Below are 67,597 nucleotides of genomic sequence, written 5' to 3'. Positions count from 1 at the left end.
AATGTTTCTATGTACAAACATACGGTAATTTAAAAAACGGCTGGAGTAAAGATTACTTTAAGTTAGACTTTGAAACTTACATATTTTGGACTTTGTAACGAAATTAAGTTTTTTCTCAAGTATGAGTGCTTAACTAAGTTTAGTTTTCCTTCCAGGCAATTTCAAATATTGTACATATAGTATATATCACAAAATTCAAAGTCGCCTGGAGCAAAGACTAATTACACTTATACTTTCAAACTTCCGTATATTGGACCTTCCACCGGACTTAACATTTTACCACAGTATGAATCATTAACTATAATTAGTTTTTCTTCCAGACGCTTTTCAATTCTTTTATGTACAAAACAAATGGTAACTTTAAAAACGGCTGGAGCAAAAACTACTGAGAGTTAAGATCTGAAATTTTTGGAGTATGTTTGTCTCGATACGACCGATCTATCCTATTAATTTCAACTCTTAACTATATACTTCATATACTGCGGAATACCCGTAACTCTAACCCTAACCCTAACCCTAACCCTAACCCTAAACCCTAAACCCTAACCCTAACCCTAACCCTAACCCTAACCCTAACCTAACCCTAACCCTAACCCTAACCCCCTAACCCTAACCCTAACCCTAACCCCCTAACCCTAACCCTAACCCTAACCCTAACCCTAACCCTAACCCTAAACCCTAAACCCTAAACCCTAACTCTAACCTCAGTGAGTGCATTTCCAAGGTCGGGATACTAGTACAGTTGAACCTCTCGTATCCGGACAAGTCGGGACCGGGGCTCATCCGGATAAGGGATTTTGCCGGATACGGGAGACTCAATGCTTTATACATGTACATAATACATATGTACTGATGTAGCCCATTGTAGTACCACATGTAGTAATGTGTATACTGCAACCTTTTCATTGTTACACTCAGTAACAGACCCCAAAATAGAGGTTCGTGTTTGCAAGAATGAAATCATTTTCTTTTATAAATTCTTGGGATGATTTATCTAAATAATTATTAAGAAATGTATCAAGTAGATCTTGAAAATAAACAGTCGACGAAACTACGCTTCAAAATTTTGAGTGTTCAATACCATTTGTTGCTCAGCCAATGACTCGAAACAATGCATGTCTATCTAGTCATATTGACGGCTGTGTATGGACCTACAGGCCTATGTGGCAATGCGATATGAGAGGACTCGAGCGCATAATCTGTCCATGTTCTTGCAATGATTTGGGGATGTTTGGGGATGTTAAAATGTCTGGAGGTAAGTAATTTGGAAGGAAATTTGATGTAATGTATGTTAATCATGTTGGAAGTATATGTAATTCATGTGTGTTTGTGTAGGAGTTATCAAGGAGTTGGGAATCCCCCTTTCCTCCCGCAATTATTAAAAAAAAAAAATCACGGCAAGATTGCGTCCGTATAATAGAGAGATCCGGATAAAGGGAGGCCGGATAAGAGAGGTTCAACTGTAGTGCCAAACAGGCACAGGCACCCAAAAAAGACACTATCTGTGAAAAGTGACCTTTACGTACCTCGAAAGAAACAGTATCTGAAAGTGCCAATAGAGTGCCTAGTTACAGGCATTACCTGAAAATTGACCTTTTGTACCCCAAAAGAGACAGTACCTGAAAAATGACATTTTGTGTGCCAAAAGAGACAGTATCAAAAAGTGCCAGCAGAGTACCTAAAAAGAAACATTACCTGAAAAGTGAGATTTTGTACCCCAAAAGAGACAATAATTGAAAAGTGCCAATAGGGTACCCAAAAACAGACATATAAATATCCCCAAAAAGAGACTATTATACCCTCAAAGTGACCTCCCTGTACCCCAAAAGGGACTTCCATGTTCCCCAAAAGTGACAAGTACCCAGAAAGTGACTTTTGTGTACCCCAAGTGACCTCTGCGTCCCTTAAAGCAATTTCATGGTGAAAGTCATGTTGAGATGTATTTTGAAATCTTACAAACACCTTTCTGCCCATTGCCCCAAGTAAAATCTTTGTGAACTTTTTATATCTGAAAGAATTGTTCACATAAAGGTACACAAGTAATAGTATGCCCATTTTAACACAAATTAGCAAAAAACATAATCAAGGATATGCTAGAACAAAAACTTACCTATATATCATGTAATCTCACAAGAACATTTAATCTACGGTTAAAGGCATTTAATCAATTTCAAAAACGAGGAACTATAAAGTCTGTACAGACATTTTTACAGATGCTTTTAAGGGAGAGGAAAAGCACTCCAGTGATGGAAGCGAGAGTATGAACACTGTTTTGTTTTCATTTGTGTGTTTTTTAGATAGGCTTAAACTTGTTTATCAAAAGTTTAGAGTACACCACGGTACTCTCAAGATGTCTTATTGTTCAACAGTGGGGTTACTCATACTCAAGCTCATACTCTGTGTGAGCTTGCTAAGTTTACCATGCAAGACTTTTGTCAAAGTTTTAAACAATTTATTACAACTGTGACTAAACCTTGTGGGTACTTACAGTACAATATGAAGAGGTTTGTATATTCCCTTTACCCAAGCCAGTTCATCTATAAATACTATACTATGCTGATGACATTCACTAAGGCATATACCATGTATTCTGTATTATGTCTGTTATATTTTGTTGTTCTTGTTACTCTTATCAATTTTCAGACTCCAAAAAGGATTGTACTACCCATTATGTGATCACTTTCGTGCCATATGGCATAGTTGATGTATTCTTGTACATCTTATATCTTGCAGCTCTTATACTCTTGTATTTTTTACTTCTCATACTCCAAAAGTGGTCAATAGAAATTTTCACAAAAAGTTTTAAAAAGTTTAAAGATGGGCCTTCCCTTTTGCATTCCTTCCCAAATAGCACAGAACATGATATATTCAACCAGAATTACAAGACTATTGTTAAGCTTTAACATTTCTGTGATATTGAAGGTTGTTAGCCATTAAAATTCAAATAATGCACCAAACACTCAATGTAATGTATTCTGTGTACTAGGCACAGCTGCATACATTAATCCTCCTGTAGTTGTGATATGATACTTATACTTCGAACAAAAGATATGCATGTTAAAGCTATCACAAAAGAATTCCCTAGCTTCTCTTACTTTATCGATGGCAAACAACACACCACTTACATGAACTACGTGTGCAACTAAGTGCATCACACAGGTCTGTAAAACTAGACTAGTAGTTAAGATTTGTAATTTTTTTGTAGTACGAAAACAATATTCAAATCTTAACTAAACAAATAAAGACCCTCTTGAGTTCAAAATTTACAGGAGGTTTCCAAATAGTGTTTTCTTCAATACCTAAGTATTCTCACCAATTTTTCAAAAATTTGCACGCAAAAGGGATTGGCTGTCTTTAAAGTTTATGTGTAGGTTCCCATACATTATCTGTGCTGGTTTGCTGATCAGCTGATTCTTTGGGGTTTCTGTATCAATGAATGAGCTCGTCTCTGCTGAAGTTATATTCACCTATTGGTCAGTGCCAAGTGTGTATGTTGTTATTGCATGGTGATTTCATTTCTCCCTCTTCTATTTTTTCTTTATTATAAGCTGTGTCATCACATCTCTTCCTTTTAATAACCTAATTTGAAAACAGCTGTATATGTCTCTGAAACATTAGTCAGCAGTGGATGTTTTGTCTAATACTCTAATGTCGGTGATAAAATCATGATCAAATAGTATAGACACAAGAATTAATTGTGAAATACTTAGCAATGATGATAATAATCTACATGAAAATTGTGATAAGTTCAAACAGATATGCTTTACTGCACAAAACTTCAAGTCATACAGTAATTAAATTCCCTTTATTTCATTTGTATAAAACGGCAATATACAAGTAAATACATTGTACAAAAATTAAATTTCCAGATAATACCATAGTACAATACATAGCATCACATTCCATTTGCAATGCATTTTCCCCTTCTGACAAGCGCTTGGTGACATTTCATTAGTACTTTTCAAGTACTGGTATATAATTATTTTTTAAAAAAAGCATTCCTCATAGAAGAAAGAAATTGCTTCTTTATACAGTTAAATACATATTCTGTTATATATATATATAATGATCACAGTAAAATGTACACATTGTCAATATTTTACAATCTAATGCAAAATTGTAAATACTGGATTCACTCCACAGAGCTACCTTAAATATGCCAAAAGTAAAAGCAAAAAAAAAAAGAAAAAAAAGGAATGCAGTGCACTCCCATTATAATGAACATGGTTATAACAAATTGTGGTTACAATGAAATAAAAATTTAGGCTCCAACATTATCAGCTCATATGTTCTTGTAACAGTTCTGGTCGAGGTGAGGATTTAGCTTTTAACAATTTGCGAGATATTCAGAAACCACTCTATGAGATGTCAAAGAGCTTGCAATTGTAAGGGGTATTAAAAGTTTATTTGATGAAAATCGGTTTTGAAGTGGCCGAGATATCCAAAAACAAGGTGAGACAAAGAGATCCTAATAAAGTTGTGGCATGTAGTCTTTTATTATTATCACTTTTTGGGATATCTCAGCCATTTGAAAACCAATTTTCATCAAATAAACATTGAATCCTTCTTAAAATTACATGCTCTTTCATATTTCATGAGAGGTTTCTCATTATCTCACTTAGGAATGTAAAAAAAAAATGAATCCCCACCTCAACCAGTACTGTACAGTCCCTTTAATCTGCATTTATTTGGTTTTAACAAAATTTTGATATAACGAAAGAAAACTGCCAGTCCAGAGCACTTTGTTATAACGAGAGTCCACTGTACACCTAGCAAGAATATTACAATCATTCACAAGTGTAGTGTAGTATCTACAACATATTAATAAAAATGTCCATGGCATAAAGTTCACTATATATTTTCATCAAAGGCATATGCCCCATAATCTGAACAAGCTGAATTTGCCCAAAATTCATTAAAAAAAGATAATAATAATAACTTGTAAATATACAGCACAGATATATCAGGGAATATGACCAAATTTCATTGAGCCCTTTCCACCCAGCATATTTAGCATAATGTACAGAAAAACAAATCATAACGGTTACTTTTCTATAAGCAGCTGTCTGTTTTGTATGCCACTATAAATGGCATGGGAGAGAAATGATGTGTACAGTGCCTGTCTTAATGCTGTCAGTGGGATGCCTGATTAGCTCCTCTGGTCAAGATTTCACTGCGTTCAGTTCAGCAACCACAGACTGTAGTTTATACAGCAGTTTATGTCATATCTGTTGACACATGGCTCTAAGACCTTTGTATGTCTCTCCACTCCTCATTCCATCAAAATGCCCTCTTTTCCTTTGTCTATCTTAAGAGAGAGAGAGAGAGGGGGGGGGGGGGGGATGGGGGTTACCGAGAATGTCAGGTGAGACAAAGAGAACACAAACAGTAAAGCATAGTTCATGAGTGGTCGCTATACACAGGTTTGACTGTACAACAGATGAGTATCCCTGACAAATTACAATGTGTTATTACTCACACACAAAATTTCATGCACAAGTTAGAGATTTATTTTATATCTATTTCATTCTTCATTTATTTATTTATTCCTTTTCTCAATTGTTTATGTAATAAATTTTTGAGGGACCTGGACATATGACAGTCTTGTCAGGGAAGACATTAGGATTCCAGATGAGAGTAATGTATCAAAACAAAAGCTGAAGCTAATTTTTTTTTCTTTGTCACATGACAGCTATGCCTCAGTTTTGGGCATGATACATTTTATGTTCTGTAAGGTACCAAGACAGTGTATCTGTCAATTCAAGGGATAGCCAAATATTCTCTGGTTGTTGTCACTGAGGGTGCTATAATTGCTTGGTTGCAAAGGTAATTCTGACTCAACAACTGCATGTGGCGTTTTGTTACAGGGATATGTCCCACCTCAAGCTCTTGACAAAAATAGTGGGAAGATTGGGCACAGTCACTGTCTAAATCATCTGAGCAGATTGCATGGGAGACAAGAAGAGATTCTTTCCAGATGTGCAATATTTTCATCATAAGGAACAGCATTGTCAATGTCAGATAAGAAAAGGTGTTACAGGAGACCTTCATTTCTCAAGAGCCCTCATGCAATGTCCTGACTTTCAAAGCATTTGCACATAGCAATAATCAGTCACAATCACACATAGACAAAATAAATCTGCTTTGTGAATCTTCCCTAAACATGATTCTGTTATTAAAGAGTTCGTCCAGTGTCACTGCCAACTCTGGAAATCAGAAATGAAAAGTAATGCTATATAAACTCCATGATCTTTTAGCAGTTTTTAGAAAATGTGAGATTTTTGTACATGTAAATACATTATTGCTGGCAGGAACAGGAAATCTCTGGAAGAATTCATTCATGGGCATGTAATTATATAAAAACACAACTCCAAATCAACAGCCTGTCATACACTTCAGCCTGTATCACCTTCTTTTTTTAATTTACAAGTAAATGTTCTTACTAAGACTTTATCTAGTGGAAGTCTAAAAAATATACTCTAACAACATACATGAAAGAGAAAGTATGGCACCAAAAACCAAATGTTGCTCTATAATATATTTTGGCAATAATGTCCTGTTAGTGTCAAATATTTTGACATATTAACTCTGTTAAAACTTACATTTCCAGCATCCAACTTGGAAATATGATTGAACCAATACTTCCCTCTTCCACAGCCAGAAAAGGAGAAAAACATGTGTTTTGGGAACAAATGGATCGACTGGAAGATCACAGCTTGCTTTTGTTTTACACATGAATAAAGGACATAAGATCAAAAACACCTTGAGTACTTTAATAATTATGTACTGTCAACAAGAAATATGCAAGCCTTTTTTTACTCATGTTTGAAGACATAAATATGCAGTATAAAAGAAAACATCCTGCAATGCCACAACATGGTGACAGCTAATATTGTACAGATATTTAATGAATTCAACTCCTGAAATCCTATTGAAGTCACCATTAAGAGATATGCAGCACACTCCTGGCTTAGTAGCAGTTTATATAAGATTCATTTTCACTTTTTTCTCTTCTCTAGGGAGGTATCATAGGAGGTCCATTCCAGCCAGAATACTGCAGCTCAGATGTAAAACCAGAAATTCTCACATCCATGCAACTTTACAGAATTCAGCGAGGAGCCAAGATTTGCAAAAGTAAAATGCTTATGAAAGTGTTTGTCTACACATACTGTGCATTGAATGCTCGTGGCAATTCACAAAAGTTTTATGCATCAAAAATGGCCGTTGGCTTCAATTCACAAAAGTTTAATGCCACGGATGATTCTGGTTTTATGGTAATGGTGGTAAACAGACAGAGTCAAGTATGTCACATATACCTCATCTCACTCAAATACCTATTCAAAGTTTTTTCTTGATGTGAAAACATGCATTTTATTTCATCAGGATATCCAGGGGATCTTGTGACTTGTGAAACACCTTTCATTTTAAAATAGACTTCCTCTAATAGAATTTTGTCATTCGGGGAACATTTTACAACATAACTCTTCATCTGCATGTTTATTTTTTATAAATGATTTTGCAATATTTAGCTTTGTGCTTCTGAACAATTTCATAAATTTCTGTCATTCTTCCCCCCTAAAAAGGAAACAAAAGCCTAACCAGCAATACTGAAAAATAAAGCTCGCATTCCCTTGGTGGCATATATTACCCTACACACATTAGGGTACTCGGTTACAGAATAAAAGTGACTAGACCCTTCCAGTTATCCCATCAACATTCCTACTGGACATGAAACTTGAGGGAAAACAAACATTTGGTACACATCACATTTGGCTTTGTATTTAGTCGTTTCATTTTTCGACCATTAACACAACCATCTCTTTCTACTTCCATGTGCTTCCTTAAGGTATTAGCCCAGTCATGAGTTTCCCATCTCCTCTGGGAGTTAACTCAAACAACTGCTTTGAAAAGTCTATTGATGCACAAGAGATGTGAAGTTGTTGATCAAGCTTCTTTTTATGTCCTTGTTGGTCAGCCATGCTCAGCCAAGTCCAAATGAGATTGGATGTAAGGTCCAAGAGAGCATTAAGCTCTGAGAGATTACACTGTATCACCAATAAACAAGTAATGATGCACAGAGGGAGAGGACAGTTATTGCTAAAGAGGTGACAGTGTGTGTGGGTGCAGCCCCTGCTCTCACAGCTGGTTTGGGCGTTTCCTCCTGACCTGATGGGTCCTCCGTAATAGGTCTGTAAGGAATTTTCTCTGTGGGTTCATGTGGGCTCTTAGTTCTTGACGTCTTTGGCGTTGGCTCAAAGCTGAAATCAGGATCCTGGCCTGCAGCTGTTGTAGGAGAGATCAGGATATAGAAAACAGAATGGTTACCATCCAGTGATCAATATCTGTTCAGTAAAGTATCCTCGTAAGCCGATATGTCAAAATGTCATAAGATATATTATACACAAAAAACTTGCTTGCTGCAATGACAGAGTTGATTAAACGTCAGTCAATGGTCATTGAAGTATTTTCCATTGTCATTAAAATAACACAGAAACACAATGTCATACTTTTTGACAATCTTATACTCGATTATGAAGATAATTTATACTTCGATATAATCCTGCTGTCACATTGAATTCTTTCGTGTCTTAGCTCCTTTCTCTGGAAAACATTTGAAATGATGCAAATTCACTATGCCATTTGCAAGAATTTTGTCAGTGTTACACACCTTTCAAGTTATAAGAAAAATAGAATTGGGTATGTGTCAATGAAAAGCAGTACACACTTGGCCCTCTCCCTCCCTGTCATACCTGTAGTGAGTGTAAAATGAGGTAGAGGTGTAGTCTCTGTGTCATCTCCACTACCACTGTAGTCTCCACTACCAGACCCACTGCCGCTGAAGCCATCCCCACTCCATTCGTCATCTCCAAAATTAGGATTCTTGCTCACCAAGTAATGTGTCAAGAATTTTTCCATTTTCTGTCACAGGACAAGAAAAGAAGAAGAAAAGAAATGAGAGGAAACACCAACAAACAATGTGAGAACAATACTGTCACAGCATTCCATTCATGATTCTATTAATGCCCATTTACATATTAAAGGTTTCAAAGAAAAACTCTGACAATTGTAACAAACACCCAACTCGGGTATCTACAAATATTTCTTGTCATATGATAAAGGAATCTCTATATTTTCCAAAGGCGCTGTGGAACATTTTCTTTACATGCACTTCAGGCAAGCATAATATGACAGGTAATTTTCTCACTGGGACACACACACACACACACACACACACACAAATAATTCCTTACAACTTGATCTGATTGGTTGCAAAGTCGATTAGTTCTCACTTCTGAGCATGAAAAGTGCTTATATAAAACACCTTACCATTTAGAGCATCAATCTTCTGATACAAAGCAGCAAGAATTGCATTTGCTCCAGTTACAGCACCAGTCTTTGTGCCATTTGGCAAAAAAAAAAAAAAAAAAAAAAAATAGGCCTTAAATCCTCCAGAAATCATCAAGTGATAAACACTATTGAGGACAAAAATATGGCTTATCCCCATAGCTCTCCTCCATATGTAGTGTCTGGGTAAGCATACCAATATTTTTGCTTTATATCTTCCCATCAATGCACTAAAGTGATTTAAAAACAGCGCCATCTCTTGTTCACTGACTGCCAGTTCCGTATGCACAACTGAGTGAATTCCTTGTGGTGATAAAGAAATTGTATTAAACTTTGCTCTCTGCCAATCAACCGTTTCTAAACTTCCTTTACCCAACAACTCTTGTTTATCCCATGTGTTTGTCATTGGACAGTTGCAAAGAAAAAGAAAAAGAAAAAAGAAATCAAAATACATTGTTAATGAGAGGGAGGGAGAAAAGAGGGAAGAGATATCATGAGAAGGAGAAAGATTACAAGTAAACACCACTGACACCTAATCGGCCGTGGGATGGCAAAACAACATACGTCAACAATTTTGGACACTTGACTTCGTTGCATACTCTGATGTGTTTTAGTGTAATTTGACTCTTGAAAAGATCTTGAGTTCAAAAAGCATCCCGTTACTGAGATATAATGGCCCCTCCAAGTGGGAAATGTTGGAATTTGTTGGCAGAACAATGTAAGCAGTGATACACTGGCCCCTTCTCAACACTCGGCCATCACAAACTTGGCAAAACAACGTATCTACATGTAATACATCGTATTGCCATATACATTTTTACACAGCATTAGGCTACACGACTGTGCGTGGCCGGCAGATACATGTGCAGAATGACATTGTGGGACATGTAGGGCCTATGTGCCCCATTAATCGGGACTTACATTGTTTTGCTGTAGTATTAATTTGGATAGGTTAGTGCAGTAAAACCACATATGATTTGATTTATGCAAATTATTCAAAAAATGAGGGGCCTAGTGAAATCCATGATACTACTGGTCCTTCTAAGATTAGATGTGAAACATTTAACAACAACACAAAAAGAGCTGTACACTTGCCAAACTTTCAACTTGATTTACTAGATAAGAGGTTGCATGTAGATAATATGTTGTTTTGCCATCTCACAGTCGTAATGCAGCAGCATTGCTTGAATGAGATAGTTATGTATGGAAAGGTGTGAATTGTAGAGGTACATTATGTGCTTCATGGCTACATGGTAATGAAAAGTACAGGGATGGGGGAGGGGGAGGGGGGCAGAGGGGAAGCAGCTGCATATGAAGCCTGAAGCCAAACATCATCATTGGTTTTAACGGGAGTACAATAGCAGCTTAAGGAGCTATGCTAACAGGAGTGATGTGATTTAAAAACCCGCACTCTTATCACAGAATCTCTCTCCGTGTTTGATTAGCAAACAGAGACTCCCTCAAAAAACTTGGTAGAAGGACTCACCAGTGGTAGGCAGGAGATAATCTGGGTGTGGAAGATTTTTGCATTACACTTTCAAGTATATTGATGGCTCTGATAGTGAAAGTAACTTTTTGTTGTTTGAGAAGATCTTCATCGGAGGTGGAGGGAGGAGAAAATTAGCATCGTGGTGGTTATGTTGTTGTTTAAAGAGAAAGAATAAGATTCAATGCAAAAATATGCATAGACCATGAAACAGAATAATATATAGGCTTAACTAGACGACGAAAAATGTTCCCTACAACCAAAACTGTCTGTCAGGTTACCATTTTGATAAACAAACTTTGGAAAATTATTTCTTCAAGCAAAGCCACAGACTGCATCACTGTAAATAATCATGCTGTTCAAAAAACAAAAACTGATTGCTAATTATATACTGGAGGATGATTAGAAAAGTTGCCACTATGATTGATTTTGCAATTATGAGCTTCTTGCTTTCAAGTAACTTGACAAAGAAGACTGAAAAAAACAAATCAACTATGAGGAATACTCTGAGAGAACGGACCTCCACCAAGCAGCCATAACATGGTTGAAATATTGCCATTTCATAGGCAGAATCTTCAACACAAACATAGCAGCATAGGGACGTCTGCATGGTACATTTGGTGAAAATCTGATAATTCATTGTTGAGTTATTCAGAGATTAAGCTTTTACCTGGGTATGTTCTTAATTACCTATGACCTTTGACCTCATGACCCAAAATGTAAGTATTTCTTTTGTAGCTCATTATGGACACACCCTGCAAATTCTGTGAAAATTTGTTCATTCGTTCTTGAGTTATCTTGTACACAAACAGACAAACTAACAAGCAGACAGACAAACAGCCAAATTACATACGGAACCGAAAACATAACTTCCATCAGCCAAAGGTTTCACCCACTGGTGGAGGTAAGTAGGAAAGATCCATTCAAGGGATGGTACAGCTTTGGTTCAGATGGGGCTTCAGCTTTCGAACTTCTTTTGATGACAATTTTTCAATTTTGAGATATGGAGAAACCTCTTACGAAATATGATCTTTGAGCATATAATGCTAAGAGAAATTCAAAGTTTTATATGATAAAATTTGGTTTTGAAATGGCTGTGATATCCTAAACAGAGTGGTTCTAATAAAAGGTGGGATCCACCTTTTATTAGGATTGCCTTGTTTTATTTTGTTTTTTGATGTCTCAGTCAATTCAAAACCGATTTTCATCAAGTAAACTTTGAATTCCTCTTAGAATTGCATGAAGTGATTTCATGAAGTGATTTCTAAGTATATGTATCTCGCAAAAGTTAAAAGCTGGATCCTCACCTCAACCAATAATATACCACAACTTTTAGTTGGAGCAAACAGAAATGACAGACTCATGACAATATTCAGATTCCAATTCAAGATGCAAAAAACAAAACCTGTATGTTATCAATATACCTCTGATTTGATTTGCTTAGCTCAAATGAAAAAAAAAAAATCTCCAGTCTCAACGTATCTAAATTGAGACCATTCAAGTCAATCCAAATAATGTTGACTCACTTGGGTCATATGCTCCAATTTATCCATCAGTCGGAGAGCATCAAGGAGCTCTCTCTCCCTGGATGTAAGCTTGACCTCTGGGTTGAAGAGTTGTGCTGCTAGTCCATCATCAACCACTTGCCGTAGGTAGCTGGAAAAATTATTGGGTATGGTGACAAAAAAGACAAGAAACTAACTGTTAATTGACTCAAAGCAACTTTCTGAAATTGGACATAAATGATATTTAACACCTATTTTTCACCCTTCAGTAACTAAAGATTCTGTACATAATGGCCTATACAGTTCCCTGGAAGGACACAGCAATATTTCAACAACTTTCTAAATTATGTAAAATAGCTCACTGCATTCTTGTCTGTTTGTGTTTATTTGAAAGCCTAATAAAGACTTTACCAAGAGAATGGTGTATCACAGAAGTAATTCTGACATACTTTTGTTGACCTTTGACCTCTTTCAAATTACATAATTACATATTCTATGTGAAAACAAAAAATGGTAAAGCATAAGACAGACAGGGAAACATACATGTAATCATATGTATGAGTGCTGGCTCTGCTCTGCATTCAATAAATATCCTTCATCTGTCATTACTTTCTGATGACTCCTTTTGTGCAAAGTTTAAGCATTTAAGAGCTTTCTATTACATTTATGAAAGTTTGTTTGTGATTTTGCCTGCAAAACATGTTAAAGATATTATGTTGTGCAATATAATATATGCATGAATGAAAATGAAAAAAAAAAAACAAAAAAAAACTTGCAGACCTCAGTAATATCTCATCTGTCATTACTACTGTTCTCATTATACAACATCATGTCAGCCCAATAATGCATCTTGAAATATCTCTGATTGTTGTAACACCTCCTCTCCAAGCTGAATACAAGCAAGCACCTTTTGTACTGGTTATACCTACAATGACAATTATCCCAGACACAATTTGTAAGTCCTATTGAAGGCGAATATACCACATTGGACCAAGCGGGTGCTAAGAGCACTTTGTGTGTACCAAGACCCCGATTTTTCAACAAGCGTCAAAGACATTTCGTCACGGATATGTCAGAAAGAGGGATGAAAAGTGACGGGCAAACATTGTAGCGGTCCTCCACTCTAATTAAAAGACAGGCCTCTCATTCAGAGGATGGAAAGCTGTATGTTTACCTCCATTCTGCCCCTTTATTGAGGGGTGGTGGTTTAATCTGTGTGCCTAAAGTCTAAGTCCTCATGGGCTGGTAGAGACAAAGGTGAGGGAAGGGAGAGTTCTGGGAGTTACAGTTCACTGGTATTCATAACACATCATCCCCAAAAACTGCACTCACAAACCCAGCCAAAATGCACAATGTGGATTTGTCATGCCTGCCAGGGATATTTTTGGGACAAAGGCAAAAGCCTCCTTGCTCAATGAAAATGTACCCCTTCTCGACTCCAAAGACTAGCAGTCCCACTTAACCCCAAAGAATTTTAATCTCTGTGCTAGAAAGTGTGCTTCCAAATGGAATATAAACACCAGCATCATTCACAAAAATGGTGTTCATACATTGCACACTCCTTGCCCTCAACCCATACCCCATCATATATGGTTATATGGGAATACCAAAGCGGAAATGAATTCCTGCAATGAAATCTTCACAGAATGGACAAATCTATCACACTGATCAAACCTTAACAACAGAAAAAAAAGAAATCTTTGCACTTTCACTAATGAAATTAAAATATGTTTACAATTTCTTTAACCAGGTGAATGGTAACAGCTAAAAGGATGGTACTGCAAGAATAATTTGTTTTCCCCTGATGAATTTATAAATATCTGCAAAAACAAACAAAAAGCCCCCTCAAATTCTGACCTACGAAGCATCACATATAAAATATTTTATGCACTTTTTACCAAAGTGCAATGTTTGATAATATTTTACCAAAACATTTCAGTAGGAAATCATTTTAAAGTGTGAGACTTAGAGAACAACTTACCAAAGGGTAGTTGACCATCATAATTACTGATTATTTTATACTGTATATCATAACTGCACAGAAGTGTGCAAATACAAATTTGAGCCATTGCTTTGACACACCAGGTGCTGTCTTTGTTTGAACAGCTTCCATCACCAACTCCCTCCCCTTTTGTCATTTTCCCTCCTATAAAGTACAGCCTTTGGGGCATGTTTTGATAATTCATACAGTTTCTTACTGTTATGACTTTCTTCTCACACAGCAATGATAGGAGCGATAGGAAAATTCACATTTATTAGATAGATGACCAACATGCCACTCTAGTGTGCCTCTTTGAGTTTTATTCAGCCCTGTCTGATGGAGAGGAGGAGAAAAGTTCAATAAACTTCCTCAGATGACAGTTTACATAGATGTGCCTCCATTATTATTTCCTCAGGACATGAAATGATTTAAAAAAAAAAAAAACTTGAATCAACATTGGTGTTGGGCTTTAGCCTTTTCTCTCTCTCTCTCACATGTTGGTTTGCTGTGTACCGAGGTGAAAAGCTAGTTGATTATGTCAATCCTGCTGCACCCAGACTCCAATAATTTTGCTTCCCATAGAGTATTACTTGATTTTACATTTTCATAATGCATACTCCAAAACAACACTGAATGACACTGTTGCTATGTTTTAAGTAAATCCCTCTATTGTTATATTTAATGCAAAACTGTACCAATGTTAAACATAAACACACACAAAAATAAAACCATCCCTCTTACCCCAACTTGACTCTCTATTGCTCTGTAGACACATGTTATTCAGTGGAATGGATACTCAGATTGCAGTGCCACAGGATTTGGGTTAATACGAACATTATTCCGAGATGTCTTAAACTGCATGCTGAGAAGAAAGGGTGAGCCTTTTGTGCCAATTGAAATCTACTTCCTATTTCATTAGGCAAAATTCTAAGGCTGCCTTCTTATATGCCTTCATCTTCCTGCCTCCCCCCCCCCCCAAAAAAAAAGGAAAAGGAATCATTGATCTCATTGTTTGTTCCTTGTGTGATCAGACAGTGCCCAACGTACTTCTCAGTCGATTCCATTGATTACCGGGGCAAAAGGGGAAAGTGGCCAGCCAAACGGCTCCATTTCAAGCAATAAAATGCCAATTTGATTCATTAATCAGGCTTAGGATTCAAAAAGGGGCACAACAGATTGGTCCATCCTAAGAAAAGGGAGACCCTTCTAGGGGGCGGTAATTCCCTTTGTAGTGTTCTGCCATGGTGGGGTTCTCTGCCTGTGTCTATTGTGAGCTAAGGAATGAATGCAGAACCAAGTCTTCACTCTCAATTAACAAGATGCCAAGAGAGAATATGATGGCAAAAAAAGGAAATGTTTTCCATGAAGAACAAGCTTCTTTGAAAAGCACACACACAAACACATTCATAATGCAGTACACATAAGATATAGACCCATTGGTCTGTCTTGCTCAAACTAATTTTGGGAAATTATGGTAGATTACTTTGGAGAACCTTTGTACTGGCACAGAATGCCTAACCAATTTGCTTGATACATATCAAAGTGTATTTTGCTGCAAATTACCCAAGAATGTAGTATCTATCATGATCCATTGCATTTATTTGAATGCAAGTAACATGGTAAGTGCTGAGCATGAAACGGTACTATAGTGTCATACTACAGTAGAGAAAAGAACATTTCACAATTGTTCATCATTCAATGAAGTATGGACATTTGTGATGTAACAGACCGCAATCACAAACATTATTGGTAATAAAAAATAAAAATAACTGCAAAGCCTGCAATGCTTCCTCCACAGACTTTGGATAAATTTGAGTGTGGGATGGATGAACACAGATCTATAAAGAAGAAAGAACTGTACTCTTCACGTAAGCACAAAAAAATTTACAATTTAGTATGAAATTGATTTGTAGTATAAATTTGTTTGCATCTATCGTATCCTAAATCTGCCACTATTGCCAGTGCAAATGAGTTTGTAATTTAAGAGTGGGAGAGGAGGATTTATGACTAAGATACAGTGTAATGACCATTAACACATATTCATAACTACCATTCTTTGATTTCATTTTTTTAGAAGCTATTCTGTTATTCACCATTTCATGGAAGGTAATTACTTCTTTAAACGTCCCCATTTAACGAGATCACTGGGGAATATACATCAGAGAAAGGATGAAATGCCAAACGGATACAAGTCAAATCATGTGGTGGAGTCTGAAACGCTTTAGAGTTCTGTATCTACATTTCTTAAAAGCCCAATTTTACAGGTGTGTAGGTCTGTGTGTGTGTGTGTGTGAGAGAGAGAGAGAATATGAGTGCAAGAGAGTGTGTGTGATTAAGATGTCATTTTGTGTATTAAAATAAGTTTACATATTGTCAGTAGATTGCAGTGCAGCATTAGATTTGGAACGAAGTCATTCCTCTCCCTGCCTACACTCTTCAAGCATATTACAGTGTATTTCTTGTGTACAACATGGTTAAACAGACAGGGAACCTATAGTTCAGAGTTGTTATGAGCTAACTCTCCAAAACACTGTCAGCTCTCAAGTTCAAAAGAGGCAAGTTGAATGGAATAATAAAACTAATGAATAGAATTCAACACTACATCCCACACTACTGATGAAATCCCCTCCCCTTGCCTGTCCTCAATGGGACATTTTTGAGGGGATTATAACAAACCCTTTTGGCATGTTGCCTGCCTTTTGGAGATAACATTGGAAATCAATTTCCATAGCCTGCTGAGTTGTATGAATAGCACATGCCAGGTTTCACACCTGAATATGTTCAATTTCTTCCAATTCCTTTCAGGGTATCGTGAGACCTTATACCACTCCCAAACAAAGGACCGGCTGGGGTGCTTTAGGCCGGGGTGCTTTAGGATGGCGACACAAAACTCGACGAAAGAAAAGCGTGGGGTTAAGAGCAATATTTGTCCCCGAAATAATTTCATGGTTTCTGGCTGGAATGCATTATCAGTACCAGCAAGCATGAGATTTTAGAATGGTGGTATACAATAAGTTGTTCATCAAAATAAGCATGATCGTAATCTCCCAATGGAACTATGCTGGCAGTTTGACCGGTTTGACCAACATGAACAATATGCTGGCAGTTTGACCAGTTTGACCAACACGTCACCACAATGATCTTCCTAGCTGACCCATGGTGTGTCCAAACCAAGATCAAGAACAGTTATATTACCTAAGATGTCAATAGTCACAAACATGCTTCTAAACATGATTACTCTCATCTTAAACTGATTTCTACAGAATATATCGAAGCCATAAGCAGGTCATTTGGTATTACAGACAGATGGTTTCTGGTCTTGCACCTGTGAAAGGATCAATTCACACATTTTATTTAAACTGGGGTGTCATTAGCTTCATTGGTTGTCAATGCAAAAGTGCTATTTTAAGAGGAGTTTGCAATCATTGTTGCATTAATTGCATTTATTATGGCAGCACTGTGAATTGTAACTGCAATAGTTGTACCGTGTAAAACATGCATAGCTCTCTATGAAAACAGGTCCAGGGAATAATGAATATAAAATGTCTACACAGTGACAGTCTGCTTAATAACCTAAAAAGGGGGGAAACTCAATTAATACAAGCAACAAAGCATATAACAATTTCTTTCCCATAGATTAAGGCTGATATATAATTCATTTTGATAATCAACTTGGATAGAAAATACATTGTAGACATCCGAAATATAACAATAAATGAAAGGAAACTATAAGCAGTCATAACTGAATTTTAGCTCTCCAAAGAAACCATGACATGTGATATAAATTGCTATTACAATACTGTATATGCCATGTAGATTAAGCGAGTCTAATTTTTCAGGACTTTGAGACAATTTTGTGAGTGTTTAAATTCATGCTCATCGCATTAGTATTATCACACACTTTGTTCTTGTACAGTACATAGCCTACCAGTACATGTATGTGTGCTGGACAAATTCATGTCAGGATCAGAGTTGATATTTTCACATGTTGTTTAATTCACAAACAGCACCCAACTTGCAAAACTAGTGAAAATAGAACCCCATAAAATATATGACATAACAGTAATTGGTGCCAGACTACAATGCAGCTCATGTTAGTTGAAGCTCTGCTGTGTAGTTGGTATAGGATGGCTGATTTCTGAGATTAGCAGACAGTTGTCATGGCAACTCACCTTCCACTAGTCTCTCCAGTCCAGCAGTCATTGTTAGAATCCTTGGCCATGTTCCCCTGGGAACACATGAGGACAGGAAGGTCCCGGAACACACTCTTAGAGGTGTCCAGATTCTCCAGAAACTGCAGTAACCGCTCATCCAGAGGGATGGATGGGTTGGGTGCAATGGGGACATCCATGGCAGGGTTGTTGATGGCGAAGTCATTGTACGGTGAGGGTCTTGAGATGGGGGGTGGTCCACATGTCCTCAGAGTCTGAAAAAAAAGAGGTCCATTCTTTACTTAGTATTTTCCTGTTTACATGAGGCTACCATGGCTAATATCTCTAGTAGCTTCTCTGCAATAGTTTGTTAATAATGTCTACTAAAAAGAATAAAGAAATTAAAATAATACTATTTATCTATTTTCCTGCACTTGGCATGGTTTTGAAGATTTCTTCACATTTTTTCCTTGTGAGGTTATCATAGAGTGGTTAATATGTGACGGTTGCTTGGTAGAATATGGGAGCCCAATAAAGGTTGAATATTTGGTTTTGAAGTTCCTTTACTATCAAAGTAGTACTCCCAACTCATTTTTCTTGATATACCCATGCTACATTCCAGTAAAAAAAACAACAAACAAAAACAAAAACAAAACAAAACATTTCTATTCACTCTAACAAGGCAACATGATAAATTGCATATATCATAGTTTCCATGTCCGTAAATTGTACAATTTCAGCTTTAACATATCTAATTCATACATTTTAACAAGTAAGATGTAAAGTCATTTCAAAAGCTGAATAAGTAATATCATATGCGTGAAATGCCTACTTTTCTTGTTTTTCACTGATCTCTGATCTGACTTTTTAAAATAAATTTCATGGTTTGATTTTATTATGTCAGCTTCATTGGTGGAAAGAAAACAATAGCTGGAATGAGATTAATTTCATATGTAGCTTACTGCTTGAATGATGTAATCTTTGTCCTCAACAGCACGGTCAATAGCTGCCTTTACTCTCTCATTGAGAGAGAACATGGTTTGCTGCAGGTCATACTCAGCTGTCATACCAACACGGACCAGGTCTACTACCCTGGCTACATACTCCCTCCAGTAGAGGTCCAAGTCCATAAAGTTGGCCAGGCAGCCCTTGATGACATTGAAGCAGTAGCCCTGGCAAGCTGGCACCCCAACCAGGCTCTGGCACTGACCACAGTAGCGCATCTTCATCAGGGCCCGCTCACACTTGCCCGTCACTGCCATGTTTACAGTGGAGTTCATGACCTCCAGGCCCAAATTAACTGCACTTAGAAACATGCGGGCCACTGTCAGTGACTTTTCAAGAACTTGAGACAGCTCGCGATGTGCATAGCCAAACGGCATGATGACAGATGCTCGGTTGGACAGACAGTCACGATAGGCAGGGTTGAGCCGTGTCACTGTTGGATTGATGTGGCTGGTGTAGATGTGGGGAAAGAGTGTGTTGAAGAAGCGTGCGACCGTGGCCTCAATGTCCACTTCCATCCCATGCAGGTAATCCAACACTGTGCCAAAAAGATCCTCAATTGGACTGTTCATCTGGACTGCAATTCTTGTGTATGACTGCCTAAAGTGTTGCTGTATCCTCTCTTTGCCATACTGCAAAAGCTCTTCAAATTCAGCTGAAATGGAACAGAGAACAAAAACTTCTAATTGCTAGACATTCTCAAGACATTGATGTGAGATCAATATTCATGTTTTACGTATTTTATATATGAAATATACACACATACACACATATATATATATATATATATATCTATATTCATATAATATATTATTGTAAATATAAAAGAAACATAATCATACACTTGTGTTCAGACTACACAGTCAGCCATCAGTCAGTCATCCTTTTGCTCTTCCCGTTATTTTTCAAGATGAGGAGTAATACTGGATACCATTCCTAGTTTCCTCCTGGTAAGGTGTCCATGAAAACCCCCAGAGAGTGATGCCAGTGCCATGGTAACTGAGCAGTAATAAACCATGAACCCTGCGGATGTATATTTCCATCAGCTCATCGTAAATCTTTCAAGCTGTAATCACCAAGGCCATAAAAGCTTTCTTCTCTCTACAAACAGGTCGTGTATAAAAAGCGCCCCAAAAAGTACAGAACATTTTAACAAATTCTTGCACAGCAAGATCTTTTCTTACCAGGAACCTGAGAACGATCCTATAAACATGTAGGACTGTTTTTTTTTTTCTGGTAAGAGATGGCAGTATGTCTGAACAAGCATAACAGAAGTCAAACTCAAATCCCTGCTTTAAGAAAGCAATGTTTTTGATTAAAGTGTCTTACTCTTGAAAAAAAAAAGTTTAATACAATGTTAGTACCAATCCAACCTGCACAAAACCTGCATATTAAGACATTTTCTTCATGACAATGTTGACATGAAATAATACTGACATGGAATAAAATCAAATTTGTGTTGTTTCATATCCTTGCAGGTGCTAAATTATCATTGAAAAAAGCTTTGAAGGTAAATGAGTAGCAGTATGATACATTGAGTTAAATCTTGCCATGAGAATGTATCATATATAAATATGCCTGCATGAGACTAAGGAATGCAATGGTAACATGAAACAAGGAATGCTACAACCTGAAAGACAAGAAAAAGTGGAACAACAAAAAAGGACTGAATGCAAAAGGAGAAGAGATGGTGATGAAGAATAAAAGTATGAGGAAGAAAAAAGTTTGAAGTCAGAGAAAGAGGAGAAAAGGACCAGAGAGTCAAGTTATCATCAACAGAACAACTTATAAGTGACAGTTTATACAGAGATGACAGCAAAGGCTTCAGCAAAAGAAGATGAGACAAGGAGCCAAGGGTAATGACTACAATGAAGAGTAAGGATTGTACAACCTTGAGTGAAAAAAAAAATGTCACTTATATCTAGTCACAGCATTCCTTCAGCACGTTTTGACTAATGTTACAATGTTTGTATGACATTCCAAAGCAGATGCTTCTAGACAGTGTTAACCTCATTAAGACACAGGGTCAAATCACATGGACAGTGTTGATGTCATCCATGCACACTCAGCTAGGTGCCCAGAGAAAAATGTTCTTTCCATCATTATCACTTTGCTTTAAAGGCCCACATAGTATACATGGATGGCTCAATTCATTTGCTGCCTAACAGGAAATATTAAAAAACCATGAACAGCACCAGTCTGCATATATTTGCATTGAAGCACACACTCATAAGTAATGGTAGACTCCAGTCCTGATTCTTCTGCCGAGTGTACATACTCCACAGAGATCAGTAGTGATAAAGCTATAGGGCCTACACAATCACATGGGATTCTTGAATATAACTCAGCCGGGCCAGCTTCCCACTCCATGATGTGTTGTCATACAATAGCAGTCATATGTGTGTTATATGCACATCCACCAACCTACCAGACCATCTTGCTTACTCTGCCATACATCCCATCGTAACAATGCAAATCAGAAATGTCATGTTAAAAGTCTGTATCAAGCCTGTATGGTGAGGAGGGATACATACTCACAAGAGGCGAGTGAAATCATTCATGTTAAATCATTTTAAGATGTGTTACACCAGGATGCCAGAACAGAAGTATAGGGTTTGATTAGCAGGGTTTTTAAATAAGAGAGAAATATGCTCACACTAGAAGTTATCTATTAGTATTTTCTTAACAAAAGTCCAGCAAAAACTAAATCATAATCAGATTCAGCATGATAGAATATATCTAAACAAAAACAGTGATTTATGAAAATGGCAGACAGACTGTCTGTAATTCTTGGAGCCTACTGAAAGTAAATGCAATGTTTATCAAACTGGTGCAACACATGAAAAATAAGAGAAGCATCCCATGTGTAAGGATACTTTCTACTCATTACCACAAAGTAAAGAATTGCTAGAGCATGTGTATATTATAGACATGCCTTGCCTGTAAACATCTTGAAGTCCATGTAAACACCCTACATACATTTTACATGGTCTTTTGACTCCTTAAAACCACATCAACACATGCCACACAATTTTCACTGAAATATTGAGACAGAAATTGTAATTACAATGAGAATTTTGAGAACAGAAAGCAATTTATGTTTGCACTTAGAGTATGAAAGTTCTGAGGACCACTATATTCAAATATCACCAACACACTGCCTAGTACAGTGTGCAATATAGTAATGAAAGAGATTATCCTTCCAGAGTGATATATGAGAATGGTTTGACATGAAAGAACTTGATGGAACAGATTGCTTTGATATCAATGCAAACCTAAACTGACTACAGCACTAAACTGCTGAGAAGCACTGGGGAAGAAGTGCCATTCACATCCCAGCAAGCCAGGTAGAAATCTGAGGCAGCCAGAAGGCAGCCAGAGGTCTCAGGCAGCCAGCACAGCAGGGTGCAAGGCAGGGGTGCAGTGCAGGGAGTAAACGACACCAAAATGTCTCTGAAATCTGAATCACGACTGAAGTATGTCGTCTAGGGGCTGTGGGATGGGATGCATGCACACTCCTCCTCAGCAGCATGGTGTGCCTGTTTGTATTCTGATCGTACTTATTGGATCATCTATTTATTTCACTTTTACTTGAGATAGATTTTGTTGTTGTCTTTGTTGTTGTTTTTCAGGCTTACTAAAGAAATACAAATTAAATCTCCATGGTGCCCTTCATATGTTCATCAATTGTTTTGACTACAGTAACAGACTGAGTAAAATATATTCTGACTGAAAATGATGCTTGAGTCTGATCCTGGCCATATTTTTGTTGTTTGTTTGTTTGTTTATTTTTTGTCATAATTTGAATCAGGTATATAAACAAAAATATATCTTTCTGCAATTTAGGCCGACAATTTTCTTAAAAAAAAAAAAAGAGAGTAAAAGTTAAAATGTACAACCACAACAGTCAAAGAAGATTGTTGCATGTGCCCTAATCCTACTTTGAGCAACCTCATTCATTCACAAAATATCAAAGACCTGTGGTAAGGATATAGGACACCAATATACCCTTTAATACTCCAAAACTAATTCACAATTTTTGGGCAGACATGATTGAGGTGGAAAGTATGAACAGCCGTGGTTTGCTAGAGTCACAGGGCTGTGCGTCGGCTCAGCCCTAAGGCTATCCATGCTAAAAACAATCAACTAGCGCCTAGAGGTCATGACCTCTTCGGGGTTGTCGGTTAAGAAATATCTTAACCATTGAGTCACTGGGGCGGGAGCACACTCATTTGTCTTTCTTTAGATGGAATTTAAATTGATTCCAGTGTTTTACCCCTGCATTTCTGATACATTCAAGGCTGGGATTATGCCTTTCTTCAAATAAAATGTACTGACAAAAAGAGAATGAGGGCAGTGTAAGGATAGACTGTGGTTTTTGTAATTGGTTGTTGTACTCAAATATTTTTCAGCAGTTTATCCCCAGATCAATCTCATCCAAGTCCAGGTGCAAAGTTGCCAAGCAAAACATACAAAAGGGATGCAGATCTCTGTCGCTTTTCTGGAACCCACCTCATAACTCATACCTTCTTTTGAAGCCAGCGAACATGACATTTCAATAATTTCTGTATTACCAAGCCATGGAGGTGGGAAAAACCACTGAAAAGGGAGATCAATTCTTCCCAGAATGATTATCATACATATGCTCCAGAGATGAACTCTACAAAGCAAGAGCATGGGAGCTGAAGCTTGAAGGGAATTGAAACGGAACTGCTCACAAACAAAGCATCAAATCAAGTGATCACACACATACAATCAACCATGAAAACCACACACTGTTCATTGACACAGCTCATTACACAAGATCCTGTCTGGTCAATGTGGAGGGAGCATTTGCAATGTCAAACAGAGGATAGACAACTCCTAACAACTCCAGTGTAGTGACCTGAAATGGTGTCAATTATAATCACCTCAAGGCCTTTTTTTGTAATTGGGAAGTTTCCCCTACTTCCATGCATGCATTTATCAAATACATAAAGACTATTGAATAACTCAGTGAAAATTAGCGGTAAATGACAACAGTAATTTCACAAATCTTCATTAAAAAAAGAAAAAATACCTCCTTTAAATAGTTCACCTATTATGACATCACAGATTGTACAGCTCCAATCTAGAGATGGCTGGAATTCATAAAAATTTCACACATTTATTACTGATTGTCTGATTTTCTTCAAACTTTCAAAGAGTGTCAAACTAATCTGGCTGTACTTGTGTTGAATCCACATATAGGCCTATGTGTTTGGGACTTGTCCCCTTTAAACTCAGACACATGGATATGTCCTGAGTGACATACTAGAATGTCAGGATCCATTATCAACAACACAGAAGACATCACGCAGCAGGTTGAGACAAAGAGCATTGAGACATGATCTTCATTTTAGCCAACCATATCCATGTCTCAGTAGAGGATTAGACATGAAGACAGGGTCATTATATTCCTCCCAGAGATTGACAGTCACACAGGGGCTTTTATACTTGTAAAGAAATAATCTCATAACAATATTTCTCAATGTAGGCCCTACAATGTTTCATGTTAATGTTAAATTTATTTACAAGTCCAATAGAAAACTGGAAACATGTCTCTGCCAACCACTTTTGTACAATCATGTTTCTCAAATCATGTTTGGCCAGGTGTCTTCCAGAGGTTTTCTACAATCAAATTTGGTTCAATTCTGGGTTAGCTGACTAAATGATTTGACTTCTTAATATTTGATTCAGGAAGAGACTTCAACCCTGTTATGTATATGTGTTTGTTGTAGCATGTGCAGCATTAGAGAACATACTCTGGACTGGGGTAGATAAGCATGCCAAGAATTGCATGTTTATTTGACATTTATTCACATGTATCAGTTACTTTAAAGATTCTTATCAGAATACTGTGAAACCAGATTTTTTTTTTTTTACAAGTTACAACAGTAAAATACACATAAAAGGTTTTGCCTACACAATCAGCATTGAATGCCAATGGCAATTCCAAAAAAAAAAAAAAAAAGAATCATGATGTGAAAAAAGCTAATGGCTCCAGTTCGCAAACTTTCTGGTTTTAGAGTATTACAACGAACGAAATTTAAAAGCAATCAGAAATGTGCTCCCAGATATGTGATGACAAGCCAATTTTATGTAAGTGTGAAACACCTCTTGGATCCTGGAGTGAGGTGAAGACTTCCATGGATGTTGAGTAGGTGATGAGTGAGATACTTGTTACTACCTGTCATAATGTGACCTGCAAACATCATAAAACAGATAATCACAGCAGACACACACACACACACACACACACACACACAAGAAAAACACACATGCACAACAAAGGTATTCAGAGTCAAAGACTGAAAAATGGCCTATGTCAAAGGTAAAGCTGTCCCACTGAGACATAACTATCTCCTTTATACCTCTCTTACATAAGAAGAGTAGATAACAAACAGGACATTTGTTGAAAACAGCTTTGCGTGATGGAATGTTATATCATGACATGATAACCTTACAGAGTTATTGGTGCAGTTGTAATGCAGTTCTTCTGGGGTTTTTTCACTTGCTACAGATCATAACTGATCACACATCAACCATGTGACACAGTCAGACTTCAGAATATTGATACAATAGGGAGGACATTTTCTTAAGATGACCCAGAATCCTGGTTGACAAACTGGCCATAAATGACTCATCACCCACCAATGACCCACCACAACATCAAAATCCATTTACTGGGCCATAAAACGACCAACAGCAAAGCCAATGAAATGGGTGTTCACACTGGTAATGTGCTAAATTTTCAGTGTAGGCCTACTCCTCAACCAGGAGACTAACTGTAAGGTGTGATTCAAGGGGAAAAGGAGGGAACAGAGAAGAAGAGACACACTAAATGTGATGGCTCTCTTTTGCCTAGATGAGAAATAATGCCAGCCAACTAGCCATCTATTTACTTTAATAAACTTGAGGTGTTATATCCCCGTAACTATAAGCAACAACTCAGATTGTAAAGGTTTGGGAATCACATTAGTATGAGCAACCAAACAATGAGTTTTAGCTCCTTAGCTAGGTATTAGGTCCTACATCTGTAAAAGGTATGTTGTTTAGGCCAGCATTCTCCTCGATAATTGTACTTTACTTTAAACCAAGAAAGATGGAAAATGAACAAACAAACAAACCCAGATTTCTTCCTCAGAAAAGTAGGATGAAAAAAAAAAACATTTCAAAAGACATATCTGCCTGCTTCTTAATAAAAAATAAACTTTTTAGATTGCAACATTTGGATCCACCAGACAAGCCTACTGAGATCAACTTGACACGTTACCCAGACACATCGGTATGTGCTACAAAGATAAAACCCATCACACATTGGTCGACCTACCACACTGATCACATTCTCATTGCAATCAATATTGCAATATTTCAGCACCCAAGGTAATGTTGACAATCACTGACGCTAATGAGATGGTCAGGAGCCCACATATTGTAAGGTAAATGGCAAAAGATAGATTACTGCAGGGAGGTGAAAAAGTTCTCTCTTTCACCTCCCTAAGTGATGTGTGCGATGTGCACACATGGTGAGGTAGCACTTTTTAAATGATATTGCTTTTTCCAGGCATCACAGTCTACCCGTGGTGAAATGAAGCAACATTGTTCATTTCAATTTTATGTAGGGCCTATACCAACTTGTCTGATTCCCCAATAAAATACACACACACACACACACACACACAAATAAAACAGGTAGCATAAAATCCATTTGAAATAAAATGCTTGAATTCTGATAGTTCTTCTTAAAAATTAGTGAGTTCATTGGAAAAAAGAATACTATGGTGTAAAAGGGTTAGGGATACAGCTTAGGGGCTGCTAATTCTGGTTTGATAGGGCACTTTTTATAACTTTGTTATGCTAGGCTAATAATGAAACTAGAAGGACAAACTTTGAATATGTTTTTACCAATGCACCGTCAGTCTGATTTTCAACTGGGTTATAGTGATCATAACTTTTCTACTAGTAATGGTATAAACATGCTTTCTTGAATATTAAATTTGTCACAGAGCCTATCAGTTACTGTTACAGTGACAAAGAAATGTTGAGCCCCATTCTGTCTGCTGATAGGCTTACATGGTGGAAACTAATAGTTTGCAGCCAGGCAGATCCATGTCTTCTACAGTCAATAGAGGTCAATATGAGATACTAGTTTACTACTGCAACCTTTTTGGGGGCAGCATTCACAAATCAGAACAGAGCAAGCTGTGAGTCACTGACTCACCATAAATAACACTGCATAGACCAGTTCACTCTCCCCCTGTTCAGACGTAAGCCAGTTTATACCAAAACCCGATAAAGAAGTGACGTATAAATAATCAATGTATAGCCGAAAGATCGTTCAGATGCTAATCTCAACCGTTCTGGAAAACATCGTTTAGATGTGCAGTTTCTCACTGCGCATGCTGCTATGGTCACGAGCGACAGATACAGAGTCACCTTTCATGCGCGATCCCATTAAGCTCCGCCCAGTTATACCATTCTATGGTCGCCATATGTTCAGACGCATAATGGACCTGATGGAATGGTGATTCGTTATCGAGTTCTAGTTCAAAACGATGCTCTGACCATCATTTTGTTTCGCTATACGCCATTTCGTTATACGTTGTTTCGTTAGTCAGCATTCAAACTTATAAATTCATCATATAGCTATATCCGTTTTGGCATGCAAGTGTAGCTATACCATTCTAGTATATTTTTTTTTTGCATCTGGACATCCTGTCTGTATCCAGGGAGGTGGGACCACCTCCCTGCTGTATGATACATCTGCATGTGTTTTGTTCATTCCAGCTATACAAGACAAACAGAGGGTCCATTCACACTCAAACATATCTTCACAAAAACTTTAGCGACAGTACTTTGTAGTAAAAAAAAAAAAAAAAGCTCTGCAAAGTGACATACCCCCGCATATCATTTTGGAGACAAGACATATTCCACTAATATCTCAAATATAAGCATTTACATTCCTTTCCTTTTTAGACTCAGAATGGCATAATCATGTTCTCCTTACCATTCACAGGCAATAGGGAGAGAAAAAAAATGTAGGCCTACATGTATCTATGAACTGAGGAAGAATTCAGAGAAAAGGAGACAATGACATAAAGCTGCCATTGGATATTATCAGGAACTTCAACAACATGCATAGATCAAGACTGTTGGAAAGCTTTAATGCATTTTGGGCCTACATCTTCTAGATAGTCAATAAAAAAACTACTCATTATAGTGTATTTCATTAATAAAGAACCAAAGGGGAAAAAAAGATTGTTGTTTGACTACGTTCCATAAATCAAAAGATGAAGTATATGCTGTTTTCACATGGGCTAAGAAACATAACTGCAATGCTGAATTATCTTCCATACACATGATCAAGGAATGCTTTGTAGATTCTGTGGTTTTACATTTCAAAGCAAAGAGAGGAGGTGTGGCTTCTTTCCGGGTACCTATCAATTAATCTTAAGACATACAAGCTGTATTAAATTTGAATTTCTCTTTTTGCTGTTCAGCCAGACTCACTAGTACTAGTAAATAGCAGTATACACGAGTGGACTCTAACTTCACAGACAGTGTTATTTCTTCTGTGTTCATCCCTTCTTTAGTAAAGAGTGGTAGGTAAAAAAGATGATTTCATTGCACAAACTTCATGTTCATACACATTGTATCAAAATCTGTTGATACCAAAAATCTGGCTTGGCCTTCTGCACTCATAATACAGCACAGCTGCAGTTTTGTATGCAGTATGTGCATTTGAGGTGCCTGTTTTTCCATAGAATTGGTTGAAAGATCACTGTAAGCTCCACCCGAAAAACATGCTTTGGAGGTCAATCCAAACATGTATGACTGTTTCATTCCGTCATTCTCAAGTCTTGTCCCTGGAAAACACCTCAGACCATCATTTTGATTGCGCAAGTCAAATTAGCCTCCAAGATTCCAGTTCCCTCACACAGCATAAAAATGTATCATTGAATGATGATTCCAGTGAGGCATCATTAGAATCATGATTCAAATGACAAACTCTCAGTACATGTGAAAACAGCCAATGATCTACATCTGTCCTAGAAAAGACTCTCCACTACCCATCTCGCATTTGTCTAAACCTGCCCTATGTTTTGAGAGGCATCACGTTTCTCTTACAAAGACAGCTCAAGTGTGGGCAACTTTAATGTAGTCCATATAAACAACTGTACTGTCTGACAAACCCCAGGTCAGTGGAACAAGCTTGGTTGCTATATGAACAGATTGCAATAACTAGAATAGTAGTGGAGGGAAAAGCAAAACAGCTTTGGAACCTTTCAGGCATGCATATCATATTGCATGTTCTTTAGTTTTTCAAATGACATATATCTGTGACATCTAATCTTTTTCTCTTTATTTATTTCTGGGAGAATTTAACAAAATATGCAACTATCATAACTCTATCTGAAAGTGAAATGGAAGCAACAAATTACTAATGATTGTAGTTTGAAAAGCATAGTGATCATTATGTGACATCATAGGAAATGCAGAGAGTTCTATAGATGCCTCCCAAATAGCCATTGCTGTCATGTAATCTCCATGTGCTATTAACCTCTTTAGTACATGACATCATGTTTTCTCACAAAAAAAGAGCATTTCCATCATTATCAAGAAATGTCCCAGACATTACTGTAAAATGAGGAATATTCGCGGGCATTGTAATTTCGTGAATTTCGTGAGCGGCAACATTCGCAAAATAAAATGCACATGAAAGTTCTTGCCTACACAACATGCATTTTACACCAGTGGCATTTCGGCGAAAATTTCATGCCGCGAGTAAGGCCGTCCGGTTCCAATTCGCTAAATTTTCATGCGGCAAATATATCATGTTTTACAGTATTTAATTACATGTCTCCACAGACAGAGGTAAGTGATTCCTTGATAGAAAATCATGGTTTTGGAGTTGATTTTTTTGTTCTTGTTTCGTTTACATGGTTAACTTGTTTAAAGGGCCTGTGGGTGAGAAGGTTGAGTTAGCATTCTGACATGATATATAACAAGTTATTATTTTTGTGTATAGGGCCTACATATTATACTGGTAAATAGAAATATAAATACATGAAATATATATCACATTTATATATAACAAATATACCATGCTTAGAGAGCCTCACAATTTGTTGAAATTATTGATTCTTATGACAAGAATATAGCTCTATTTTCTGAGGGGTGCAGCCCTGAAGGAAACAGTGCTTGTTCTGTCACCAAAGTATTCATAGTTTTGCTAGAGGCTTAAAATGAAACATGTAAAAAAAAAAATTTCACTTGCAATAAATGTTACTCTTGTGTGGTTGTTTGTAACAACATTGTACACAGATGATCAGTCTACTGTATGCAGTAGATGTGATTATACACAATATGGTCCATGACATTGATACTGATATTGATATTGATAGTACTTTACACACATGTCAATGAATATACCACAAATGTGATGTTACAATATTGCACATATTTCTCAACTGGCATTTGCCTTCAACATAGCAATGTTATGTCAGAATGACTAGAACTCTTCTTAGTACCAAGTCTCTTCTCAAAAAAAGAAAAGAAAAGAAAAAGCATGTGCTTTACACATCATTCATATGAAAGATGCAATATATTGGGGATTACAATCTCATTTAATTTGGAACAAGGTCTAAATCCGCACTCTACCAGAGATGTTAAGATTCAAAGGATTTGTGGAAGAAATAGTTCTTGCCTGTCATGACATTCTTCTGCTACATTTTTGCAATATTTCCTGCTTTTTCAGTCTCCATGGTTCCTCTCAGGGGAGAAAGAGCTTTTCAAACATATGTCACCATCCATAGTGTAGAACAACAAACAGAGAAGAGAATGTGCAAATATTTCTCCACTAACTCTTTTGAAGCAATCCTCTACTAACCCAGTTGCATACTCTGAGATACTGTCCAACCCTACCAAACTGTCCTATAATCATTATTATCATCATCCAGAAGGAAGCCAGAGCCTCCAAGGTTCCCATGCTATGACCCATGCACTTTTCACATTTGTCCTCACCACATTGTTTCCATCAAATGAGATTTGTTTAGTCCTCCCTTTAACTTTCAGCTGACAAAGACTCCATTTGAGGAGCCTCCTCCCTGTCGTCAAAGTATAGCCCAGCACTGAAATCCGTTGCATTCCAGGACCGGAGGCTTAATGTACCTGTCTCTAAACAAATCACATGACACTTTTCCCAATGTGTCCACCACAGAACTGTGTGGAGGTCTGACTAAGATGACTCTGTCATTCATCCAGCCACTCTCAAAGAAACCAAGATGAAATAAAATTGAGTATAACAGAACAAGATTTCATTTACACATCGGGATGAACTTCAAACAAAACACCCTGGATTGTGTATTTATCCATTGTCAATTTGTCATTCAGCCAACCCACTGAACTATCTGTCTTTGCAGCCAGTATATTGCAAACCCAGAAAATTGTGCATGAGACTTTTGCAAATTCCACAAACAGCCAATATTTGCAAAAGTAAAAAGCATTTGAAAGTTCTTGTCTAAAAACAATGCATTGGATGTTAGTACACAATAGTATAGTATTGTCTTATTTTTTTTTTTCATGGCCGGCAGTTCATGAAAGTTTCTTCTGTCTCAAAAAAGGCACTTGGCTCCACCAATTCACGGAAGTTTCATGTCACAAATGTTTCTATTTTTACAGTACCACCTAGATGGAGAAAAGAAATGAAAACCCAAACAGGTAGAAAGGGCAAGTAACAGGTAACTACATAACCCTCATGTTTGAATGCACCCAAGTAGAGTCACATGACCAGAAATTGAAATTCTAATGACTGACAAGTGAAGTTAGTACTTGTATTGGAGAACAACATCACCAACAACAACAGCATTTTACAGAATGCGTTTGCAATTACTTTCATAGCAACCTCTGACAAGAGTTTGGAATAAGAGGGAAAAAAACAACAAACATGCTGCCTATGTACTGTATACGCTATAATTTTCACGTACATAAATTTTCGCGAATTGCCGCTGTCACACATTTTCGTGAGTGGTTAAATTCGCGATTGAGGGACCAGAGAAAATATGAAGTGGCAAAGAAAGTGTGAATTTTCAACTTACTAACAAATAAGAATGATACTAATTATACACTGCATGAAAAAAAAACTTACCAAACTCTGCTAACTAGCAAGTTAAAATTCAACATTTTTGAAGTGGTTAAGTCCATCGCGCTAGATTTCTGATGAGTGGTCCCCTTGCGATAATGGATTGGCTCTCTACAGTATTCGTAAGTAGACGTGGACGTGCTATATGTACGTAAACAAGCTTAGCCAGTACAGTACTAGTATATGGTATGTTTGGTAAGCCATGACATGGTACAGTTTACTACTAGTACTGAAATTTTCGTATCATCAAGGCAAGGGATTCATTTTGGAAGGTAATATTTTCGCGTGTTGTTAAATTCGCGAATAGCTCCCGACTTGCGAAATTCGCAAAAATAAAACCCCCGCGAAATATACAGCGTATACAGTATATCAGCTAAGCACAACTTTGTTTTAGTAATAGGGCACCATTTACCTATGGCGGCTTCACTGCCAAATGTGTGAGTAGCATACCATGTGACAGGCAGAAAGCTGAACAAAACATTGATTTTCTTTGAAACCAATGAGAGCGATCAATTTTAATTTTCACTTTGCTGACTGAAGCCACTAATCATGCTAATGCTGAGGACTTGGTTAATCTTGTTTGTCTCTTGTGATCAGCAATCTACCAATTTGTCATGGTTGAAGTTCAAGTCTAGACATCTGTGGAGGGGGTGGGGGAAGATGGGCCCTTCTCCTCTGGTGATGTCCTCAACAATCTACAAACTACTCTGTCACTCACACAGACACACCGCTGAAAACATTTACTGGGGATTAGTCTTGTTCAAAGGCTTATAGATTGTCCTTTCCATGCCATCCATAGATTGATGCCACCTAAGTTGTGTGGGCATACAATTTTGACAGCACAGGATACATTAATACCTAACCTCTGTTATGTAGCCAGGAATTCTTTTCTTTCTAATTGTTTGCTACTTTGTGAATATTCCAATGTGTTATGAGCTGGCGCTGGTTTTTACTGTTATGGAATAATCGTAGCAAAGATTAAGCCAGGATTTGCAGACTTCTGTTCAAGAGATTTTTTTTTTTTTCACTGAAGAGGAAGGAGAAAAAACTTTGACATGATTAATGACTGCCTTTCTTTCTGTGGCAAGTAAGACAGCTGGTATGGTACAGAATCAAAATTGAATCCATAACAATACTGGTGGCACACTGTGAGTGACAGCATAATACGCATATCTGGGTAATAAAGGTCATGGAAAATGACTTCAAATATGTATGGAGCTACTAGCTCCATGATATCACTCTGCTTGTCCTATGACATGACTCAGTTTCCCATGCTCAGATTATTGGATAGGATAGGATAGGATAGGATTGGATATTGGATATTGTCAGTAATAAAATGAGCTGAGCATCCAACAAGTGAGCATTTTCAGATAATGTAACCCGGCCCAATATCATTCTACCAGTCCACAGCATTTCTAATCAACTCTTGTTTGTTGACAAGCAATAAATGCTTTCAATTGTCAATGTCACGATTTTTCTTCTTTCTCTGTGGTCCCATTCGTGAGCTCTTCTCTGTGACTGACCTCCCACCATGTCATCATGATAAATTCATAGGCAACCAAGCCAGGATAACTGCAGAATAAGCACTTTGATGTTTGCTCAATACTGTAAACGTCAATATTTTCGCGCGATTAATTTTTCGCGCTGAGCGGCTCGAAAACGTATTCGCGGATTCTTAAATTCGCGCTCCGCAGCAGGTTACTTTACTGTAGTACACATTCACTGCTTTCATCCAAAGCCTCTGCTACATAGCTTGCTATGCCAGCGTACGACAAGCGACGTAGCGAGCGGCTCGACTGCGAGTACAAGCACTCAAATACGTAGTACAGCTGTGACTCTAGTACCGTAGTCACGGGGGACTGTAGCATCGATGCGTGCGGTGCACACATGCATGCTACAGTACACAGCAATCTAGGGTATCGTCTCTTCGCACAGTACTAGTAGCGTAAACATGCCTGTACATTGTACTACGTAGCAGTATCATCGATGAAGCGCACACAATTCATCCCGTTCAAAATGTGCGTAGAAAATTGTGAAGATATATTCGCACGTTTTTGAATTCGCGCTAGCTGAGCGTAGCGCGAAATCCGCGAAAATTAATGTACCGCGAAAATTTCCACGTTTACAGTAACCACAAAAGCTGATATCTGAACTACCTTCTGTGAGAATTTCAAAAGTCTACAGTATTCATTTTTTGAGATTTTGAAAGTCACTCAGATACAGAGCAAAAGTGTTGTTGACGGCCAAGGAGCAGTCACATATAGGCCTACCCAGGTCACTTGTGAGAGACTGACAGCCAGCTACTGGTATACCTACGGGGACACCGCAAGGTGCCCTATTGATCACTAGCAGGCCAGTGGCTAGTAGGATATCGTTTGGTTATCGGAGGATGATCACTCGGTAACTGCCCGGATGCCGCGTCTAGAGTAGAAGTATCGCTTCTCCAATTTCACCAAGTTTTGACAAGAATCTGCGCGCAACCAATGGGAAATCGACAGGGCTTTTCTCGGGCATTACTGAGGCTTCAGAGCCCACTAGACTTCTCTAAAAATCTTTGGGTATTCCAACAGTGCTCTGGCAGACTGCAGATCGGCTGGATGCTGCTCTGATTTCAGACCGTAGCTTTCGGCCGCTCTACAGTAACTACCACACAATCAAATTAGATGAAGTCATGATTTAATGGCGTCACAGTCTGCCATTGACCTGCATGGAAATCTTCCCTTCATTTCCTTTTCTGATATGAAATCAAACGGCAAAAAGCTGTTCCCTCTGCATCAACTTCATGTTGCCTCAGTGCTATTTGATCTCAGTAAATGACTTACAGTGGGGCTGGATAATACTGACAGGCATAGAAATGACTCGCCAATTACCCACATTCACTCAAAACCAGCCTGAGATGGTTGAAAAATCATCTACCATTCCAGCAATATTTTTTTCTTTGAATTATCACACTGAAAAAGTTGGGATGCCTGTTCTTGCCAAATCTGAGCAATGAATCTCTTCAGCGTGTTCTGTTCAATGTCATTTTATTCAAATTCATTCAATCCGAAGCAAAAGTACTGCATTTGTCTGCCGTGTACAAACAAGTAGGAGGGCTTCCACTTCATAACTGATTGTCATACAATCAGAGCTACCACGTCTCATGCATTGTGAGTGAGACTCAAGCATTTAGAGTCTGTCTCACGATCTCACGCATTACACCCATTTTTCTCACGCATTACGTGAGAGTTGCAATTGAAGGCATATATTTCCCTTTTGTCTTTCAAAATAAGTAAAAAATAGTCACTTAAGTATGCACCAGCTTGCACCAGCTAAAAATTGAAAAAGCTCCCTATTGTGGGAGACCGGACACCCCCCTCCCACACCCTCCCCTCGCTCAGTCGCTTCGCTCTCTCGCTCACGCACATGCGTGCGCACTGAGATGCTGAGTCATGAAAATCTCACTCATAAAAATTTTTTGAACTTGGAATCTATGTACAATGTCTGACTGTCATGACTATGGAAGTTCATTTACATGTAAATAAGGTTCCCAGACTAGTGAGACACCAGTATTATAGCTTGATTTTATTTGCTAGTACTGTGGTGACCACTGTCTTTGTTTCATGAAAATGCATCATTAGCTCGAGTTTATAATTCAACAGTTATATCTCTTTCTTTTTGTCCAATTTTAGAGAAAGTGTGAAGGTTTTGCTTGATTTACCAAATTTATTAAGGTGAACTTGGAAAAATGAAATTTTACTCTAACCCATCCTTGGTGAGTGCACTGACAATAGACTGAGAGTTGTACTAAAACCCTGTGACCATAGTCCTTTGATTGGCAAATTGCTGCAAAGCTAGAAAAAAAAATGTCTAAACTTTAACTATATAGAGATACCTTAACTGCACTCTTGTGCTGTATTCAGCTTGTGCCCCAACTAAAATTATAAACCATGCACCCAGATATAAAGCAATACTCTGAAATATAATGCACTGTATCCTCAAGCAGTCTGCAGAGATGTACATTGACAATGTCACTTTTTGTGCAGCATAAAATGAGTCAAAATAGAAGAAAAAAATTTAGCTGTTAAGATCATGTCTGCATACAAAGACTAATCAGTCAGTGTTAATGACGCTAAGGAATTCTACGCATCAGCTGAACTACTTGTGACGCTTTGCCATTTACTTACACAAGCAGCAACTGGTAATACACAGTATGGTAATTCACATACATCAAATAAGCTAGATTTTGAACTAAATATTTGTATCACGATCCAGTCTTTTCTTTTACCTTTCACATTTATGTTGATCAGATTTTAGTGTCAACATCCAGTTTCCATGATAACTAGCATGTTTTCAAAATGATATTGAACACATTTTTGCCTTTGCAGTTAAATACATGGTAGGGTCTCTTTTTGTGTGTGTGTGTGTGTAAAGAAGAAATAATTGTAACATTGCTATCAGTATTTTTTCCTACCTGCTGTTTATTTTTCCTTTTTCTCATTAATCTTGTAATAATGTAGATGAAAGAGAACAAGAAGAAAAGCCATACAAACATCTCTCAATCTTTATCAGTATGCAAATGTAAAATTAAAACTAGAAATTAAAACCGTATCTTTAAAACAAAAGAAAATATGATATGTTTAATAGACCACAAATCAATTTATAGAACACAAATCAATCCTAACAGTTTTCTCTTAGCAATGATGATGCTCCAGGAAACTAAACTGTATATTCACATGGCCTCATCTGATGGGATGCCTTCTCCTCTTCATATTCGCTACTTTGGAAGTTAGGAAAAAAGAGGGTTTTGTCCATTTATCTTTTGATTTCAAACTCCCCTCATAGTTTATGGTTTATTTTCATCTGAGGGAGAAAACACACTGTCAACACAACATCCCCATGGGTGACTGGAATGTGATGACAGATAAATACCATATATCCCCTGCTAAATTCAGAACAGATTCCATTGAGAGGTAGAATGGCAGTGCTTCCTGAATGGTAAGAATACATGTGGTATCATTCTCAATGGGACCACAAAAAAAGATGAATACATCTGCCATCTTCTGCTCTATATACATTTTCATCCATTCTATCTGAACCAGTCTTGATGAAGAGAAAAAATAAGGTTTTGAAAATGCAGTCTATTTGATAATTAGACAGAGTATCCCTCTCAGGAAAAACAAAATAAAACAAGACAAAACAAGTAGAAAGTGAAACAAGGTGTTCAATAGACCATTTATAAATAACACTTGAATTTTAAATATGCTTGCAACAAAGGATGATCGAGACAACCAGGCATACCCAAAACTAATCCAACAAAGCAACCACTGATGCACAGAGAATGGATTCCACATATCGACATGTGGTTAATACATGAAGTAGGAAGTATTAGTTGTAAGTTTTGTCATATCTTACAGTTATCTAATGTAGTTATGACATGTAGATGTCAGAGTACTTGTTCATTCTGTTTTCTATAAAATTCACTTTCCCAGCAGTCAGAAGGATGATATTAAGTGCTCCATGAATGCTATAGGCCTATAGGCCCCTATAGCCCTTTTTACACTTGTGTTTCTTAACCCCGGACTTTCTCTGACCCAAGACTATCGTTAGTCCTGTACCAATTTTTTCAGCTTTTTACACTGGCCAGTTAGTCCCGTACTATCTCTTGTCCGGGGCTAAGGAGAAAACTGACCTTTTTACACTCGTATTTCTTAGCCCCGGACTTTCCAAACCACATGAATATTCATGATTATGCTGTGTACTGTACACGTACACGCACGCACTGGCAGCACTCGTTTCTCGTTACCTCGTTTCTGATTGGTCAGTGAGGGTCGGACTTCGTCTCCGTCGCTTAGCCCAGGATTATTTTTTCGTTCTGTTTACACTCACTTGCTTGGCACCGCAATTGCGGTGCTAACCCTGCTATTTTGCAGGGCCAGATAGTACCGGACTATCGGTGGGGCTAGCCCACTTTGGCAAAAATGAGTGTAAACAGAAAGTGGGCTAAGGATAGTCCCATACCAACGGTGGGGATAAGGCCCCCCCCCCCCCCCCAGCCCCACCGTTGGTACGGGACTAAGCAAAAATTTACAAGTGTAAAAAGCCCTTATTATCATGAATATTATTGTTATTATTAGTATCATCATTATTATTACTACTACTGGGTACTACTACTAGAAATACTAGGAACTAGAATCTAAATAGCTTGTTATGATGTCAATAAGGAAACACATTCACTTTTTTCAATGCAGTACATTAGTAAACCCACGTATTCACCTACTGGCACTCTTTGAGCAATACTCCCAAATTTGAAATATGAATAAAAAATACATAGGCCTATGTAAATAGAAATAGATATAAATTGCAAGCATTAGTCACTGTCATTCACTTGCTGTACATCCACTCATCTCAACTGCTCTTGTGTGAAATGTAAGTGTGTACATTCATACAGCAAGTCAACATTATGTGCATTCTGGCTCAGCTGAGAAATGTGACCTGTGAACTCACATTCTGTTGGTCAAGAGACCAGACACATTCATGTGACCTGTGAACTCACATTCTGTTGGTCAAGAGACCAGACACATTCATATTGACCAGTCTCTAGCTCCAGCTGACCCTCTAATGCCTTACTGACCCATGGATGACAGTATAGACTAATAATGCAATGATAATCAGACATAAGTCAGGAAATCAAACAAAGTCTTCAAATACTGGAATCTGATTGGCTGATATGTTTGACTGTCTGACAAGTTTGATTGCAACTTTTTATGCAACAGGGCCAGGTCTGATTTTCACTGTTCTTCCATACCACTACTAGGGACTGTCAGTAAGATAATGACCCCACCTGGCATGTTCCCATTTTGTTTCTATCATTTAGGTCTGGGGGGATATGATGGGTGAAACATACTGCCCAGGGATCCCTCCAGGACCATGTAGCATATGAACCCACGGCCTCCAGTTTTAGGACCTGTCTTTATCTACTAAACCACCATGTTCCTGACGCTTCTCTAAGTGGGATGAGGATATTTACACCCTCGGACCTCCTTCATCTGAGTGCACAGAAAATGTTTGATATTCATTATGTCACTCATGATGGAAAAAAAAATCTTACAAAACATCAATGTACAATTGACAATTTCAGCTGCAGCACTTGACCTACTAACAGTAAACTTGTGATACACACAAAATCAGCATGAGGATAAAAACAACACACTACACCATGATGTCATTCCTGAGTTCCCTGACCTGATTTATGCCATTGCCCACTGACCTGCAAAATGCCTAAATGTAACAAGCTTCCTTTCGTTTTGATTTAATACCTCTATGCAAACATCAGCATTCCAAAATTGAAATAACTGAAGAAATTTACCAAAGTATATCATATAGCATTTTACTGGCTTGCTTTCTTGAAGCCCTACATCCCCATCCATGGAAGTAAAGAAAAGAAATTGGCTAAAGGTCAAAATAATTTATGGGATGTAAAAGGTGGGGAAAGTGGTATGAGCTTGAGAAAGTATGAAAGAGAAAGAGAGAGAAAAAGAAAAACAGGAGATGGAGAGGGAGAAAGGAAATGAATACAGCAAACACCCAGAATGAAAATGGCTGCTCCTTCTCACACCAAGCTAGGGGTCAGAGATCAGAAAGTATGAGGATTAAAAGGGAAGGGGTGGGCTATTGCACTACATCATGGCAGACACAAGAAAGGGGAAATATTTGTTGGAAGAGTTCTAGCCTTCAAAAGGTAGGTAATTGTAATCCACACTGCAGGCTAAAATGTTGATTATCGTGGCGGGCCTTGGGAAGTGCCAATTGTTTGGCAGCTTTCTTTTTCTATTGTGCTTCTTGGTAGCCGTAAATTGTACCATTGAATGTTGGCCATTCTAACTTCTAGAGAATGAAAAGAATAGAAGTAGACAGAAAAAAAGACAGACAGAAAGAAAGAGAGATAGATGGAAAGAAAGAGGAGAGTTCACCATGGATCAATAGGGAATGAAAAGTTGGATTTTTGTGCTTTTTGTAGGTAAAGTATATAATGAGAATGCATGAAAGAAATTTGTCTAAAAAATCATCAAAACGAGATGAGTGCACCTTCTATTCCCAAGCTTTACTCATTTTTTGCTTTCTTAAGGCACTTTTTTTATAAGAAGACTTCTCACCCACAAAAGGTGTGTTAATATTGTAATCCATATTCCAGTCGTGTATCATTCAAACTGTTATCAAATGATATAGAAAAAAATCATCATAATAATGAGATAAACAGGTGTATCTACACATCGTGATTACAAAATATGCAGGAAAAAAGGCACCATTGACAAAGACTCCCCTGGCCACCTTCAGGCTTATTTTCTCAAAATTGCTTTATTTTGATATCTTCCACTGCTGCATGTCTCAAGCTGTACTTTGCCCACTTACAATCTAACTTTCTCCAGCCCTACAATCATTGTTCCAAAATAAGGCTACCATAGCACCAGACAGCATCTATCTTCCTAGAGCCTCCAGAGCCTGGACTCGGGCCACAATGGATGTCACAATCTGTATTCACAATGTATACTATTATCATGTATGCCCATAATATTGTGTGCATGTTTGCTTAATCAAGAGTCACCAGTTTGCTAGGGAACAAGGCAGGCAGGAGAGTGTCTTGTTTTAGAGATAGCTGCTTAGTGTTGGAGTCTCTCAGTCTCTGGATTGGGACTTAATGGTGCTGGGAGGGTTAAAACTGGCAAACTACATGTATGATGTGACTTTATGAGATAGACACTCTGTAGCATTTTGGATATCTTGGTGTTTGAATCAAATCACACTCATCTTAGGTAGCTTTGTAGGACTTTTAGCAGTCCCCCTCATGCATATCAGTGTTGGCAGTATGAACCAACAAAATCTGTGGCCTGGTCCCCAAAGTTGCTTAACTTTTGCTTATATTTCAAATATTGTAATGAGGACAATATACACCATTATTAGACTTAAATGATTATGAACAAAATTACCACCTCAAGATTGTACAAAAAAAAAATTCTTTCCAATATATTTGGGCTTTTGTGATAGTCTGCCTCTCATCTTCTGATACAGTCTTATGTAACATGCATTATGAGCACTATGGTGAGGAGATTTACAGCAAAGTAGAAAAAAATCCCAAATGAAATCAAATGTGACCTTTTTCTTTCTCTTCTTCTCTTCTCACAGCGACAGCTGTCCTGTGATGCAAATCATCTGATACTTATCAAAACAATGCCATAATTAACAAATGCAAACAAAACACAAATTCAAATTTATGCTGCAGTGTTACAGTTGCAATAAGAGACCACTGTCATATTGTAAATAACAGACACACAGACAAACAAAGGTTGCCCACAGCAACCAGCCAGCTTGTCGGAGGCAGAACCTACTGTGTGCTGTCTTGTTGACATTAGCAACTCAACTCCACCTGAGGCATTTTTTTCCTTGCTACTCAATACACAGGAGCTATACCCATATCCAGTGTTGAAACCTTCATAGAGAAAATATATCAGTCATGAAGATGCAGTATGTGTTCCTGATTATCATCAGTGTTTTTTGAAATAAGATGTAGGCCTATACCTTCTTCAATTTGTCTCTCATGTTGTTTGACTTTAGAGGGCCAGAGTTTGCAGCTCTAGTCTTTCTTGAGAATGTTAAACCTATAGTGTATATTGCACTCAACAGAAAAGGTTGTATAATGTGGAGTCAAACATAACCAGGTTTTCATTCAAATTGTATGGTATTTATGGCAAATAAGGTCCTCTATACACAATTACACTATAGTATGACACAAAATCTTCACTAAGTGTGCTCTTTTGAAATAAACTGAAGAAAAAGAAGTCACGTGTATCTCGTCATATGATAGAAGGGTTGGCTTAGTATAAGGGATGACTTTAAGGGGAAAGGGGGCTGCAACAGCTACATTATTGGCCATAAATGTGATTCTCATAAAAGTTTATGAACAAATCAATATGACAGCTACAGCATTTTGAAGAGATGACATCATTTCATCTGATGGTTTGACTGATTTCACTGTTTCTTTTAACAGATAATAATAAATTAGATGAAGGGACTGCAAACTACAAGCCCTGCTTTTCAGCAGACCCCTCCATTTTCAACAACTTTGTTTCGTAATGTATCGTAAGATTTACAACATATATTGGTATCTCAGTTCACAATTTCTTTATTCTTTAATACAATTTTGAACTGGTTTTGAGTCATTATGTGTATTAACATGTTTCATTGTCTTTACATTTTGTTGGAGAGATATAGGTAACTTGAACTTGAAATTACATTTATATAGCAAATGATAATACAATATCTTCTAAGCATGTAAAACATGCAAACTTGAAAATTCTATGACTGACATTTTGGATGTTCACTCTCGACTATCACTTTTGTCAAAATCTACTCTGTCTTCATAAGTCAACTCAAATATGGAATGACATGAAGTTAAAAGAAAGGAATAGAGACCGAACACCCTTTCCTACCCATGACAACCAGAATTGACTGACTAGTGGAACCATACTTCAGACCAAGACATTTTGTGCATGTAGACACTGAAAAACTATGACAACAAAAGGAAATATAAGAAAAAAGAGAAATAAAACCATCCAAACACTTTTTCCTCAATACAAAATCTCCTTTAAATGATTGATGGCTTGTTTGGAAGCAGACAGGTTACAAAGCAGTGAAATGAAGTCGGAGGGTAGTAAAGTAGAACACTATATAAGGAGAGTTTTTTCTCTCTCTCCCTTTCTTTCTTTTAATCACTACAGTCTACATCTCCAGACGACAAACAGACTTAATCTAATCAACCAGAATGTAATCTTAATAATCCAATCAACAAACACTTATTTTTCTTTTGCCATCACCTTTTACAGGCAGTAAACAATACCTGGTATGAACCCCCAGTGCAAACATATGTCCCTCCTGCCCCTAGTATGTCCACACTTTTTGCATTGCCTGAAGCTCAGAGTTAACCCTCAAAGCACCAGCAGCTCCAAACATCTCAGACATTGTGAAATACACGCTAGCGACAGCAATGATAGAGTTAAAGGAGCACCATTTCCCTGCCATCTGTGTGTAAGGCTTATATTCTACACTTCCACCATTATGAGTGAATTTTACTGTCTTTCTTTGATACATGATGATCCCTCTCACAGGGTTACAACTCAATAACACAGGCATACAAAGCCTGCATATGAAGCCTTCATGTACTGTAAAACATGATATATTAGCGGCACGAAATTTTCGCGAATTGGAGCCAACAGCCTTTTTCGTGGCAAGAAATTTTCGCGAATTGCCACTTGCGTTCAATGCATAGGTCCTATAGTGTAGATAAGAAATTTTGCGTGCATTTTAATTTCGCGAATCTTGGCGCTCGCGAAATTCGCGAAATTAAAATGCACGTGAACATTCCTCGTTTTACAGTTTATTACTTCTGTGCAACGTATTCTTTACATTCATGAATCTCCAAAATATGATCGACTTTGTCTCTATGAACTCTATAAAAAAACAGCATATCAATTCCTTTCGGGCACAATCTGAACTCACATATTTTGTTTCCACTTGCTTGATGTCAGTATTCAGAACAATCTTATATGATGCATGAGAAACTTTGAATTAAAGACCTAAGAATATGTCAATAAAAATTTATTGATTTCCACATAAAATACACAAGAAAGTTCATGTCACATTGCAGATATGTGAAGTGTCTTTGCACACAATAGCAATATGGTCCAGAATCACAATTTTGACTATCTGATTCTCATCAGAAATAGTTTACTTCACAATGATAAAAAGGATTACTGCATTTGAGCTACATCCAAACTGAATCTGAAGCAAGTTTCTCTTCAATGAATATTATTCTGGACATAACTATGCACATGTCTTTTATGATTGGCTGCATTATTTCTTTATACACTAAAAAAGTCAAAAAGAATACCACAAAAATGGAGTTGTTTTTCTTTATTGAACAAAATTTCATGAGCAATGATTAGAAAAATACTGATTGCTCTTGACTGCATATCTGCAACATACAGTAGATACTCACTTCTAAAATCTACTGCACTTGATGCTAAGGTGTATTTGAGATATGTCGTTGACGTCTGTAAGCTGATTTGAAAGTCGTGCTTGGCCTGATGAACGAGTTCTCTCTCTAACGCTCTGGTACAGCATGACATTCCTGTCCTACACACTCTCAGATCTTGTGCTGCAGAGGGCGAGAAAAACAAAGAACAAAGCTTAGAAACACATAAAGGAATGTCTTCTTGGGACAGATTCATACAATTTACATGGTACTTAGATTACAATACATTTTCCACTCACAATAAAATACATCATGTGTCTGTTTACCTGTCATTAGTTGTTCATGTGTTACAGAGAGAAACAAGAAGTCTACATTAACATTGTCACTGTGACTTCAGCTCAGAATCAATCATGGCCAGCCAGTAAGATACACACATACCAAACAGATTGAAGAAAGCCTACTAATTAATAGAACTTTGGTTTACCCTACAGTAAAACTAGATCATATCAACATCAAAACCTCTGTGACTAAGATTTCTATAGTTTGAACCACATCTTAGTCTTAACATTCTTCTGCTCTTCAAAAATAACTCGATGCTGACTTTATATAAAAATGAAATCTACAATGAACCTAAAGTACTACAGGGCTAAAAAAAAAAAGTATGTAGCAGAGAGCATGCTCTTCCATCAATCTCTTATTAAACCAGTTTTTCTTCCATACATTCTAACAATGAAGAAATACAGTGAAATAGGAGTCAGTTTAGACATACATGGTGGCCACAAATTACCGTGAATACCCCTCATCCCCACCCCACACCCACATAGGAATGTAACGCTGAGGCCCCTGACAACAGTACATAAATGTAGGCCCTTAATAGGTTTTGTTACAATAGCTGAGTGTGCACACAGTTCTTAATCACCCATTCTTTCTCCCTCTCACAATAGATGAATAAAAGTGGAATGGAACCAGAGCACAGCAAGGTTATGCACTACAGGGCATGAAGACAGTGGAAGTATACATAGAATACATTCTTTCCCTGGATCCTTCTCTATATTTATTTGCAAAAACAAATCTTTTATGGTTTCTCCAGATCTATTTCCCCTACATTCTTATTCTCCTTCTTCACTATAGCACTTACTCCCTCTCATCTCAGCATGTCAAACACATACAAGGACATCTTGTTATGATATCTTTGTATCTCCATGCCAATACAAATCAAAATACAAATTCATCTCCCCTACATATACCAAAACTGCAATGTAGTTTATCTGGACGTAATACCTGTAATGCGACCTTACAAACCTAGACTTAAAGGGACTGTACAGTACTGGTTGAGGTGGGGATTCATGTTTTGAACATTCCTAAGTGAGATAATGAGAAACCTCTTATGAAATATGAAAGAGCATGTAATTTTAAGAAGGATTCAACGTTCATTTGATGAAAATTGGTTTTCAAATGGCTGAGATATCCAAAAAAGTCTTAATAATAAAAGGCGACATGCCCCAACTTTATTAGGATATCTTTGTTTCACCTTGTTTTTGGATATCTCAGCCATTTCAAAACCGATATTCATCGCATAAACTTTTGATACCCCTTAGAACTGCATGCTCTTTGACATCTCATAGAGTAGTTTCTGAATATCTCGCAAAACGTTAAAAGCTAAATCCTCACCTCGACCAGAACTGTACACACCCTTTAAAGAAGCTATTAGAACGTATCCAAACAACCAAGTTTTCAGTGAGCGGGTTTTCATTACGTCATTTACACTATGTCACTGACACATATTATGTCTAAACTAGATCACTTCTTTTAGTCCAATTTGCTTTAAAATATATTTCAGACTTGTTTTGCCTACTATGCTTCCCAAAATTGGGTAACCCTCTACAAGATTTTGATTGATAATTTACATGAATAAAATAAAAAGGTGGTTTAAAAAATGCACATTTAAAATGCACACATAGTTTACAAACAAACAAACAAGAAAGTAGGACAGTAAGTACATCCAGATGTGACACCTCACCTATACATCTGAAAAAAAAATGTAAGCTGATTCTTGACAGACAATGTGGCACTCCATTCACAGACACTATTCCAGTTCTGAGTGTCCTTTTGACAAAGACAAAGCTTACTGTAACAGAGAATAAGGCAGGTGACCAAGTCGCCTTGCATATATATGTGGATTATCACAATCGCCCAATTCTAATTTACTGTTTGTGAGAATGAAGTCAGCCCATAGACCTTTCAAGATTTACTCAAAATAGACTTTCCTTTTTTTTTTTCTCCTAATCACTGCCTAAATGCCTATTTTGTCTGACTTCTCTCTATGGAGTGAAGACACACACATACTCTCACACAAATTGTGGCAAGTATAATCTTTTCTATCTATACAAAGTAATATAATTTAGACAGCTCTGGTTAGACTTGCAGAACTTCTCAATCACATCACTGGTCTGAGTAGGCCTGGTGTGATCCTTACTAAGCACACTCCCATTTTTGATGACTCTTATGTATCAACCACATTCCTTCACTGAGTGATTACATACTATCACATCATACACTTGCCACCATTTTATGAGGAATCATCAGATAATTAAGACACAGTTTTAAATGGGCAAATCAAGAAAACTAGTCCAAAGGCATCATTTTTTTCAACTGTTTAACCTTGACAAGTCATCATTAAATTAGACACATTTCCACAAGATATTTATTCACAATGGAAATTTTGCATAAAATTAATCCTACCAAAGGAAAGTGTGCAGCAATAAGTGTAGTAGTGGGTATCACATACAGAAATAAAGTGTTGTCAGTCATGGAAACTACATGATAAATACATTACATTTGAAGTTGCTTCAACAGCAACTTTAAATTTGATGAAGAGTAATGTATTGAATAGGTTACTTTGGCACACTGACCACAACTTTAGCATGCCACTTAACGGTATATATTGTTTCTCTCTTCAAGAAACCAGTTTACTAAGACATTCAAATTTTATGCATATTTTTTACACAAATGTTGTTTTGAAAACCAGAAAGCTTGCAAAGGTGTGCCTGACAATGCAACAATGAATGTACATGCAGGGTGGATTCCAAGTAATGAAGTTTTATTCATCAGAAACCGGTTGTTGGAAAAGCTAGTTACTAGGACCTCAAGGAGAGACACATTCATGAATTTGACTAAATTAGTAAGTCAGTCTATTAGAACAGAGCATGACTTTCTTGCTTCTGAGTTATCCCAAAAGACCAGTTTACAAACAATAGCTGCGTTCAGACAGAGGCAGTTTTGGTTGGAGTAACTTCGGAGGAAGGGTCGGAAGAAGCTTGGTCGGAGGAAGGTCGGAGGAAAGGTCGGAGTAGTGCCCGTCTGAACAAGGTCGTGGTAACTTCCTCCGGTCGGGGAACTTACCACGACCTCTTCCTCCGACCAAGATACTCCTGAGTTTTTCCAGGAGTATCTCGCTACCACGACTAGCCGGATGGAGTAAATTGCCCGCGCGGACAAGCCCTCGGAGTATCTATGACCTTACAAACCTTATACGACCTAGGTAAAACTTCCGGAGTCAAATGCGAGTACACGTGCGCGTGCAGTACAATTCTAACTTAGTCGATCGTGATGGAGAAGCTAGCGCTCAGAAATTGTCATCAACAAGAATGGAGAAGATAAATGCCGCTGGTAAAAAAACAATGGTATGGTCGATGTGCGCGGTGCTATACCACTTCCGGAAGTTACACCGACGCCCCACGGTGAGCCCCACGAAGGCCGTGGTAACTTGGTCGGAGTTTCTTCCCACAACGTCGTGTGGACACAGGGTCGTGGTAAGATAAGCATAAATTTGAATTCTAATCGCTGCGCCATGAAATTTTACGTTTTATGTATAGATGCCTTCCGACGCTGGTTCTTCTTGACAACCTGAAAGCATGCGCGAGATTTGCCTGACATAGCAACAACTAGTGTATGCAAACTAATTTCCAAGTATTTGGAAGTGTTTTTTGAGGTACAGGTTCACAGAATAGCTCTATACATCAGGATGGAATAATAATCCATAAATTTAGATATGTTGGTAAACCGGTCTCTGGAGCCATGGAACCTGTAGGCTCTACACATGTGTTCGCTGTATACAGCATTTCTTCAGAGTATGCAATATATATATGATTGATATATTCTCATTACCAAGTTCATAAACAAATGACAATGTTTGCTGTATTTTATCTTATGGGTATATTTCCCTTTAACTATAACTGGTTTCTCTCCATAGAGTTCAGGCTAGCCTAGACAGAACAAGGACTCAGTTCTGGTCTCAGTATGGACTGACACCTTACCACAATGAGTTGAATAGAAGGTAGGAGGGCTGGTTGGTAACAAAGGCACGGGAAGTGAAAAATGACTTGCACAACAAAGGCAAGAACACACCTAACCTGGTCTGTGGGGCTTAAAGGAAATACAACTCCCTCAGAGGGAAAATAACGACAAAGTAAAAGACAGACAGAGCCTGTAGGAAGGCCATGGCCTTTAGGAATGCACAGAGGGAGGGGGAAAATGAGAGATGAATAAAAGGAAATGAAAGGAGATAATGAAAAAAAGAAGGTGTTAAAGCTTGAAGAACTGAATGAGATAGACCTGCAGATAGAAAACTTCCATTTTCCTGTTAAGGGAACACTTTCTGAAGTATGGTGAGATTTCCAGTGCATTGTGAGCATGTGTCATTGAGTGTGTGCGGTTGGATCTTTTTTTTTATGTGGCCGCATCATGTGATCTCACCAAAAGTCATTTCAAATGCCGTTGTTTATTCCACCATACTTCTTAATTTCACCAAACCTGTCGTAATAAGGAGAGGTATTTATTGATTTGGGCGCCCTTGAAAAACTTTCTTGATGCCGGACTCAGTCAGAGGACAGACGTCAGCCAAACTCTCCTTTGTCTTTTGTGCTGACACTCTCCTGTAATAGGCACCTTATTCCCACTGGAATGTCTCCCACACAAATCAATGTGGCTATTCAAAAACCTATAGAGCCAGCAATCGGCATTAAAGTAGAACCTTAAAAGCTCTGAGTCATGGCTTCAGAGTATTGAATTTTGTGTGGGGGTCATGAATTGCTTGTAATGAAGTTCTCCCCCTTTTTTCCTCCCTGTGCTTGTCTGAGACCAAAGAACAAAAAATATCTGGACACACATAGAATTCCAAAGGAAGCAGCTGCAGAAAGGAGAGAAAAAAAAAATTGCCTTCAATTCACTTGAAGTATTATTTTCAACAATACTGTAATTACAGTACCAATGATTCACAAACATTCCAATCACATTGCCTGGAAAAGGAAGTGGAACACACACACACACATGATGAGTCCAAATGGCAGTGACAAGGGATACTGCCTTGAGGGGAGAAAAATGAAAAGTTAAAACCAATTCAAGAAGAGTCAGTCTACACTGTATGAATACATGGAGTTCATTCCTTTCCCCTTGCCCTGCTTTATCTGAATGCTTACCATGACTTCCCCCTGTCATAAATAATAGCATATTAGCACACCCGTTGGTAGTGTTCTTGTTGATTCTTTCACCTCCCTAATCTTCTAGAGATCTAGAGCTTTGTAGAATGGAATGATACATAAAAAAAGCTCAAGTAAAGCCATCCTGACACCTGACCTGCCTTGTGTCATGCCAGTGTGTGCTATTGAGGCTGTGTTTATCTAAAAATTTTAGGCATATTCGGGGATGGGATAAATGCAGTTGTATTTTCAAATGCGTTTAGAAGCACCTGCCATTCAGAGGGCGTTTTGACATGCGTTTGAGACCACGATCGCCTTTCTGAGAGTAGATAAATGCGATGCCATTTTAAAACGCGCTATCTCAGTCAACTCCCAGCTGTTTCCAGTAGTGTTTTCTACCCATTACTTGTGTGTGAATGATAGGCATATTTGGTGGTACACAGTTGACCTTTACTTCCTATGTCAAACCGCGCAAAGCAGCTGCGCAGTGACAACACTTGAATCGCGATTCCATGATGGTTAAATAAACGCTGCACCCTGAGAATCGAGTTTTAAACCGCGTCACAAACACCATTCCAAACATGTTTTGAAACATAATTCTCTCTCTAGTTAGATAAACGCAGCCTTAGTGGCACACAGACCACTTTTAGTCAAGTCAACTTTGCAAATAGTTCACGACATGCGTCACCTTCTGGACATGCACTGTCACGCATGTTTATGCCATACTTATGAATTGATCACGTATTGGTATTCATTGCCACAGGTTGCAGAGGTCACTCTTTTTTCTTTACAAGAACTACAGTGTATTTCAACTGGTTCATGTTACACATGCGTGGACTATCATCCTGTCATTCGAAAACTGTGTTGTTAATGCCTACCTCTATCCCTTCCATTTTAGCTCAAGAATTCTAACTACTGTAAAGCAAGGTATTTTCGCAGCATGAAATTTTCTTGAATTGGAGCTGTCAACCTTTTCTGTGGCATGAAATTTTCAAGAATTGTCGGTGGCATTCAATGCATATAGTGTAGACAAGAACTTTTGTGTGAATTTTAATTTCATGATTCTTGGCTCTTGTGAAATTCACAAAGTTGAAATGCATGCAAATATTCCCTGTTGTCAGTATAGTTTTACTTCGTGGGAGGGGTATTGCTTTGAAGGGATATAGAAAATATAAATCTTACAGGCTCTATAAACTACTTCACTGATTGAAACTGTGGTAACATTTAAACTTCTGTCCAATACTTTAGGTCTACTGAGAGGGAAGAGAGAGAAAGAGAACTAATGGATAATGATTGGTTACCACAGTCCAATGCACAGTGCAATCTCAAGGAGGTTAATTATCACCGTGTCATAAAATAATGTTTGCCAACTGCGCACTGTCTAATTAACCTCATGCGATACAGAAATAGACAAGGATTCTTCGATGACTGGGTGATGACTTGTCCACACCAATCAATGCAACCTGGAAACCTTTGTGGGTATCAACCTTCATACTAAAATACAACCTGTACACAGACAGTTAGTGAATCCATCTAACAGAGCCATGAAAGAAAAAGAAGATAAGTATGGAATACATCAAAGTTTTACTTTTAGGATGAAAGAATGATTGTAAAGGCAACTTAGGGCCTAAATGAATGTAATAGTGTTACAGCCCAACAAGAGTCTCCATTCATTGCACACAAATCATCACTAAAATATCTTTTTAGACAAAAAATTCAACCACGAACAATACTGTAAACATCAATATTTTCAGACAATTTTTTTTTTAACAGGGTGGCTCAAAAACATATTAGCGGGTTCTTGAATTTGCGCTGTGCAATAGTCAACCTATCTCAAATATGCAGATCTATACAATTGTGAAGACATTTTCGCTGGTTTTAGAATTTGTACTAGCTAAAAGTAGTGCGAATTCACGAAAACTTCTGTGTTTACAGTACATCTTTTGCATTAGATTCTTGTAGAGTCTGAAAAATGAAAGAATTATGAGTGTAAAAAGTTTAGATTTATTGAGAGTTTCAGGCCCAATATCAGCTCAAAATCATGCATGAAATTTAAGAAAGCTGTGAAACTGAATGTTTCATATGTGCTTTCATATACCAAATGACAATATTGGTTGCAGCCACGCATACAGGCAAACAGGACAAGGCCATGATACTATCACCTCAATGCTCTTATCACCTCAATGCTCTTCTAATGGTTTATATACACACATTTATTCAAGTCCTGTTTTTGGTAACTGACTTACAAACTTTAGTCTCTTTTCCACAAAAAGTCAATAATGTTGAGTTATTACAAGACTGCAATAATTGATGCAGAGGTTGCATAGCCAACTCTTCATGATTTTAAGTCAAAAGGCAATTCAGAGAAGATTTGAGCACAGTTCAATAGCAGACTATAGTGTGATGGTTACATCATCGACTCCGCTAGTCTGCCTGAGATGTGTGGGTGGTTACACCTAATATCATTGGTTTTAAAATCATGGGAAACTTGACAATTTCATGACTTGATTATTCTAGATCAGCTTTCAATGAAACCTCAGCTCTACTATTCTCTCCATCTGAGTTTAACATATCGATCACTGCCATTTTAAACATAATTTGGAATTGCACTTAATGTTTTACAAGCCTGACGAGTCCCAGTTCATATATAAAATTTATGTTGATGACAGATGCAAAGAACACAGAATCAGGTGTCATGCAAAGGTTTAAAATACTTCAATAATACATAGTTATACTTGCATATAGCTTGCTTGAGAAGAAAGCAAGCTATAGTCTGTAAAGCAAGGTGAAATTCCACCTGTCAAGGGTAACAAATTGCAAACTGCATGCTTATCAGCCTTTTCCATTCTCTGGAAATTATCTGTTAACAGTGAAAGCAGGACTTACAGTGTGTGAAATCCTACAGGAGCAAACATGTTGGAGAACAGAAAATAACAAGATAGTTTATTCTCACAGGACTTCGTGGGGGCGGGGTGGATAGAATGCATCGACCAGCATTAGATGTAGGGAGCTCCCGCTCCCATCATTAAGCCCCATCTCTCCTCTATAATGACACCAGTGATAGCCCCACACAATTGATACCAGGAGTATAGATACGCCTTGACGCTTTTCATGTTCCTGCTCTACAGCTAAATAGATGACATTCCTTTGGGGAGTTAGAATGGGTACATTGGAGGCAAAGCGAGCATTCCATCAAACATGCTGTAAGCTAAATTGAACTGAGTTTTCCCCTAGGACTTTTAGCACTCCCCTTTCCCTTCCCCCCAACAAGAACAAAATTAGAGGTTTTGTTGTGGATTTTGAAAGGGACACTGTAGAAAATATCAGACGAGGTTACAGGAAGAGATCCAACAATGATGAATAGTCTGAATTGGTTTGGGAACAGGTAGGATGAAGTAGGAGCAAATAACAGCACAATGCTTTGCTACCAAGATGCAGGAGACCAGCCTGCCTTCAGCTGAAATGATGATTGCTTCAAAATGTCTTCATCCAATGAAAAGTAAGAAACAGAAGCATGGGAGAGGGGTGTAACTTAAGTATCCTCCTTGTTGCCTTCACAAACAATAACATGGAAGGGTTTCAGGTGACATACATTTTTCTGTTCCCAGTAATGTTTTTCATGTGTGATTTTAATCACATTTATCATGGCTTTCTGTTCAGACACTGAAATGGAGTCATTTTACCGACCACTAACAGCAAACAGCATACCATACAAGAACTGTATGTCACATTATATGGCCTGTCGTTCATGTTTAAATGCAATATTATATGCACACAGATATGTATGCACCATGGTAGAAGTGAATACAAAGTTAAAGTAATCACATCTTCTTCATTATGTTTTAATGGGGAAAAGTTAGGTTCAGATGGCAGGATTGTATCCAAAATTTAGCAAAACCTACCAGGAAAACATCTCCATGCTACAATAGTAAGTATGCTGTCACACTTACAAAAATTGAGAAGTACACAATACATCCCTAAACATGTATCCAGACAATCTATTGTATGTCTGAACTGGTATTGTTTCATTCTTTTCAGTTGCCACTACCAAAAAAGAAAAGAAAAAAGAGCTGAACATTTCTTTAGAATCAAACTATTTCCCATTAAAAAAAGTCTGAATAGAGAGGAGGGCCCACCTACAAAAATGTTGGCCCTACTCTTCTACACACAAGTTGAGACAAATTATACATTTTGATGTGACATTAAAATGTCATAGCTTATATGCTCATCACTGCAAAATATGTGGGTTTTGTTGTTGTTGTTGTTGTTTTGTTTTGATTTTTTTTTTTGTTTTTTTTTTTTGGGGGGGGGTTCTTTTTTTGGTTTTCTTAAGCCCTTTTTACACTTGTGTTTCTTAACCCCGGACTTTCTCTGACCCAGGACTATCGTTAGTCCCGTACCAATTTTTTCAGCTTTTCACACTGGCCAATTAGTCCCGTACTATCTCTTGTCCGGGGCTAGAAAACTGACCTTTCTACACTCGTATTTCTTAGTCCGGTACTTTCCAAACCACATGAATATTCATGATTACGCTGTGTACTGTACACGTACACGCACGCACTGGCAGCACTTGATTACCTCGTTTCTGATTGGTCAGTGAGGGTCGGACTTCGTCTCCGTCGCTTAGCCCAGGATTATTTTTTCATTCTGTTTACACTCACTTGCTTGGCACTGCAATTGCGGTGCTAACCCTGCTATTTTGCAGGGCCAGATAGTACCGGACTATCGGTGGGGCTAGCCCACTTTGGCAAAAACGAGTGTAAACAGAAAGTGGGCTAAGGATAGTCCCGTACCAACGGTGGGGCTAAGGCCCCCCCCCCCCCCCTTAGCCCCACCGTTGGTACGGGACTAAGCAAAAATTTACAAGTGTAAAAAGCCCTTTACACTTGGCTTGGGCAAACAGACACCAAAGTTTACTGACACAGTCTTAATGTTAGCTGTGAACATTTAGGCCCGAATTCACGAAGGTGGTACAAATGAAACCATGGTTTATTACAAACCATGGACAAAAACCATGGAGCGCCAAGTGTCGCATGGAATATTTTGTTACGAAATCAGTCTTTTCGTCGATGAAATGATTATTCTGTATCGAAATGACAATATTTTGTAACTAAATCAACATTTCGTCCACGAAATGATCATTTCATTAACAAAATGGTCATTTTGTCGACGAAATGAACAATTTCGTAACGAAATACCATGGTTTTTGTCCATGGTTTAAACCATGGTTTCATTTGTACCACCTTCGTGAATTTGGGCCATAGTGTTCTTGTCTTCCAGGAACATCAGTTGTTTGGTCTGCCTCTTTGTAATATGACTGCTCACTTTGGGACTGAAGAAAGAATAAAAAAGGGAGTACATGAACAGCATAGTTCTGCCAAGCAAAAATATAGCATCAGGTTTTTTGTGCAATGAAAGAGCTCCATCCTCCCACTGTCAGACGGCAGAGCATAATCCTATGCAGGCTGATAAACCAAGGAGGTACTACAGGCTAAGCCTAGTATCTCCTTGGTTAAATTAAAGAGTCTGATGAGACCAAAAAGTACAAAACTTTGAAAAGTATAATCTCATTTCATAAGTGAATAGCAACATATCCTCTCCATATTTAACCCTTTCAACTCTCTTAAATCCATGAACAGCTTAGGACAGATACCCCCCCCCCCCACATTGAGCCCAATGATTCCATTTTAAAACGTTGATGCATGATGAAAGGTCTACGTTGTATAACGTCAGACAAATGATTCTTTGTCGTGGCATACATTCCAACAAAAAGTCTTTGCAACTCACACCTTTCTGTTTCTCTGCTTTTAAAAGAGCTTACAGGAATCAGGGCATTAAACTGAAGGCTTTCACTACTAAAAATAGGCCTTCACAATCTATGCACTATGCAAAGAGTTTCTGTGGAATGGCATGTTAGACCAAAACTCAACGACAGATGATGCCATGTATCTCTTACGCCACTTGGAATCATCATAATCTTTTATTGTTGCCATGGAAATGCTCAATTATGCGATCAAACACAAATGCTCAGGTGTTTTACTACAAGAATTAAAATGTTGCACATATTTTCACTGAAGGGGTATAAGGATGTACAGACAATGTATGAAGTTATTTGATATGCAAACAATAAACTTTACAAAATAGTAGTAGACAGAACAAAAGCAGTCTAGAGTGACAATCTTATGACTTCTAAATATAATATCCACTGAAGAAAAAACTTGTTTATAAATTATGTAAGCTTTGTAACAGCACTGTGCACAAGTACTGCTGCAATATCCTCATCATGATACAATGCATACTGTGTCTGAAGTCTAATGTTGAACCCTTTCTCATTGGGAAATACTGAAATATCAAAAATTCATGTTTGATCTTTACATTTACGATGCAATGAAATATTTTGAGTTTTTCTCACCGGAGTGTTCATGCTCAACTGACTCAGTGATCTGCTGCAGGCAAGTCATGCTATGGAATCAATAGCTTGGTCAGCAAGCTACATGCCTCATGTGTGACTACTGTTGATATTCCAAATATTGAGTTGGGGTCATTTAATAAAAAGAATGCAGGTTTTCTGCAGTTGAGCATTCTCAGAACAAATCATCACAGCATTTAGGAACATCATTTTGTGTGCAATTGTGCCTGGAGAGATTTAGGTGCCTTTTAACCTGAAAGTCCCAAATTGTTCTGACGTCAAGCTTTTATTGGGAGGTGCATTCCTATATATTCATAATGCGAATGCAAGCATGCCATGAAATACAACATACTGTAGTATATAGGGTGGTAATTCAAACTTGGTATGAAACATTCATGCAAGCAAGGTATGAGTGTGAATCATGTCATGACATACCAGTACTGATCATACAGCAGTGTATCTCTCAAGTGACCCAAGACACTCTTTGTATTCTCTCTGCGCTGTTTGCTATTTGCATGATGTGACAGTGTATGGCATAAATGCAGGGGGTCACTCCCATACAAATGTGCTACCCATCTACATCCAACCACCTCAGAAATAGACCCTAAAAGGTACATTATGGCGGACTAAATTTACACACTTAAATGGCATCATAACCATGAAATATATCCTAAATGACATCATTGGGGATGCCATGTACCCTTAAAATGATGTATTTTATTATGGTATCAATCAAGCACAACACCCTAAATGGCATTTTAAATCAATGCTTCTTACACTATATACTTAGAAAATAAGAACAAAATATTACTTTCCTGACATACAATAAGGAGTTCTGTTAAAGAGGTATTAGTGTGAATGTATTTAATTCACAACACTTAGATGTAGTTGTGAATGTTAGCACGATGCCTTCAAAATGATGATAGAAAGAAAGATAACATCACTTTTAGGGAAAAACATTGACGAAGCCATTTTCTAAAAACAGACCCTTTTCGACATTCTTGGGGGATGCAAGTGCGAAACAAGTCATACCGGTACAGAGAGCAATTTCCCTTCTGTGATATCACACGTAGGTCTACACTTGTATGGTAGTCTACCTGTACATTGCACTTCACATGATTTTGAAGAGCTGAACTGTATGGTGGAGTAGAATATGCAAGATGTATCAACCAGAATCAAAATTTTAGTGGTACAGCACATCACCTAATTCACTGGGGCAATGATAACATGTTCCAAATAGCAATGTTTACATTTTGGTTTTTTTTTTTTGGAAGTTCCGCATGTTTCAAGTATACTGCATAGGAGTTATACCACAGTGCTTGCCTATTAAAGAGTGGTGAACTTTCAGGCCAAAAATACAGTGTACCATGGTATTTTGCGAATGACAATGCAGTACAGTTGTACCGCATGAATTTACGTGGTTTCTATTGCTGAAGTATTTCGCCAATAAGAATGGTGAACTTTCAGGCCAAAAATACCATGGTATTTTGTGAATGAGAATGCAGTACAGTTGTACTGCATGAATTAACGTGGTTTCTATTGCTGAAGTATTTCGCCAATAAGAATGGTGCCAACAAATTACCGTAGTATCTGATACCACAGTAATTCATGTGAATGTACGTAGTGAGAATGGCCCTGTTGTCTTTTCTTCAATCCCTTCAAACTCATTCCAAGACTAGCTTTACTTTAAATGAACAAAGGTCCTTGTGGTGGCTGACTCTCATCTCCTCCTAAATGCTATGCATGCCAATTTCTTTCACTGCAGAAAACAAACTGCGACAATAAGCTGTAAACTGCATTTTTTTTTCTTGTTTATTGTCTTCCTAATCCATCACCAGTCATTGGAACAGTTGGCTAAAACTGCTCCTATACAGATGTCTGGTAGTGAGTCAAGCTTCTCTTTACATATATAAACAACGCATGAAACAAACATTTTTGTTTGTTGACGATTGCTGTTTAATCCCCCTTGTCCTCAAGGCAAAGTGGATTTGTCCAGCTCATTGAGTTTTTCCTGATTGAAATGAAATCGAATGAAGGGCCCACATTTGATTAATAGATTAACATCTTCTCTATCTGTGCCTTCAGCAATGATGTGTATGATGTGCTCACAGCATATCATAGTACAATACTACCAGGTACATTATTATATTTGAATGAACCACTTCAGTTGCATTGCTGTAACTCATTCTCTTGAAGATGTGGTATATTTATGACTACCCTTAAATGCAAGCTGCTAAATCCAAACAAATATTCTTCTACTAAAGGCAAAATTTTATTCTCATATCAATCCATCTAATCATGAGCAATTCATCAATGCTATGAACAAATACCATGCCATGGCATCTAGAGAGATTGTTTGTGGACTAGCAATGATCAATGCAGACAAAGATTTCAAGCCACATTAGATTTTGTTTTATGAGTGACTGGCAACATACCCTCCCAACACTTTCCCCTTTCAACCCCCTTAAATGCTAGAATGAATAAAAAATATATATCCCCACTTCAGCCTGATGATTCTATATGAGGTGTCATATGACAAAAATGCTGGAAAACATAGCTCATTTAGGCATTTACTAGGCACTAATGCCTTATATTAGGACCAGATATATTCATGAATTTGAATGCTATAAACTAGCCTTTTATGTATATTTTTTTTCCATATTTGCACTGCTTTTCTGAGCAAAATGGGATCTATCGCAAACCCTGGGGCATGTTTGAATTCTTCTTCGCTCACTTTATGCCAATGCCAGCAAACAATTCAGGCCAAAGCAGCTGCTTGAGTGTTCAAGTATTGTGTTCATTCTCTTCCATCATGGAAAAAAGAGTAAAAGAGTAGGTACACTGAAAAGGGAGGGGGGTCATGGGCCATGGGATAGGGCAGGGAAGAAAAATAATGATGATAAAAAAAGGTTGATTTATGATTTCTTTTCACACGGCCTGCTGACTTAAAGTGACAGAGAGAAGAATGGCTGCGTCAATTTGTTCACAAATTGATGCATTCCAAACAGATACCACTTCCCACAGTGCAATGTGTGGCACCAGTATGCACACCTCACACAGTGCAAACATCGTCAGCAGCTTCCGAACACCTGAGCTCCAACAAGGTGATTCACACTTTGGGGTTGTAAAATTGCATGATGACAAATTACGCTCACATTAATACTTCAAATGTTCACTGTAAAAAGAAAAACAAAATCACATTACATGAACAGTGGCAAACACAACATACAGACGTGATATGGCTGTCTTTTCCGGTCTATGATGAGGTAGATGAACTATCATTATTAAATCATGACAACAAAATCATATCATAGTAAGATGCAATGCAACCCCACACAGTTCAGAAAGAACTATCTCCCCACCATCACAGAAGCAGAATTCAGTCATATTGTCCTGATATTTATCTGCAAATGAGAAAATGATGACACTTAGTTGCCCTCGACAAAACTGTTTTTGTACACTGCAAGGTTTTGAAGAAAAAAAAAAATTCAATGATAGTTTCTCTGACAAGGCTGTGAAAGGACTGTAGCAAAGTACCAATGAAATTCTAAGGACACCACTATCAACAGCATACATGAAAAGAGAATGGCTATTGCCTTAACAGGGCAGTTTTCAGTGTGTGTGTGTGATGAAAGTTGTAAATGATGATAAATAGGTCTGTAGAAACTATCACAAAAAGTAAAGCAAAAATATTATTTAAGAATGGCCATCAACACTTGGAAAACATTTTGAATTGGCATGTTTTTAAGTAAAAATCTATACAGAGCTACCTTCCTCATCTGATGTGGTGCCCAAAGTATTTAAGTTATCGATCCATTCTAAAACAATTTAGTTGTATCATTTTTTTTCAAATAATTTCCTCATGAATCTGCTCTGATCATATTACATCACACCATACTATATGTGACTGTGACTATTGAGTATATGAAACTATAAATTCCATGGGTTTCTTTTCGATTTCAATATCGCTGCATTCAAATTGTCCGCATTATCCGCATTCAAACTGTGATATGCATATATCATATATTATACATTTAAGTGTTATTCTGGTGTATTGCTATGGGGAACAAGGGGCATATATCTAGAATGGAGCAAAAGAAACAGCTATCGTTATGACTGATTACATCAATTCAGGGCATTATTTGACAAGGAAAGAATTATGGCCATACAAATTATGTCAAGAAGGAATGACAATGAAAACTGAGTGATCAATGATTATCTCTCATTGGGTTGTCACATGATCTATTGGCTGTATTCAATGCTTGATGAAATAGATGGATGTGACCAATGACCCCTGTCAAGATCTTCACAATAGTCACGTTGAAATGAGCATTGATGTGACTTCTGGCACAGACATATTTTTCTGCTGCATGAGAACAGATGTCACTGCATATAATAAAGGCTTGTTAAAAAGTTTTATTTCAAAAATATTTTACTAAGAACAGTCTCCCTGTTCTTAGTATTCAGCAAAGGACATGGCACTCAAACAGTTTGTATGGGCTGTGCTGCTATCCTTGTTGCTTTCTAATATACACAGAGTTATTGCTGAATTCATATATCAATCAAAACCAGCATTTACAGTATACAGAGAACAGAAAGTTGTGTAGTGAGAGTTGAAACCTTGCAATTAACTGAAGTGTCTAAAAAAAAAAAAAAAAATTTAATCATTTAACAACGACAACAAAAGCTGTGGCAAACTACACAAGCAACAGGTCGATGGTGAATGCTTAGACAAGTTTAACTATATATTTAAAATGAGTTAGTTCGGTGCCGAGCATCTTGGTCAACAGACAATGTTTAATGCTTGAATGCATGAACCAACGATTGCTGTATGGTTGGTTGTTTGTTTGTTTGTTTGTTTGTTTGTTTGTTTGTTTTTTGTCATAGTATATGCCAACTGAGTGTAAATTATCTGGAATACATATTTTTCTTAATTCTGCTCATAATGTCAGTGGTAAATGATTACAAGTAGACTAGGCATTATCTTTTAGGATTTATATATTGGTGAACAAATATAATTGCATGAGAATTAGGTAGGATAGGCCTACATGTTCATTGAATATCTAAACAGCATTTAAGTTATGACAGTATATCAGACATCTAATAATTATGCACTCTTTAATAAAGTTCTGACCAAACATGCTTATTATTCAAAGATTTAAGTGTTAACTGCTTTCCCAAAGGAGACATGTTTTGTTCTGGAGCTTGCACAGCTCATTACACTTTCCATTTTACACAGATGTTTTGAGGTTAAAAGGTACCCAAAAGCTTTTCTGTGGTCACTGACAGAAAGAAAAAAAAAATGCATGGAACCAACCAGATTTCCAGTAACCCAAGAACATGATGCAGGTCGATGCACTACAGGTGGATTATGAGTCAGGAAAGCTGCAGAATCTCAAACAAATGTTGCAGGAAATTCCACTTTTTGGACCCAAAAATTTTAAACAAAGAAATCTGGTGTGAACAGACTAAAGAAGTTCAAACAAAATTTCAGCACATCTCCACTAAACCACACCACACATATGGAAGTGTTTAGCAACTTCCCATATCCAAGCCACCAAACTTCCACTGCACTGAAGTCGCAATATGAGCAAACTGAATAAGGATCTGCCCTGACCTGTTCTAACCAGGGAGGTGGGAAGAGAGGCCCCTCTTCCCACCTCCCTGTTCTAATACTCTTGGTATGTTGAATTGGTGGACTAGGAGTGGGGAACTTACATCTCAATTTCACTTCATGAATTTGCCATTATTTTCTCCTATGTATCCCCTGCTAAATGTGCAGCAGATTATACATCCAGGGGGTTATGCATAGCATTAAAAGGAAAGGAGAAAAATGCGAAAAAGGTAGCCTATAATCTACATCAGTAGGCAGAGGATGCAGCTATGGTCTTTACTGTCACGCTAAATGTCTGATGTGACAAAATTAACATTGTCTCTACTAAGTGATACATCTGATGTGGCGAGACTATGAATAGTAGATGCACGCGAAGCATCTCCTGCCTATATATCCACTCATCTTGCTGTAGTTGTTGTTTTCTTATTATCAACTATGAATTGGTGGCAGTTTTTCTGTTTTTTTCTTTTTATCAACTAAAGCAAGACGATGGATATAGGTCATGGGTGCTTCCACTGTTTGTAGTCTCCCCGCATCAGACATCAAAGACAATAGCAGCATCCTCTGCCTAGATTATAGGCTAGCATCAGAGATGGACTGTACTGAACAGGAGCCTGCTCAATGTAACGAGCCGCGCTGATCAGAGTTTGCCATCAGCATGCACCAGAACTTATTTGCCCCATCCGTATAACAGCAGACATATAGCGCGCATAAAAATAATTGTAAAAGTTATTTTTTTTTAAATTAATCATATGTAAAATAATCATATTATAAAGATAAAGGGGTAAATATTCATATTTGAATGACGCGCCTCAAATACAAAAACAACAACAACAACTGTACTGAACGGGAAGAAGAAGAAGAAGGAGGAGGAGGAGGAGGAGGAGGTGAGAAAGGAGAAGAGGCAAAGTTAAAATAAAGTTTAGTCACAATAGTGTATTCCATTATCTGTTCTCTTCATTACATTTGGAACAGGATCTTGAATAGTTACAGTAGACTTAAATTTGAGTCTCAAATACTAAAATTCATGTTCGAATGCTAGAAATAAAAGTCAAATGTTAAAACATTTAAAAAATAAACAACACAAAATAGGATGTAGCAAACAAGTTAAATCTGGTCATGTTGAACTAACACTAAACTTTACTGTCAGAATTCCTCATATTCACAGCATCAATATTCCATGCTAAGCATACAACTTAATAAAAAAAATCCAAGAAAACAATTTCAAATCTAAAACATTACCCCAAGGTCATTTTAGAATTTCATTCCCCAGTTTCTTGAAACATTATTTCAGGGATTTACATAATAGAGCAGTGAAGCAAGATTAATATCTTAAAGGACAAGTTCACCTTCATAAACATAAGGATTGAGAAAATGCAACAATATTAGTAGAACACATCAGTGAAAGTTTGAGGAAAATTGGACAATCGATGCAGAAGTTATGAATTTTTAAAATTTTTGTGTTGGAACCGCTGGATGAGGAGACTACTACAGCGTGTGAATCATAAGCGTACAACAGTATAAAGAAAATGTAAAAGAAAATTCAACATATTTTCACTTTTTTCGCATGATAAAAGAGCACTTGACTTGCCTCTTTCTAAAGGCAGGGGGAATAATATTACCCATAACATTTGTTGGTAACTAGTCAGGGGAATGTGTACTTTTTTCAAAAGATGGAATTTTGTGAAATTCTCTTTATATTTTCCTTATATTGTTGTACGCATGTGACATCTAAGTTATTCATACACTGCAGTAGTCTTCTCATCCAGCGGGTACTGCACAAAAACTTTAAAAATTCATAACTTTTGAACGGAGTGTCTGATTTTCCTCAAACTTTCAATGATGTGTTCTACTAATATTGCTACATTCTCTCAATACTTATGTTTATGAAGGTGAACTTGTCCTTTAATGTATGCAGCAACTTATAAAAGGATGATAACCACATACTATGATGTACAACAAAAAGTGCTATCAGTGCAAGTATTTTTTTTTTTCAAAGCAATACATCTTCAAAAACTGAAGTTAACTGAACTAGATGAGATTACTAAGTATCCTGTTTGGAGTACATGTACAATGAATCAATTTAAATGTCATGCAGAGTGTCATGCAGAGTGTGTGATTTCTCCTCTCTTTTTTTTTCTTTTTCTTTTTCTGCATGCATATCTGCAAGACTTGACAAGAGTTTACACGGAACAATAATACCCCAGGGGCGGACTGTACCAGACTGGAAGAAGACGAAAAACTCATGATAATGAAAGAAAAGGGTCACTACCATTTCCCCCATTTGAATATAGAACAGATGTCCACACATTTTATCCACTTAATGTTTAATTGACTGAGCTGGTTGGATGTTCTACTAGTTCTAGTAGGCCTACACGTGACAAATTCAGTTCAGATACAATAAGAATTTTGAGGAAACTTTATTTTGTGGTAGGTGGCAACTTGATCGTGGAAGAAAGCGCCGTGGATGATGCGAAAATACCGCTGTAAATGCTTGTCTATCCACGCCTAAACAATATCCTCTCAAAAAGCTATCATCGGTTGTAATCTAACAACAGAGGCTTGCTCGGTATAATGGCGACAGCAGACGGTGGACTAAGGAATGCGTCGAGTGACAGGGCGGCAAGGCGGGGCGGCCAGGAGAAGTGAAATCTCCCGGCGGCTGCCCGATCGCTTACACTGGTTGCCCTTGTTCAAGTGGCAGTTTTCATTCACGGAGTTTTCCTTTCAAACGCCGTGTGATTGGTAAGCCGGCGACCCCGGGTTGCGAGAAGGCCAATCGCCGATCAAAGCCCCAGTCACTACATGATTTGCTTTGGTCGGAGGAAAAAATAAATAAAATAAAATGAAAAATAAACGAGCGTTCAAACTTACCATTTACTGGGTTGAGAGGTATTTCCGTGTAATATCTAAATTGAAGGAGGCTGAGTTCTGAATAAACGTTGGTACATGTTGTAAGTGTATTTCCTCTAGCAGCATTTGGTCTCGTCGAGAAAAGAGTTAAAATAGTGGCCATTATGAGTCCCAAGCGATCCATTTTCAGCGCAATGCGAGCTTCTCGCAAGTCCTGCTGATGACAGAAATACGGCACTTTGCCGGTATCCAGCAAACCCTTCAAAAGTCTCGAACAAGTTGATGATCTAACCACAAGTTATGACTTCTGCAAGCCAATGACGACGCATCATTAGTGTTACTCAGGTATCATCAGGAGTAAATGATATCATCTTCTTATCTCCAGAGGTGATAAGGCTAGTCTGTTGGTCCAATTCGGATTCAGCAAATCCACTCCGCAAGGAGGACTCGTTGAGCGCTGCACCGCTCTTTGGTAGCCGACGGCGGGTATACGCTCCAACTCCACCGCTTTGTTGTTTCTAGAGTTTTATGGTCCATTGACTCGCCGATCCAAGTAGAAACGAAACCACTCAATTACGGATTATACCACTCTACAAGAGGGACCAACGTGTCGTGGTGGAAACTAATGCAACTTTTCATCATCCTGTCTCATTGACTGCTGTCGTTTACACTGCGCATTTCATGACGATTAGTTTTAATAAGAGATAACTTTGCTCGTTTTGCTATACAAGTAATCTGACAAACAAAACGGCTCTCGAAAAGTACGTTTCGTTTCTCAGAGAATATACTAATGCAGCTCCCTCCGAAAAAAAAGTTAGACCAAGTAGATAGCCTACCTCTCCCAAAATATATTCGTCCATTATGACGAAGGGGAAATCAACCTGTTGCTTCTCACGAACGTGATAATCGAAACGTGAAAAGTCATCGATAAGTAAAAGCGCTAATGAGATGAGAGGATAAATCCTGCCACAAGCCCATTGGGACTGGATTATTGGGCCCACGTAAGCCGGACTCTTCGTCTTTTATCTCTATGTATTTTTTTCTTTATCTCTTTTGTTATGAAGATCTGGAGATAATTATGAGGTAAAATCTCCATGAATGTCGTGGGCTGCATTGCAGAAACAACAAACCACACGATTTAATGATAATAATATATAGGTCATCATGTGCCTCGGGGCAAAGGGTCGAGATTATAATGATGATATTATCAGACGCAATAAATGCTTGGAAGCTGTCGACATCATATTGTATCCTTCTTGGGTTGCCCACGGACAGACAGACAATCATACAGATTACACAATGTGTTTCAGCTAATGAGAACAAAATGTGACTTATCACCAAATATCCCGGACAACGTCGGTATACGCGCACTTAAAAATTCCCATATAATCACCCCTGTACATAGTGACAATTTACTGATAAGTTAAAATCGATAATTTACTGTTTTACATTGAATGTGTCTATGGCATATACAGGTCCATTTTATGTTATCATTTGGGTAGTGTAAGTATTTGCAAGTTGTGTGTAGTGTGAATGTAACACTTATGATTCTCGTTGTACTGAGCTAAATTCCAATTTCATCAAACAAGCAAAAATCGTCACATTCTTACACACAGATAGCCATACCTGAATTGTAGGTAATTAAAACGCTATGAAAACAGCGCAGAAAAACATCCCCTTCTTTATATAATGCAGACTTAGAGATATTTCATGAACAGTCACCCGTCCTTCATTATGTATACAAAATGTAAGTTGTAATAGGCCCACAGCATAAGTGAATTCTCCACATGCATATGAAGAGCTTGCTTCCAAAAGGCGCTAAATCCATCATATTTCAATGGATTTAGGGCCTTTTGGTTGAAAGCTCTTTATATTGTGTCTAAAATATAGGGCTAGATAAAATAGAATTATCCTCCACTGCATGGCCTGTATCACATTTTAACGCGAACCTCTTCGAATATGACTTCATAATGTGAGTGCAAAGATGTTGCAAAAGCAGTGGAAAAGAACTGTCGATGATGTCATCTTCAACGGTTCATCATCATTACGTGCTTTAAGTATACCCCTAAAGCTGCACCTGTAGCCAACCTTAATTAGCATCCATAATATGACGTTTACAAGATGCTGGGTGCTGAGTATTTTGTGGTTTCTTCTTATAAGTCTCCGTGGTATTTATCGATTGTTTTCCGCGCTAGCGCGCAGAAAGAGAAAACACAGACAACTATGATTGGAGCAGGATTGAAGGAGTGCAAGCTATAGGTACTATAGGTTCACCATGCTATAGGTTCACCATGCCCAGAACGGAGCGACACTTTTCTTTCTTGTTGGAGACACGACTCGTTTCACGACGGCCTGAAAATCAAAGTGCTTTCTCGTGGTCTTTTGCCACACACAGCTCAAGCTCTTTCTAATGGCTTAATTAGCCAGTAGAGCGACTAATTGCAACGTATTTTGCCGGCTCATGAAGGAAGTGTATCAACCACTGCCTTTCAAGCCCTTTTGAATGGAGCGAGTATAATAGGATCTCGTCAGAAAGGGTATAGAGCGTTCCAGCTTTGATTAAAGATGGTCAGGGTACCTGAATACTGAAGGGAGTTAACCA

The 67,597-nt window shown here is 37.7% G+C and overlaps 1 protein-coding gene across 1 annotated transcript; it reads right to left on the bottom strand.

Moving 5' to 3' along the window:
• Positions 1 to 8,050: 8,050 nt before the first annotated feature.
• Positions 8,051 to 65,414, bottom strand: LOC139724869 (glypican-5-like). The gene is made up of 7 exons (XM_071636027.1): positions 65,017 to 65,414; positions 44,667 to 44,825; positions 19,431 to 20,128; positions 18,490 to 18,743; positions 12,358 to 12,487; positions 8,751 to 8,919; positions 8,051 to 8,283 (listed from the first exon to the last, which is right to left on the bottom strand). Exons 1-7 carry the CDS (start codon positions 65,177 to 65,179, stop codon positions 8,051 to 8,053), a joined length of 1,806 nt encoding a protein of 601 aa, XP_071492128.1. The 5' UTR covers positions 65,180 to 65,414.
• Between the last annotated feature and the right edge of the window lie 2,183 nt (positions 65,415 to 67,597).

This window comes from Diadema antillarum, unplaced genomic scaffold, assembly GCF_040938485.1.
Source record: "Diadema antillarum isolate AM-2024a unplaced genomic scaffold, OU_Dant_1.0 scf00000001, whole genome shotgun sequence".
Classification (NCBI taxonomy): domain Eukaryota; kingdom Metazoa; phylum Echinodermata; class Echinoidea; order Diadematoida; family Diadematidae; genus Diadema; species Diadema antillarum.
Note: the sequence above shows the minus strand (reverse complement) of the source record. Positions and strands in the feature narration are given on the sequence as shown.

Coding starts and splice junctions, on each gene's coding strand:
- LOC139724869 (XM_071636027.1), bottom strand. CDS start 65,179: ATGGATCGCTTGGGACTCATAATGGCCACTATTTTAACTCTTTTCTCG. Junction 20,129..44,666: donor AAGTGCAGTAGATTTTAGAA/GTGAGTATCTAC, acceptor GTTCCATTTCAG/CTGAATTTGAAGAGCTTTTG. Junction 12,488..18,489: donor ACTGGAGAGACTAGTGGAAG/GTGAGTTGCCAT, acceptor TAATTTTTCCAG/CTACCTACGGCAAGTGGTTG.